This window comes from Microtus oregoni, unplaced genomic scaffold, assembly GCF_018167655.1.
Source record: "Microtus oregoni isolate MIOR12 unplaced genomic scaffold, Mior012 000048F_ref0000485, whole genome shotgun sequence".
In the NCBI taxonomy this organism is placed as follows: domain Eukaryota; kingdom Metazoa; phylum Chordata; class Mammalia; order Rodentia; family Cricetidae; genus Microtus; species Microtus oregoni.
The window spans coordinates 16,886,764-16,956,422 of NW_024543222.1; the positions used below are offsets into that span (position 1 = coordinate 16,886,764).

The 69,659-nt window shown below is 48.2% G+C and overlaps 2 protein-coding genes across 8 annotated transcripts; one reads left to right on the forward strand and one right to left on the reverse strand.

The window, feature by feature from the left end:
• Positions 1 to 5,083: 5,083 nt before the first annotated feature.
• Positions 5,084 to 40,367, forward strand: Dhx8 (DEAH-box helicase 8). The gene is made up of 23 exons (XM_041635787.1): positions 5,084 to 5,276; positions 8,303 to 8,388; positions 9,115 to 9,187; positions 9,553 to 9,638; positions 11,585 to 11,694; positions 12,071 to 12,466; positions 13,732 to 13,876; positions 13,968 to 14,171; positions 14,811 to 14,898; positions 16,114 to 16,211; positions 18,510 to 18,657; positions 21,837 to 22,018; positions 22,901 to 23,095; positions 23,382 to 23,567; positions 23,663 to 23,873; positions 24,662 to 24,843; positions 26,559 to 26,699; positions 30,280 to 30,435; positions 34,878 to 35,015; positions 36,397 to 36,525; positions 36,683 to 36,879; positions 37,490 to 37,669; positions 39,297 to 40,367. Exons 1-23 carry the CDS (start codon positions 5,129 to 5,131, stop codon positions 39,514 to 39,516), a joined length of 3,699 nt encoding a protein of 1,232 aa, XP_041491721.1. The 5' UTR covers positions 5,084 to 5,128; the 3' UTR covers positions 39,517 to 40,367.
• Positions 40,368 to 42,670: 2,303 nt separating this feature from the next.
• Positions 42,671 to 57,927, reverse strand: Etv4 (ETS variant transcription factor 4). 7 transcript variants are annotated; one of them, XM_041635792.1, is made up of 13 exons: positions 57,793 to 57,927; positions 57,212 to 57,322; positions 56,933 to 57,029; positions 56,660 to 56,707; positions 50,324 to 50,377; positions 48,618 to 48,744; positions 47,157 to 47,303; positions 46,672 to 46,940; positions 44,753 to 44,827; positions 44,526 to 44,594; positions 44,166 to 44,338; positions 43,811 to 43,912; positions 42,671 to 43,455 (listed from the first exon to the last, which is right to left on the reverse strand). In XM_041635792.1, the coding sequence occupies exons 2-13, from the start codon at positions 57,269 to 57,271 to the stop codon at positions 43,231 to 43,233; spliced, it is 1,446 nt and encodes a 481-aa protein (XP_041491726.1). In that variant the 5' UTR covers positions 57,272 to 57,322; positions 57,793 to 57,927; the 3' UTR covers positions 42,671 to 43,230. The 7 variants fall into 7 exon arrangements, with proteins under 7 accessions (XP_041491726.1, XP_041491728.1, XP_041491722.1 ...); XM_041635794.1 differs by having other exon boundaries at positions 44,526 to 44,558; positions 47,157 to 47,321; XM_041635788.1 differs by having other exon boundaries at positions 47,157 to 47,321.
• Between the last annotated feature and the right edge of the window lie 11,732 nt (positions 57,928 to 69,659).

The window sequence follows — 69,659 nt, forward strand, 5'->3', positions numbered from 1 at the left end:
CAGAGATCCACCCGTCTGGGCTCAGATCTTCCAGTTTGACAGTGCAGTTTTTTATTAGACCAATAAGGTGCCTTAGGCAGACAAGGTGAAACAAATTCAACATATCTTTACATAATTAAACAAATGTAGCATAAACAAAACTAACATACCTTTACAGTTAAAATAATATTCTGCAACATAAACAAATGTAATACATCTTTGCCTGTTAAAATAACATTCTACAACATAGTTCCCCTGAAATTGGAGTTACAGACATTTGTGAGCCACCTGCTGTAGGTACTGGGAATTGAACCCATCCCCTACAGGAGCAGTGAGTGCTCTTAACCACTGAGCCATCTCTCCAGCCCCAGGAATAATTGTTCACTATACTCATTATTGTGTGTGTATGGGTGTGGGCTTGTAAATGCCATGGTGTGTGAAGGTCAGAGGACAGCTGGCAACAGTCAGTTCTCTCTTACCATCTGTGGGTCCCGGGGATCAAACTCCAGTTGTCAGGCTCGGCCACGAGTACTTTCACCTACTCCTCTGTTTTGTTTTGCTGGCTGGTGATAATTTCCTCTTCCACTCAAGTGATGAATAAGTAGTGACCACATATAGGCTGTTTGCTTTAGTTCTTAGTGCTAGGGATCTCCAGTTGAGGGCCTTGAGCTTTCTAGACTTTATCACCAAGGGAGGGAGAGAGCGAAGCAAGGAGAGAGGAAGGAAAGGAGGGCAGGCAAAGTAACACCTTCTGCATGCCAGGATTTCAGCTGTGTGCTACTATGTTCAGCTATATTCTCCCTCCTTTTCTTTTCAAGACAGGGTTTCTCTGTGTAGCCTGGGAGCCTGTCCTGGAATTCACTCCGTAGACCAGACTGGCCTTGAACTCACAGAGATCTGCCTGCCTCTGCCTCCCGAGTGCTGGGATTAAAGGTGTGCTCTACCACTGCTTGGCTATATTCACTTTTTTTTTTTAAAAAAGGTTTATTTATTATGAATACAGTGTTCTGCCTGCATGTATGCCTGCAGGCCAGAAAAGGGCACCAGATCTCATCATAGATGGTTGTGAGCCACCATGTGATCGCTGGGAATTGAACTCAGGTCCTCTGGAAGAGCAGCCAGTGCTCTTAACCTCTGAGCCATCTCTCCAGCCCTATATTCACTTTTTAAAAAACATTGATACAGGCTGGAGGCTCAGAGGCCCTGAGTTCAATTTCCAGCAACCACATTGGTGACTCACAACTGTCTACTTTTTTTTTAAAGACTTATTTATTTTATGTGCATTGGTGTTTTGCCTGCATGTGTGTCTGTGTGGAGGTGCCAGATTCCCTGAAACTACAGTTACAGACAGGTGTGAGCTGCCATGTGGATGCTGGGAATTGAACTCAGGTCCTCTGGAAGAACAGCCAGTGCTCTTAACCACTGGGCTACCTCCCCAGCCCCTCCCAACCGTCTATAAAGAGATCTGGTGCCCTCTTCTCCCATACAGGCAGACACGCAGGCAGAACACCATATACATAATAAATGCACGTTTATCATGATGATGCTGACATGCAAGTGCAGGTGCATGTGTGACAAAGAGCACACGTGGCATCAAGAGGTAAAAAAAAAGGGTTAACCGTTCTCTTCAACCACAGCTTCTAGGAATGGAGCCCAGCTGCTCTGGCTTGTGCTGCGAACACTGTTACCTGTAGAATAGTCTTGCCAGGCCTACATTCACTTGTTAAGAAACTTATTTATTTCCTTATTTGGGGTATATTGGGGGGTGAGTGGAGGTCAGAGGGCACAAACCTTGTTGTCAGTTCTCTCCTTCCACCTTCTCCTGCTGAGCCATCTTTTCCAGGCTGTTGTTCACTTTTGAACTGGATTTGGTTCCGTGTATTTTATAGGGAGTTGGGACCTGGATTCCATGAACACGTACATAGTTTGTTCTATATGCTATAAGTGTTATAGCTCTGAGGGAGAAGGTGTCCTGGCAGTTGGGAGCCAAAGAATACCATAAAAGTCACATCACACAACAAGCCTCACACAAGAGATTTGTTGGGAAAAACACAGGAGGGTGGCTGCCTCTGCCTGGGAGAGAGGCAGGAGAGAACTGAACTGGAGGCAGGCTTTACACAGGGTTTCTTGTGGTGGAGTGGGGGGAGAGCTTTCAAGGTGGCCTGGGATTGGTGGGATTTTATGGCCTAATTTTGGGCAAGCTCAGGGATTGGTGGAACTTCAGGATCAGGGATTGGTGGGATCTCATGGCCTGATCTGGGACTCTTTTTCCCTGTAGGATGGAGCTCGGCTGCCTGCGTCTCGAGGGGCTGGAAATGGCCATTAGAGTCGTCTGTGGCTGGGTCCTGGCTACTTGCACCTCAAAGGTCTTACATTTACAGTTGGTAGCTGCCGTGTAGGTGCTGGGAATTGAATCCAAGTCCTCTGGAAGAATAGTCAGCACTCTCAACCACCGAGCCATCATCTCTCCAGCTCCATGCTGCCTGCTTTTAGACAATGTTGGGGATTGAACCCAGGGTTCAATGCTAAGCAAGCACTCGACCAACTGAGTTACTCAGTCCTCAAAATAAAATGAAATACATCTTTCTGTTCATATTTACTTTTGAGACACACATGCAAAAGTTCCCAAACAATTCTAAAAGCTCATACAGTATTTACTAAGACTACATGTTATGATTCTATAGTTTTTTGTTTATTAATAGGGTCTTTCTTGCTGTGCGGCACAGGTTACTTCAAACTCACCATGAAGCTAAGGCTGCCCTGTCTTCTGTAAAGTGCTGGGATTTGTCAGGCATGTTCCACACCTGGTAGACAGTGTCTTTTCTCTTAGCTCTGGCTGTCCTGGAACTCACTATGTAGACCAGGCTGGCCTCAAAGTCAGAGAGGTACACCTGTCTCTTCCGCTCAAGTGCTGGGATTAAAGGCATGTGCCAACACGCCCAGTTTAGAGTCTTTTCTGACAGAGCTTTAAAAACAGCTTCCTGAGCCAGGCAGTGGTGGCGCCTTTAATCCCAGCACTCGGGAGGCAGAGGCAGGCGGATCACTGTGAGTTTAAGGCCAGCCTGGGCTACAAGAGCTAGTTCCAGGACAGGCTCCAAAGCTACAGAGAAACCCTGTCTCAGAAAGACAAAAACAAACAAACAACAAACAAATAAACAACAATAACAACAAAAACCAGCTTCCTGCCCAACTGTGGTGGTGTACATCTTTATTCTCAGTACTCAGGAGGCAGAGGCTAGTCTGGTCTACAGAGTGAGTTCCAAGACAGCCAAGGTTACACAGAGAAACCCAATCTTGAAAAACCAACCACATCAAGCAACTAACCCCTGCTCTCTATCCTGTTAAATGTTAAAAGTGCAGCCAGAGGGCTGGAGAAATGGCTCAGCGGTTAAGAGCACTGACTGCTCTTCCAGAGGACCCGGGTTCAATTCCCAGCACCCACATGGCAGCTCATAACTGTCTGAAAATCCAGTTCCAAGGGATCTGACACCCTCACACCAATGCACATAAAATAAAAAGATAAATAAATCATAAAAAAATTAAAAAAAAAAGAAAAATGCAGCTAGATAGAAACATGAAGTTTTAGTAGCAAGTAGGTGCAGGGAAAGGAGGGTCAAGTGGAATAAGCTCTAAATCTCAACTCCATGATGCCAGGTTAGCAGGCCAGCAAGGGCAGGCTTTCCCATTCTATTCATGGGGAAAAGGAGGAAGAAAAGGGAAGGGCATCAGGAACTCAGATGGCATGGGACTAAATCCTTGGGAACCTAGAAGCATGGAGCTGTTGGAGGCAGGAAGAACCCCTACTCTGGTATTTCCCTGCCTGTCTCACTGTGTAGCTCTGGCTGGCCTCCAACTCAGAGACTGGCCTGCTTTTGCTTCTCAAGAACTGGGATTAAAGGAAGAGCCCCGCCATGCCCAACTTGACTGTAATTCTTTACTCTATCCTTGAGGCGCTGGAGAGAGTTCAAAGACATAGTGCAATGGAGGCAGAGCTAAGAGTAGCAGAGGGGACTCGTTTTCTTTCTTTTGACTGATGGGAGGGCTGTTCACTTTGTGGGAGGAGTTTCCTTACTCCTCACACTGAGTGTCAGGACATGGGTAACCCTTCACACCCACTGTACGGGAAAGGTAAGAGTTGGGACACCTGAATTTATGACCTCAGGCTCACAGCACAGCTGACACGTAGGGAACTGGGTTCCGAGAGGACCGAGGGTAATGGCAACAGAAGTGCTGAGACCAGCTTTACCGGGACACTGTCTCAGCTTTGGGGTATTCTAGCAACTACCATTCATAGTGGGCCGGCCTCTTTGCATAGCCATTTCATTTAGTCTTTTTTTTTTTTGGTTTTTCGAGGCAGGGCTTCTCTGTGGCTTTGGAGCCTGTCCTAGAACTAGCTCTGTAGACCAGGCTGGTCTCGAACTCACAGAGATCCACCTGCCCCTCATTTAGTCTTTACTTAAGCTATTTAGACCATATTATCCCAGTTTACAGAAGAGAAACCAAGCCGGACGGTGGTGGCGCACGCCTTTAATCCCAGCACTCGGGAGGCAGAGGCAGGCGGATCTCTGTGAGATCGAGGCCAGCCTGGTCTACAAGAGCTAGTTCCAGGACAGGAGCCAAAAAGCTACGGAGAAACCCTGTCTCGAAAAATCAAAAAAGAAAAAAAGAAGAGAAACCAGAATTCGTCATCTGCTGGTATAAGAGTCACTTGATATGGCTTGACAAGGACAAGAAGTCACAAACTGGGACGATCGTTAGGACTATACACGTCAATTTTGCTGAATTTCGGTCTGTTCCGTAGTTCCCACAGAGATCCTAATGCGCAAGCGCAGACTGCCCTGGCGCGCGTCTTCGAGGGGCCCCTTGCACAGGCTGCGGTCGCCCTCTGCTGACGCAGTGCGGAAGCGCGCGGAGCGTGAACGTTAAGGAGAGAGTCCTCTCGCCCGGTAGAGGGCGCCATGCAACGTCCGGCGTAACTCAGCTTGTGTGGCCCTTCTATGAGGACTTCCGGTCTGATCTCGCTGATTCGTGCTGTGGCGCTCAACGTTCTTCAGATCACAGTAAACAAGAGACGTGCGCCGACCCGGAAGTGGAAACTCTTGCTTCACGTTCTGGCCGACCGGAAGGAGACGGAAGGGAAGTTGTAGCCATGGCTGTGGCCGTGGCTACCGCCGGGGTCCTAATGGGCTCGGAGCCCGGCCCCGCGGAAGAACTCGCTAAACTCGAGTACCTGTCTTTGGTGTCGAAAGTTTGCACGGAGCTGGACAATCACTTGGGCATCAACGACAAGGATCTGGGTGAGCTGAAGGAGCTCCCTCTGGCCTTTGAGTTTGGGGTCGAGGGAGGCAAGAGAAAAGTGGTTGATGGTTGTGTGTTTGTCATCGGGACCTCGGGCTCCGGGAACCTGTGGCAGTGGCCTCTACCTGAGAGCCCTCCAGACCGCACTGTTAGAAACCGTTTCTCAGAGCTGCCAGTGAAGGCTGGGGCTACCATTGTTTTTCAGCTCTGGGTGGTTATACGGCTTTAACAATAGCTGCAGCAGCCCCCGCGAAGATGATGGTGGCGATTAGGGCTGATATTTTCTAGAAGCTCACGAGATATTTGGGGTAGCTCTCCATCTTCATTATCTTGTTAGGTCATCGCTACCCCGAGGCAGTAGTCAGCGTTTGTGCTTTGAGCTGTGTTCTTGACTATTCTCATATTCTTGTCTGTCTAGGGGCAAACTATGACTAGGGAACCCAAAAAGAAATTAAGAGAGGGTGTGTTTGTGAGTCAGGAGCATGTGGGGAGCAATTCCATTTGATAGGGGCAGGGTTGCTTCATTTGTTACAGGAGAAAATGGCTGTAGATGGACGAAGATTTAGACATGGGTGGTAGAAAGATGAGTAAAAGGTGTCACCTGTTTTTTATTCTTAAATATTTTTTTTTTCCTTTATGTAGTTGGGTGTTTTGTCTGCATGTGTGTCTGTGCCTCTCATGGGTGCCTGGGGCCTGCAGAGGCCAGAAGAGTGTTTCAGGTCCCCTGGGACTGGAATTACAGACAGCTGAGGTCCAGCTTGTGGGTACTGGGAATAGAACCTGAGTCCTCTGGAAGAGCAGTCAGTGCTATTAACTTGTGAGCCTTCTCTCTAGACCCAAGTATTTTATTTTGTTTTATGTGCATGTGTGTTTTGTCTGAATGTATGTCTGTGTGTCAACTGCGTGCATGGAGCCCACAGAGGCTATGGATGCCTTGAAACTGGAGTTAAAAATTGTTGTGAGCTGTTATGTGGTTTCTGGGAATCAAACCAAGGTCCTTTGGAAGAGCACACCCTCTCATTTTCATAAGGGCTCCATCTCACTGCCGGGCCATCCCCGCAGCCCTGATTTTCCTGTAATTTACTGTCTTTATTTTGATGCCTATCCCTGATGCAGTCCTTTGTCTTGGTGTTGTAATAAGAGCGGAGGGGCTGCGTCCCTGGCACCCTGGCCGCCCGGCTAGCTCAGTCGGTAAAGCATGAGACTCTTAATCTCAGGGTCGTGGGTTTGAGCCCCACGTTGGGTGCGATTCTGTTGTAATAAGAGCTGCAGGGCTGCGTCCCTGGCACCCCGGCCGCCTGGCTAGCTTATGCCCCGAAATAACAACATACAAATTGTATTCTTTTAAACACTGCTTGGCCCATTATATCTAGCCTCTTCTCGGCTAACTCTCGCACCTGGACTAGCCCATTTCTAATTATCTGTGTAGCCCACGAGGTGGCTTACCAGGGAGATTCTGGCTTACGTCCATCCTGGGTCGGAGCTTCATCTCGTGTGCCTCAGAGAGCAGAGCTCTCTCGTCTGCCTGGGAGCTGGGAGCATGGCATCTCTCTGCACTCACTTCCTCTTCCTCCCAGCATTCTGTTCTGTTTACTCCCACCTATGTTTTAACCTATCAGGGCCAAGCAGTTTCTTTATTGCTTAACCAATGAAATCAACAGATTGATATATGACACTCCCACATCATCTTGGGACAGAAGAACCTTGAATGGGAACTCTCTGAACTCACATTCTGGCCTGGTAGCAAGCATGTTTTTGCTGTTTCTTCTCCTTAGCTTATTTTCAGCTACTAGCAGAGATCCCCAGCTCTGGTTTCTCTCACTGTTTCTCTGACCCCCGTGCTTGAACTAAAATGTATGGATTTCATCTCCCTCTCCTAGCAGCTGCCAGGAATTTCAGCTTGCTTGTCCTGTTATTTGCTTTCAAACACTAATAAATTTTTCCTTGAGCTTCAAAAACTAAATAAAAGTATTTTCTTGGGACTGGAGAAATGGCTCAATGGCTAAGAGCAGGGCTACTCTTCCAAAGGATGTGAGTTAGATTCCAGCACCCATACCCATGTGGTGGCTCACAGCCTACAAACTCCAGTCACAGAGGATCAGCACCCTCTTTGGCTTCTGCAGGCACCAGGCATGATTGTGGTATACATGCAGGCAAAACACCCATCTTAGGGTTTCCATCGCTGTGAAAAGACCACAGCAACTCTTTAAAAAACGTTGAATTGGGTGGCTTGCAGTTCAGAGATTCAGTCCTTTTTTTTTTTTTTTTTTTTTTTTGGTTTTTCGAGACAGGGTTTCTCTGTGGTTTTGGAGCCTGTCCTGGAACTAGCTCTTGTAGACCAGGCTGGTCTCGAACTCACAGAGATCCACCTGCCTCTGCCTCCCGAGTGCTGGGATTAAAGGCGTGCGCCACCACCGCCCGGCGAGATTCAGTCCTTTAACGACATGGTGGGACATGGTGGTGTGCAGGCAGACATGGTGCTGGAGAGGGAGCTGAGAGTTCTATGTCTTGTCCAGGCAAGAGGAAGTGAATTGAGACACTGGGTGTTATCTTGAGCTTATATGGGACCTCAAAGCCCACCTCCACAGTGATATGTTCTCCAACAAGACCACAATTCCAACAAGGCCACACTTCCTAATAGTGCCTCCTATTTGGGGGCCATTTTCTTTCAAACTGCAATACCCATACACATGAAATAAATTATTTTTAAAAAATCAATTTTTTCTTTTGCACTAAGTAGATTATAGTTTTTAAAGCTATTGGGTGACCTGGCTAGTTTTTTTGTTTTGTTTTTGTTTTTTGAGACAGGGTTTCTCTGTAGCTTTGGAGCCTGTCCTGAAACTAGTTCTTGTAGACCAGGCTGGCCTCGAACTCACAGAGATCCACCTGCCTCTGCCTCCAGAGTGCTGGGATTAAAGGCGTCATCACCACTGTCCGACTAACCTGATTAGTTTTTAACATACTTGAAACAATGTCTAGATGGAGTTCCCATTTTTAATTCCTTTAAAACTTTTGTCATTTACAGCTGAGTTCGTGATCAGTCTTGCCGAAAAAAATACCACCTTTGATACTTTTAAGTCTTCTCTGGTCAAAAATGGAGCAGAATTCACAGTATGTATATCTGAAGACTCTGTTTTTGTTTTTTCCTTTTTGTTTTGGTGTTGCTATTGAATTTAAATTTTGATAGGACTAAAGGATTTCAGGTAGGAAGGGGACAGTTTATACATACCAGTTAAACAAGCCGTCAATGTATAATATGCCATGCTGGCGAGGGAGCCGGGTTTCCAGTGTGGCTTTCCTAGGATGCGGTAGGATTTCCAGCATGAAGTCTCTGCCGATGTTTACGCTCTTGTTCTGTGCTCAGGAAGTCAGGAACGAGAGGTGTCGGAGGCAGTTTTAAAAGATGGGAAATCAAATGGTCTCTGGGTGTGATCTAAGCCAGTGTTTCTCAGCCTTCTGGCCACTGCGACCCTTTAATACAGCTCTTCATGTTGTGGGGACCACAGCCATAAAATGATTTCTGTTGCTGCTTCAAAACTGTAATTGTGCTACTGCTATGAATTGCAATACCTGTGTTTTCTGATGGTCTTAGCTGACCCCTGTGAAAGTGCCATTTGCCCCCAAAGGGGTTGTGACCCCTAGGTTGAGAACCACTGGTCTAAGTTATTACTCTGGCTTCATGCTATCCCAGGGTGGCCTTCCATGCTGTCTTGCTGTCGTCAGCTCATTTCAAGTATACAAGCACCCTTGCCTGCAGCACATCCTTTGCCTTCCCCTGTACACTTCACCACTGATCCAGAGGATCACATCTCTGTCTTGTGCTTCTTTTCTTCAAAGGATTCTCTTATTAGCAACCTGTTGCGTCTTATCCAAACCATGCGGCCTCCGGCAAAGCCTTCTACTAGCAAAGGTAAGCAGGGCTCCCAGCTGAGCTGAGCCTCAAAGGGTCTGGAAGGTGACTACCCTGTAAATTGCACTTTGCCCTCCTCTGTTGCTAAGCAAGGGAATGGTCTAGTTAGATTCTGAGATATTCAAATGAGGACTGACATGCCCCTCCCCTCTGTGATGGGCACAGAGCTTGTAGAGGCTTTCAGTCCTTGGATTCAGAGAATTAAGTTGTTTCTAGTAATTTTGTGATTACTATGTAGCAAAATGCTATTTGTTTTTTAATTTGATAAAATTTTAATGAAGTTATTTTATTAACCTGTAATACTATTAAATATGTCTCTTTTTTTTTTTTTTTTTTTACATTTTCATGCTCCTTAATGAACTAAGATTCAGTTGTTAAACCCAAAACTGAAAAAGAAAAGCTGAAGGAACTCTTCCCTGTCCTTTGCCAGCCAGACAACCCTTCAGTGCGGGTACGGATGCTATTTGGGGAATGTCTGCCCTTGTGTATATTCTGTTCCTTTTCATCTTTTTCATCTCCTTAGCGACTGTGTGAATTTTAACTTTGTCTGCTGTATATTTTTCCGGGTAAGACCATGAAAGGGTCCAGAGAATGATAGTTAGGGGCCGTGAGCTTGGGGACTCGGGGAAGCAGTGGTGCAGGATATGAAAAGACTTAAGATTCTGACAAAGGTGCCCAGTGTAAAAATTAGAAAATTTTTTCTCTATTGCATATTAAAAGATGTAATTTTTGAAATGTTTTCATTTATAATATTTTTCTTTTAGGCTAGGTGTGCTGGTGAATCCCTTTAATTTTAGCATTTGGGAGGTAGACAAGGATCTCTATGAGTCCAAGGCCAGCCTGGTTTACATATCAAGTTCCAGGACAGCCAGGGCTACAGAGAGAGACTGTTTCCAAAAAAAAAAATAAAAATGAATAAATAAATTTTAGAATTTCCTGAGTACCTATTAGTCTCAGAGATTTGAGGAGAAAAACCACCGACCCAAAGCATCACCAAATTAATTAAAGTAAGCTTTTTTATTGGTGTATCTGGGCTGCCTCTCCCTAAGTCAAGATCCAAGAGGTCAGCATTGGATGTGGAGAAGATAGGTTTTTGTAGTTTTGGGGTAGGGGTTTCCAAATGGGGAGATTTGGCAGGCAGATAGGTGTGGTTACAGAAGCAGACCATAACAAAGAGGTCCTAACCTTTTGAAACATAGATAGGGTTGCAGGATAGTTACAACTACCTCCTGAAACAAAGGCACAGCTGCAAGGTGATCAGAAGGTCTTTTTGAAACAAAGACATGATTGCCATTTATGGAACTGGCAGTGCAGAGTCATATGTAGTTATAAGTGGGACACAGCCCAGTCCTTAAGAAACAGAGATTTAATCATAAACAGGAATGGACCTAGTTTGTCTTTACTATGAGAAGGCTTTTAAGCCCAAGATGGAAGCAGGCTGATTCATCATACCTGCTGTGTGCCATGTGCTACTATAAGTACCGAGTAAGCAACAAAAACAGAACAGATAAGATTTTCTGCCTTTTTGGAGATTATATGCTGTTTTGGGAGGGAGAGTAGGAAATTAGCATGTAAGTAGTGGTAAAGAGAGATGGACAGTAAACAAGTGGGTGTCATTGTACTTTAAAGGGGGCTGGCTCCATAACCCCAGGTACCAAGATCTGATGCTCAGGTTCCTCAGACAAAATGACATATAAAGCTCCAAAGCTACAGAGAAACTCTGTCTCGAAAAACAAAAAACAAAAACAAAATGACATATAGCATCCATGCATCCTCTTACATGCTTTACGTCATTTTTAGACTACCCAATATAATGTAAGCACTAGGGGCTGGAGCGATGGCTCAGTGGGTTAAGAGCCCTGGCTGCTCTTCCAGAGGACCTGGGTTCAATTCCCAGCACCCACATGGCAGCTCGCAGCTGACTGTAACTCCAGCTCCAGGGGATCTGACAACCTCACACAGACATGCAGGCAGGCAAAACACCAATGCACACAAAATAAAAATAAATAAATCATTAAAAAAAAATAATGTAAGCACTATGTAAGTATTGCCTAGGGAGTCAAGGAAACCTGTAAATACACAATTGGCTGAGTCCAGGATATTGTCAGCACAGAGGGCTAATAGTCTGTGTCACAGTGGATAGTAGTAAGAACCGTGGAAGGTAATTAAACGGGGAATGCAGAAAGAATGTTGCTTTTAAAAAGTTTTGATGTCTGGAGCTGGAGAGATGGCTCAGCGGGTAAAGGTGCTTGCCACCAAGCTTGACAACCCGAGTTTGATCCCCGGACCCACATCATGTTGGACGGAGAGAAGTGACTTCCACACTGCAGGCTAGTGATGTGACAGTGGGCAGATAGTTTTTTCTTCTCGTTACTTTGCTGACCTCTGACCTTGCAGACCATGCTGGATGAGGAAGATGTCAAAGTCGCTGTGGATGTCTTGAAAGAGCTGGAAGCTTTAATGCCCAGTGCAGCAGGCCAAGAGAAACAAAGAGACACTGAGCACAGGTTTGTCCCTTGTATCCTCATCCTGTTCATTTGCATATTTAGTAGGTTATGACAGTTGAATTTCATGGACCTGTTAAGCAAACCCTGGGGCAAGTGTGTAGATTCTCAATTGGCTATGCACTAGATTGGGTTTTCATTGCTCCATGCTAAAAAGGTGTTCAGAAGTTAGAAATCGGAGCTGAAGGAGGCCAGCGCTGTCTGTGATCTGAGTCCTGACTGACCTGTGGGGATGTGGTGGTCGTTGAAATGCGCCTGTCCAGGTCAGCAATTAGAGGGTGCCCAGCTTACACACAGTGGCGCTGTGCTGGGTGCTCAGGGATGCAGAGGTGAAATTGGGTTGATTTATTTTTCAGACAGGTTCTTGTTGATTTATTAGGGACAGGACAAAGAAGAAGAAGAAGAGTCGGAGCCGAGACCGCGACAGAGACCGGGACAGGGACCGAGACAAGGATCGAGAGCGAGACAGAGACAGAGACAGAGAGCGAGATAGAGATAGAGACCATAAGCGGAGACACCGGTCCCGCTCTCGGTCACATTCCAGGACCCGGGAGAGGACTAAGGGGAAGTCTAGATACCGGTCCAGGAGCAGAAGTCAGAGTCCCTTCAAAGATCGGAAGGATCGGGAAAAGTATGGGGAGAGGAATATGGACAGATGGCGGGACAAGCATGTGGACCGTCCTCCCCCTGAAGAGCCTGCCATTGGGGACATTTACAATGGCAAAGTGACCAGCATCATGCAATTTGGTTGCTTTGTGCAGCTGGAGGGCCTAAGGTAATGGTTGGTACTCTTTCTTATCAGTGATGGCAAAATGTCTTTTACTGCTGAGGTAGGGGTATGTGTGTGTTTGTATTCTAAGAAGCTATGCATGATTATACTTTAGTTATTCAGGTACACCAGCATTCTTAGAAAGTTTTACTTTTAAAAACAATTGTATTTTATTTTTGAGATGGAGTCTGGCTATCCTGGCTGTCCTAGAATTCTCTGTATAGACCAAGGTGGCCTCAGGCTCACAGAAATCCACTTATCTCTGCCTCCCAGTTGCTGGGATTAAAGGTCTGTGCCACAGTGTCCAGCCTTTCTGTTGACTTTGGGTTTGCTTTTGTTTGTTTTGTGGTGCTGTGCTTCAAGTTTAAGGCCTTGAGTATATTAGACAAGTTCCCTGCCACATTCTTAGCCTTAGATTCTTTTTTGATTTTGAAATATCCCAGAGCCATTTATCCCTTCCCCCTCAGTCAGTATCTTTTCTTTGGGAGGGTGGTAATGACTTTTTTCTGTGGATGCTGGGGATCCAGACTCGGGTCCTCGTGCCTGTGCTGCAAGCCCTTCACCAACTGCGCCATCTCCTTTATCTTTTTGAGACAGAGTCTCATGATTATAGACAGTGGGTGCAGCCTCAGGCTTACTGTATATCCCGGGCTGAACTGTAACTCATGGTCTCCTGCCTCGCCTCCTAGTGCAAAGGTTTCAGGCCTGTGAAGACTTTTGTGCAGTTCCAGTAGGAGTAGATGAAGTGCTAATCTAATTAATCCTTATCAGTTAAAAATTGGGAGTCAGGTGTCGGGGTAAGAACCTGAAAGACCAGAGAGTCAGAGGACCAGCTGCTTCCTACCTCTTATTCCTCGTCCCAAAAGGCCGAGATCCTCTCTCAGCCCCACTTTTCTTTCTTTTTTTTTTTTTTTTTTTTTTTGGTTTTTCGAGACAGGGTTTCACTGTGGCTTTTGAGCCTGTCCTGGAACTAGCTCTGTAGACCAGGCTGGTCTCGAACTCACAGAGATCCGCCTGCCTCTGCCTCCTGAGTGCTGGGATTAAAGGCGTGCGCCACCATCGCCCGGCTCAGCCCCACTTTTCTACGTCCTGTGTCCTCTGTCCTCTCTCTAGAGTCCTCCAAACCTCTATGGTTAGCTAGTGGCTAGCTCCACCCTCTGACTCTAAGCAAGCTTTATTTGTCAGAACACTATCAAAATAACACACAACAAGTTGAAGTTAGGGGACAGGTTTGTGTAGACATATTCCAGAACTGACTGACTTTCTCTCAGGAAGCGGTGGGAAGGCCTCGTGCACATCTCTGAGCTCCGACGGGAAGGCCGGGTGGCCAATGTGGCTGATGTTGTGAGCAAAGGCCAGAGGGTGAAGGTCAAAGTATTGTCCTTCACTGGGACGAAGACCAGCTTGAGCATGAAGGTAGGTGATGTGTTCAGGCTGTTTGCACAGCTGCTGGCCTGGGGTGTGTCGGAAGACAACGCGTGAACAGCACCTTTGTTACTGGCTCTAGGATGTGGATCAAGAGACAGGAGAGGATCTAAACCCAAATCGACGTCGAAACCTTGTCGGGGAGACCAATGAAGAGACGTCTATGCGGAACCCTGACAGACCCACCCACCTCTCGCTCGTCAGTGCGCCTGAAGTAGAAGATGACTCACTGGAGCGCAAGCGGCTCACCCGGATCTCTGACCCAGAGAAGTGGGAGATCAAACAGGTTGGGGCTTAGAGGCACTCAGCATGTAGTATGGGGGGATAGGAGTGTGGGCCTAGACATGGCACCCCATGGTGGCTTCTGTCCACTTAACTCGTTGTGTGAGCTGAGTCATTTGCACCTAGTGTGCCTTAGTGCCCCTGATCTGTCCACCACGCCCAGTGGTACTAGTGTAAAGTGAGCAGAGTTCAAACTTAGTGCTTTTCTGTGGTTTCATTGTTATTTTCCTCTTTCTGCAGCGAGCAGTAGAATGAGTCTGTGTCAAGCCCTGTGTAGCACTAGGGCTGCAAAGGCAGTATTTCATAGTTCCTGCCTTGGGGAACTCATTGTCCAGTACGGCAGAGAGAGTGTTAAATGAATAACTGGGGCTACGTGCCAGATGATCAATGTGTGCTGGGTGCTTGTGGCAATAAGGGGAGGCCTGGCAACCCTTCCTGGGGACAATACCCCTGGGCCTGTGCCTTCAACACCATGTCTTGCTGTTCCCTGGGGATGGATGTGTACCTCATTCTTGACTCTGACATGCTGTTCCAGGAGAAGCAGTTTGTTTCCCTGTGTGAAGTCTCTGAGCTAACACTGAGAAAGAGCCTTGCTCCTAGGCACAGATCTTAGTTACAAGCGCTGCCTTCTGTCCTTCCCCAGATGATTGCTGCCAATGTGCTTTCCAAAGAAGAGTTTCCAGACTTCGATGAGGAGACCGGCATTCTCCCTAAGGTGGACGATGAGGAAGGTAGTCTGCTGTTGAATTATCTGGGCGAGGGCTGGGGAGGCTGGCTGGCAAGCTGTGTCACTCTGTAGAGTGGGCTCTTTCTAGTTTACCCGAGGCGGTGTTTGTCTGGTCCCTGCAGCTCGCCACTCACCTGGATAGAGAGAGGTGTATGTTTAGATTACCAGTGGACCTGTTGGGTTCTTTTACTTTTTTGGGATCCAGTACCTTTTTTTTCTTTTTTCTTTTTGACATAGGTTTTCTCTGTGTAACAGCCCCAGATATCCTGGAACTTGATCTGTAGACCAGGCTGGCCTTGAACTCACTGAAATCCACCTGCCTCTGCCTCCCAAGTGCTGGGATTAAAGCTGTGCACCACTACTGCCCAGCCCAGTACCATTTAAAAAATATTTTTAAAAAGTTTTAAAATTTTTATTATATGTTTATATATTTTTTGAGGCAGAGTCTCTCCATTATGTAGCTCTGGCTATCCTAGAACTTGCTAGGTAGACCAGGCTGGCCTTGAAATCACAAAGATCCACCTGCCGCCTGCTGAGAGTAAAAATGCAGTGCTTGAGGAGGACAGCAGGGGGCAGCAGAGGGTGAGAACTCAGATCCCTTGAAACTGAAGTTTCAGTGTTGTGAGTGCCTTGTGAGTGCTGGGAATTGAACTCAGGACCTCTAGAAGTGCAGCCAGTGCTCTTAATCTCTGAGCCATCTGTCCAGTCCATGGTCTGTTTTTTTTTTGTTGTTGTTTTTTGTTTTTTTTTGTTTTTTTGTTTCACTGTGTTACCCTGACTGTCCTGGAACTTGTGTGTGTAATTATTATTATTTTTATGTGCCTTGATGTTGACCAGCATGCATGTCTGTGTGAGGGTTGTCAGACCCTGGACTTATAGACAGTTGTGAGCTGCCATGTGGTTGCTGGGAATTGAACCCAGGTCCTCTGGAAGAGCAGTCAGTTGGGGGTTTTTGTTGTTGTTGTTACTGTTGCTGCTGCTGTTTTTTTAATGTTCATAGGTGTTTTGCCAGCATGTGTGTCTGTGTGAGGGTGTCAGATCTTGGGAGTTACAGGAAGTTGTGAACTGCCATGTATTTGCTGGGAATTGAACCAGGTTCTCTCGAAGAGCAGCCAGTGCTCTTAACTACTGAGCCATCTCCCCAGCCTGGAATTGTTTTAATGAAAATGATTGGTCATTTCTGTCTTGTTTGAGGCTAATTCTTTTGTTGGACTTTTAGATGAAGATCTTGAAATTGAGCTGGTTGAGGAGGAGCCTCCATTCCTGAGAGGGCACACAAAGCAGAGCATGGATATGAGCCCCATCAAAATTGTTAAGGTGAGAAGTGTTAAGTAAAAATAATAAGAGAGAGGCAGCTCTGCTGGTACAAGAAATCCAATTAGGTCAAATCAAACCAAATCAAAATGCCCATCGTTTTATTAAGAATGATGCTCTCGGGCTGGAGAGATGGCTCAGCGGTTAAGAGCATTGCCCGCTCTTCCAAAGGTCCTGAGTTCAATTCCCAGCAACCACATGGTGGCTCACAACCATCTGTAATGAGGCCTGGTGCCCTCTTCTGGCCTTCAGGCATACACACAGAAAGAATATTGTATACATAATAAATAAATATTTAAAAAAAAAAAAAAGAATGACGCTCTTGGGTGGCAGAGTACATGGCAGGGAGACAGGACAGCAGGGAGCCCATGCAGACCCGAGAACCCCGTGTTTCTCCTCTAGGAGCCCACTTAATACCCTGTGGGAGTGGTCCTGAATGAGACACACATCATCCCCAGGGAACAGCAAGACCTGGTGCTGAAGACATGGGCTCAGGGGTATTGTCCTCAGGGAAGGGTCAGGACCTGACAGGCTGGGATTTGGAGTCCAGACCAATACAACTCCTGGGCCTGGGGGCCGGGGGCTATGCCCAACTTAACAAGAAGAATGGGAGTTTTACCTGGAAATATCCACTGCCTTGTTTTCTTGAAGTAATAGTATCAGCATAATCAGGAGTCAGGTCGGCTGACTGGTAACCAGGGTCTGTGTCTTGTAAATGGAGAGGGGCTCAGCTGCCTGTTTCGCCTTTGTCTGCATACATTATTGCTTTTTGAGAGAAAGCAGAGATAAAGAGAAGTGCTTGCTCTGCCATTATTGCTTCGTTTAGGACTTAGGGCTTGCTTCTCTGGACCCTGGAAGGCAGAATTGCAAGAATGCAAACCAGAATTCTCAAAAATTTTGGTGTGGAAAAGATTATCTTTTGAAGTTCTGCCAGCCCAGCAAGCCCATATAATGCTCATAATGGTGGTTTGTTCTCTGAGAAAAGCTCTTAGTCTGTAGCCCTGGTTGGCCTGGAACTCGCAGATCTGTCCCTGCCTCTGCCCCCTAGGTCCATCTGTAATCCCTGTCGCAGTCTTCCTGTGCTGTTCTCGCATGCGCACATAGCTGCTGCACTATTAGTGGTGGGGAATTCCCTGACCTCTGCGGGAGCATGTGAAGAATCCGATGGTGAATTCTAACTGGAACACGCACACTGGTCTGAATTTAGTTCTCAGGGTTATAGAGAACTTCTTTCTATTCTTTCCCCCCGACTCCCACTCTTGTGTTTACATGTGTGCACATTGTGAGAGTACAGGCATGTGGCTCTATCACAGTTCATGTGTGGAAGTTAGATGACAACTTGAGGGGACAGTTCTCGCCTTCCACCTTGTTTGAGAAGGGGTCTCTTGTTCACCATTGCGCACACCAGGCTAGCTTTCTTGTCTCTACTTCCCATTTCATTGTAGAAATGCTAGGATTACAAAGATGTACGCTGCTATGCCTGGCTTTGTGTGGGCTTGGGGTCTGAACTCGGGTCCTCACACTTGTGGGGCATGTGCTTTACTCCCTGAGACATCTCTCTAGTTTTCCTTTATTTGTTTTGTTTTACTTTTGTTTTGTTTTTTTTTTTTTTTTTGGATTTTCGAGACAGGGTTTCTCTGTAGCTTTTGGTTCCTGTCCTGGAACTAGCTCTTGTAGACCAGGCTGGCCTCGAACTCACAGAGATCTGCCTGCCTCTGCCTCCAGAGTGCTGGGATTAAAGGCGTGCACCACCTGTTTTGTTTTTGAGTCAAGTTCTCACTACATAACCCTCGTATTCCTTATGTTGCCAAGGATGGCCTCAAAGTCCCAGGAATTCTCCTTCTCAGCCTCTGGAGTTCTAGGATCACAGCTGTCTCTACAATACCTTGCCCCTGCCTTTTCTTCTGTCCTTTATGCATTCAAAAGTATCGTTCACTCTCTAAGGGTTCTCATTTTCAAGCTAAAATTTCTTCCACTGATTTTTAATTTTATTTGTGTGTGTTACAGATGTATCCATTACTTTCATGTAGCCTGAGACGCTGATGTGAACTTTATTTCTTCTCATGTTTTAAGTGACAGTAGGGCAGTCATCTGCCCTTTTCAGTATTTTGAGGCAGAGTTTCAATTATGTTGCCTTGGCTGGTCTGAAACTCACTATGTAAACCAGTCTGGCCTCGAACTCAGATCTCCCCACCTCTATTTCCCAAGTGCTGGGATTAAAAGTGAACAGCACTCCATCGAGCTAAGCACCCACCTTTTCCTAGATTCTCAGTGTGTGTTTCCTTTTCCTCTTTGTTTCAGAACCCAGATGGCTCACTCTCCCAAGCTGCCATGATGCAGAGTGCCCTGGCCAAGGAAAGGCGGGAACTGAAGCAGGCCCAGAGGGAAGCTGAGATGGATTCTATACCCATGGGACTCAACAAACACTGGGTTGATCCCCTGCCTGATGGTAAGGCTCTGGAGTGTGGACCTTTTATAAAAGTAAATCTGGCACTTTGTGTATGTATAAAACAGTTGACACTACACTTTGTGTATGTATAAAACAGTTGACACTACACTTTGTGTATGTATAAAACAGTTGACGCTACACTTTGTGTATGTATAAAACAGTTGACGCTACACTTTGTGTATGTATAAAACAGTTGACGCTACACTTTGTGTATGTATAAAACAGTTGACGCTACACTTTGTGTATGTATAAAACAGTTGACGCTACACTTTGTGTATGTATAAAACAGTTGACGCTACACTTTGTGTATGTATAAAACAGTTGATACTACAGATGCAAAGTGGAAGTTTAGCCCCAGTTTCCCTTTTACAGTGGAGCCTATTCATAGATTATTATTTTTAGCCAGGTGACCATACACGCCTTTAATCTTTGAGGCCAGCCTGGTCTACAGAGAAAGTTTCAGGACAGTCAGGGCTAAACAGAGAACACTGTATGGGGGGTGAGGGGTGGAGTTGAAGACCATCTTCAACTACATTGGGATAGTCTGGGTTATATTAGATCCAATCTTTTTTTTTTTTTTTCAAAGATTTATTTATTTATTTTTGTTTACAGTGTTCTGTCTGTGTGTATGCCTGCAGGCCAGAAGAGGGCACCAGATTTCATTACAGGTGGTTGTGAGCCACCATGTGGTTGCTGGGACTTGAACTCAGGACCTCTGGAAGAACAATCAGTGTTCTTAACCTCTGAGCCATCTCTCCAGCCCTATTAGATCCAATCTTAAAAACAACAATGAAGAACAGAAGGATAATACAGTCTTTTGTGTATATATGTGTGTTTGAGTGTTTGTATGAATGCCATGTGCATGTGGGTATCCTTGGAGTCCAGAAGGGTCAATGGATCTCCTTACACACAGTTGTAAGCCATCTAATATAGGTGTCAAGAACTGAACCTGGGGTGAGTTCCATCTTTCCAGCCCCTGTTTTGTTTTTGGCTTTAAAATGTGTATGGTGTTGTGCCTGAATGTTATCTCTTTGTACCTTGTGTGTGCCTGGTGCCCATGAAGGTCAGAAGAGGGCTTTGGATCCCTCGAGACTAGAGTTACAGATGATTGTGAACCACCATATGGGTGCTAGGAATCCAACTTGGGCCTCCTGTAATAGCAGTCAGTACCCGTAACCACTGCTATCTCTCTATTTTAAGACAGTTTCATTATGTAGTTCTGACTGTCTTTAAACTTACTGTGTAGCTCATGCTAGTCCTAGATTTGCAACAGTCCTCCTGCTTTAGCCTCCTTTGTACTGGAATTGCAGGTATGAGCTGCCATGACTGGCTAGAACCTAGTGTTTTATAGGGTCTTATAGAATATGTGGAGGCAGGGGAGTAGTAGCCCGTGTTAATACTTTGCAGTAGACAAGACTTGAAGAAGTCTGTGGATGAAATATTGTGTTGTTCTGGGTGGTGAGGGATGAGGTGGGGTTGGCAGACCAGGGCTTTGTAGATGGTATTAGGTATCTGGGCCAATCCTAAGTGCATCATGGAATGTAAAAGTGTTCTAAACATGAGGATGGCATGAGGAGTCAGGTTTCTAAAAGATCATCAGAGGGCTCTGCAGGAGGAGTTGGGTAGGGCAAGAGTAGACACTTCAGGTAGAGTAGCGGGCTTTTATGATAGCGAGAGGAGAAATGAAGACCTGAACATGATGCTGTCAGAGAAGAGGAGTAGATTTGAGAAGGGTAGCTGTGGAATATGGGGGATGGGGAAGTAGCTTCCAGTTCTAATGTAAGCGCTGGAGTGAGTGATGGCCCCTTTGGGATAAGAGACTGATGAGAATCAGGTTTGTGGGAGAAAGGGTGTGATGGACTGTGTCTCAGGTAGCCAAAGGACACCTTAGTTGAGTATCAGAATGCTCAGAAGAGGGGTCTGTGTTGTAGAGAGAATTTGGGGGTGTTAGCTTAGCTTAGACAACAGTTTAGATGGGGAGAATAGATGAATCAACATTGAAGAGCTACAAATCTTCTGTTGGTTTTTGTTTGTTTGAATAAAATTAAAAAAAAAAAATCTTCCAGCGCTTGGGAGTTGTAAACTGCTTGCCTTGTCGGTACTTACGACTAGTTCGAGCCCTGGAGCCCGTGTTAATGGTGCTGGGTATGGTGGTGTGTGCTTGTAATCTCCGCACTGGGGAGACAGGTGACTCGGACTTGCTGGCCAACCAGCAGAGTGCACTTAGCTAGTTCCAAACCAGTAAAAGACCCCGTCTCAAGAGAAAAAAAGTCATGGTGCCTGAAGAACCCCTGATCTTGTCCTCTAGGTTCCACAGACATGGACACATATATGTACATATACTTACATATTAGTACACATGTGTACCCTACAGCGACATGATGTCTTGTACATGTGCACACACAGAGAACCCTTTATTCTCTTGGAACAAGCTCCCTTCCCCTTTTACCCTTTACTGTGAGACTCCTTTGACCTCTTTCAGAGCTCACTGATTTGCTTTGTAGATTGAAGTAAGGTGTGTGTGTGTCTGTGTGTGTGTGTTCGTGTGCGTGCACATGGACGCATGTGTATGTTTTGAGAGGGGGGTCTTACTCTGTGTCCCTATCTCAAATTTACATATATATAAACATTTAAAGATTTATTTTTTATTATTTTAAGTTATGTGTCTGTGTGTGGGTCTGTACCCACAGAACTAGAGGTGCTGGACCCCCTGGTGCTGGTTACAGGTGGTTGTGAGCCACCCAGCTTGGGTGCTCGAGTCCTCTGGAGAGCACACAGAGCCGTCTCTCCTGTCCCTGAGACTGAAGTATATAATGTTTTGGGTATTTTTGCCACCGAGTTCATAACAGTTTTGCATTTTTGAGTGAGCCACCCAAATTCTTTTTATTGCTCATTCTTTTGCTCCCAATTCAAGCTACAAATTTTAGGGTAATCTTGAAAACATTAAAGCAGGTGAAAACCCCAAGACAGCACACACCATATGAAGCTCCCAGAGCGCAGCCCAAGAGAGCAGAGGTGTCAAGGGAAGGCAAAAAGGGAAAGAGGTCTTTGGGAGAGCTGAGAATGTTGTAGTTAGGTGGTGATGGCTGCATAGCTTTGGGGTATATTAGAAGGCCCTGAGCTTCTAATGGCATGTAGCAGTAGCTTGAGGCCAACACTCAGTTTGTTTTCCTTTCCAGCGGAGGGCAGGCAGATTGCTGCCAACATGCGGGGGATTGGGATGATGCCCAACGACATTCCCGAGTGGAAGAAGCATGCCTTTGGGGGCAACAAAGCCTCCTACGGGAAGAAGACCCAGATGTCAATCCTTGAACAGAGGGAGAGCCTGCCCATCTACAAACTGAAGGAACAGCTGGTGCAGGTGGGACGGGTGTAGTGTTTACTAAATGGGCTGTGTGTTGGGGTGCTAGAGCTCAAATTCCATCAAGCTCTGCTCTGCGTAGGCTACGACCCAGATTCCTCATTATTAATGTGTGTATGATGTAGGGGCCGGGGCACATACCTCAAGGCATGTGTCGGGGGGTGAGAGGACATTTTGTGGGTTGGATTTCTCCTACCTTTACATGGGTTCAAACTCAAGCTGTGTCAATCTTAAGCCACCAAACCATCTCACAGGCTCCTTATTCTGTATCCCAGGCTAGCCTCGAACTGATGATGATCCATTCTCTTACCTCAGCCTTCCCAGTACTGTGATTACAGGTGTGGACCACCACACCTGCCTTAAAAAAGGGGGTTTTTTTGTTTTGTTTTATTTTTTTTTAAGATGGGGTCTCGTGTATTTTCCATCTGGCCTCAAGCTTTCTGAGGATGACCTTGAACTACTAGTATTCCTGCCTTAGTTCTGGAATTATGGGCATGGACCTCCACACAGTACTAGGGATCAAGCTGGTAAACAGTCTGCTAACTGAGCTACACACCATTCCTTCAGCCTTTCCTTTTGGTTTTTTGGACATCATCTCATACCATACCCCAGGCTGACTTAAAACCTACTGTGTATCCTAGGTTGGCCTCAAACTCAAACAGATTCCTCCTTCCTGCTTGGTGTTTTGCCTGCCTGTATGTCTGCACACTGTGTGCCTGCCTGTTGTCTGCAGAAGGCAGAGGGCACTGGAACTACTGAGGGGCCACGTGGCTGCTGAGAATCAAACTCAGGTTCTTTACAAGAACATCCAGTGCTCTTGATGACTGAGCCATCTCTCCAGCCCTGTGGCGGATTTTAACAAGTTTGTTTATATTGTTTCAGGCTGTGCATGACAATCAGATCCTCATTGTAATTGGAGAGACAGGATCTGGGAAGACGACACAGATCACCCAGTACCTGGCGGAGGCAGGCTACACTTCAAGGGGCAAGATTGGGTGTACCCAGCCCAGAAGAGTGGCAGCCATGTCTGTGGCCAAAAGAGTATCGGAGGAGTTTGGTTGTTGTCTTGGTCAAGAGGTGAGTGATTGGAGAAGCTGCTGTGTGAATTCCAAAAGAAAAATAGAAAGGCCCAGATACCTTATCTATAAAATGAGAATGTTTTTACCTTTTTAGGTTTCTCCCAAAGGAGAGAGCTTTTCATCGTCATCAAGATATTCAGGGTCAAGTCCAGGGCAGGGCAGACTTTACTAGAGGAAACCACCGAGGTCTTGGCTAGTTCCTCTCTCCTAGGAGTATGAGACCTGTGTGATGATTTCACAGAGGGACCCCATGGCTTAGGTTTCTTCCTTCTGTCCTGCCGTAGGTGGGCTACACTATTCGATTTGAGGATTGCACCAGCCCAGAAACAGTCATCAAGTACATGACAGACGGCATGCTGCTGAGAGAGTGCCTGATTGACCCCGACCTCACTCAGTATGCCATCATCATGCTGGACGAGGCCCACGAGAGGACCATTCACACAGATGTCCTCTTTGGGTTGTTGAAAAAGGTAGGCAGGTAAACCCCGGTTTCTGGGACTGGGATTTGAGTGCCCTGTGACGGTTCACATAGTCTTTTTAGTAAACACCTTACATTTTCCTTTAGACAGTTCAGAAACGACAAGACATGAAGCTGATTGTCACCTCAGCCACCTTGGATGCGGTGAAGTTTTCTCAATACTTCTATGAAGCGCCCATTTTCACCATCCCTGGTCGAACCTATCCCGTGGAAATACTGTACACAAAGGAGCCCGAGACAGACTATTTGGATGCCAGTCTGATTACTGTCATGCAGATCCATTTAACAGAGCCACCAGGTGAGGGGAGTGGAAAGGCTTTTGTCTTGGCCAAAAATCCTGCTGTGAGTGTATTTTTGACTAGTTTAAATATTGTTCTCTTTGTAAGTCTCAGGCATGTGTATTTGGAATGGTAGTGGAAATGTTAAAGAAGTGACATTAGGAGCCGGGCGGTGGTGGCGCACGCCTTTAATCCCAGCACTCGGGAGGCAGAGGCAGGCGGATCTCTGTGAGTTCGAGACCAGCCTGGTCTACAAGAGCTAGTTCCAGGACAGGCTCCAAAACCACAGAGAAACCCTGTCTCGAAAAACCAAAAAAAAAAAAAAAAAAAAAAAAAAAAAAGAAGTGACATTAGGTTTAAATGAGACAGTTTCTCCTTATAACCCTCTTGGTTTATTTGGCATCTGTAGTGTGAATGTGTATTTCTGTATATGTGCAGCAATGCTGTTAGTGATGCTGTAGCCTTTCACTCAAGCAGAATGTGGTGCTTTGTACCTGTGGTTCCAGCTACCAAGAGGCTAAAGCTAAAGCAGGAGGATTGCTTGAGCTAGAAGTCGAGGGCCAGCCTGGACAGCTTGACTCACCTCTGTTTCTTACAGGCTTGTAATCCCAGCTAACTAGCTAGGACGTCTCAAGTTCAAGGCATGCCTTGACAGCTGAGTGAAACCTTGTCTCAGACTTTTAAAAAGTGAAAAGAGGGTTGGGGATGTGGCTCCATGGCAGACATGCACAAGAGAAACCAAAAGAAACAACAAAACACTCCCCTACCCCCCAGAGACAGAGTAAGTGATGCTTCATTCTCTTCATAGGTGATATCTTGGTTTTCTTGACTGGTCAGGAAGAGATCGATACTGCTTGTGAGATCCTGTATGAAAGAATGAAATCCCTGGGACCTGACGTTCCAGAGTTAATCATCCTCCCAGTGTACTCTGCCCTTCCCAGTGAGATGCAGACCCGAATCTTTGATCCAGCTCCTCCTGGCAGCAGAAAGGTAATGTGGGGTGAAAGTGAGGTTGTTCCACATACCCTGAAATCATGTGGGATGTGCAGTCTCCCAGGTGATGGAATTACACGCACATGCCACCATGCCTAGTCTTTTTCTTTTTAATCTTTTTTTATATTGTTTTATTGGCCTGTATATTTTCTCCACTTCCCTCTCTTCCTCCCCCACTTCCTATGCCCTCTCCCATGATCCCCACGCTCCCACTTTACTCAGGAGATCTTGTCTTTTTCTACTTCCCATGTAGATTAGAACCTAGCCTTTTTATATGAGTTCTGGGTATTAAACTCAGGTGTTCAGACTTTTGCGACAAGTACTTTACCCACTAAGCTATCCCCCTTCTTAATTTGTGATTTTTAAATTAAAATAATTGATTTCATAACTAGACATGGTGGCATGTGCACATCATGACACGTGTTCAGGTCAGAGGGCAGTTTGCAGGAGTCAGTTCTGTCCTTCTCCCATCATTCAGGTCATCAGACTTGGCGGCAAGTGTCTACCCACTGAGCCATCCTGCTAGAGCCTGCATCAGTTTTATTTTGTATGTTGTTCATTAGTTGATAATTTCTAATTTGTAGTATACCATGAGTGCTTCTGCTGTAAACATTTCTTTATCAGTTTATTGGGATGTGTGTTTCTCTGCGTGTAGTCCTAGCAGTGGAAGTAGACGGGCGGGAAAACATGGTGTCAGGAGGTGGAGGGGTGAAGAGTGACTTGCATAGCTGGGTGGGACGTGGTTCTGACATGGGAGCAGGTTTCGGAGGGGTGGATGGTGATTTCTTCCTCTGTTGTTTCTGTTGGTTGGATTGTTTCTTTTTTAAAAAACCATTTATTTACTCTTTTTTTTTTTTAAATGTTCATTGGTGTTTTGACTTCATGTATACTGTGTGAGGGTGTCAGAAGCCCTGGAACTTGAGTTACAGACAGATGTGAGCCATCATGTGAGTGTTGGGAATTGAACCCAGGTCCTCTGGGAGGGCAGCCACTGAGCCGTCTCTCCAGCCCCAAGGCTGGATGGTTTCTAAGCAGGGCCTTTGTGGCTGTGTGGCAGGTAAACGCCTTCCAGGGCCGGTAAGATACTGGTATGATTGTGAGACGTTTTGCTGCCTCCTAGCAATGGTTTTTCTAAGCGATTGTGTTTTATGAGCTGAACGTCTGGGTGGAAAACCAGTGGCAGAGCCAAGCTGAGAGTCGTAATCTTCTAGATCACAGATACTGCTGTACACACACCCCATGAAATTCCTCTGTCGCCTCATGTTCATTTTATGATGAGAAGAAAAGATGCAGTCCTCCTCTGTTCCACATATATGTACAACCCACTCATAGTCCAGATGTCTCTGTGGGAGAAGAAGAAGCTCATTTTGCTGTGGCGCATGTGAGGCCAGGAAGTCTATGTTTTCCCAGGGACCTGGAATATTAAAGTTATAGTAATCATTGCTCTAGACAATGAGATAGATACACAGCTATTTATACCAAGTGAGGTTGGCTCTGAGCAGCCTTGGCTCTTTGCTGCTTTACAAACCTCTGAGGCACCACCCACTTCCAAAGGAACTGTTCACATGAAGGCCCCTTCCTCTCTGACACTGGAAGCCTGAGCCGGGGTTACATGTCAGGTGATAGCAGACAGAGGTGGCAGCAGGTCCCTGGGAATCTGTGGGGCCTGTTTCAGCCTCAACTCACTCTGCCTCTGTCTTTCTCATTTGTAGGTCGTGATTGCCACCAACATCGCAGAGACGTCGCTGACCATTGATGGCATCTACTATGTAGTTGACCCTGGGTTTGTGAAGCAGAAAGTTTACAATTCTAAAACAGGAATCGACCAGCTTGTGGTGACACCTATTTCTCAGGTTGGCTGCATCTATGTTAGCTTTCCCCAAAATCCTGGTGAGGGTATTTCTGGGATTTGTTATGGTTCTGAGTGGTCTTAACCACTGAGCTATCTCTCCAGCCCCCAAACACACACACACAATATCACATAATTTTTTTTGAGACAAAAAAAAATTTAATAAATTTAAATAAATTAATAAATTTAATAAATATATATTATATACTAAACATATGCTAAATATCTAATATGTCTATATAATATATAATATATAAAGTACATATTTGTAGCCTTGACTGGACTAGAGCTTGCTATGTAGATCAAGCTGGCCTTGAACTTATAGAGATCTGCCTGCCTCTGTCTTCCCACCCTTACCCCAGTGCTGGGATTAAAGGTTTATACCACCACACCCCGCAAGCACATATTTTTTTCTTTTTTTCAGATTTATTTACTTATTATGTATACAGTGTTCGGTCAGCACGTATGCCCACAAGCCAGAAGAAGGTATCAGATCTTATTGTAGGTAATTGTAAGCCACCATGTGGTTACTGGGAACTAAACTCAGGACTTGTGTTCTTAACCTCTGAGCCATCTCTCCATCCCTGCAAACACATATTTTTAAATGCTTAGCAGCAGATAGCTGAAAGAGTAGTAACTGATGAGATAATTATCCATTTCTTCAATAATTATGAGAGGGGGCTGGAGAGATGGCTCAGAGGTTAAGAGCACTGGCTGCTCTTTCAGAGGTCCTGAGTTCAATTCCCAGCAACCACATGGTGGCTCACAACCATCTGTACTGAGATATGGTGCCCTCCTCTGGTGTGTGGGCATACATCGAGGCAGAATGTTGTATACATAATAAATAAATTAATTAAAAAAATAATAATTATGAGATAATCTCTTGCCTAAAGTATATTTAAAAATGAATTACCTGGTCATCTTTTTTTTTTTTTTTTTTTTTTTTTTTTTAAATATTTATTTATTTACTTATTATGTATACAATATTTTGTCTGCATGTGTGCCTGTAGGCCAGAAGAGGGCACCAGACCTCATTACAGATGGTTGTGAGCCACCATGTGGTTGCTGGGAATTGAACTCAGGACCTTTGGAAGAGCAGGCAATGCTCTTAACTGCTGAGCCATCTCTCCAGCCCCTACCTGGTCATCTTTTTAAGGGAAATTTGGTGACAGCTTATATAAAATTTTAAAGTTCATCTGTTTAACCTGTTCTGTTTCTAGGAACATATTAGAAAGTTAGACGTGATTGAGTACATATTCAAAGAACAAAAATGATTGTTCACGGAAGGATGGCTTCTAGATCAGCCAGAAGGGGAAGAATTTAATCTAATATAGTATAACCATGCCGTAGAGTATTATGGGGGATTAACTGCTATTGTGTATTTATATTTAATGTTGTAAATGTGTAACTGTGGCATATTGAAGGAAGCGAGCTACAAAATATGATGAATGAAACAATCCAATTTTTGTTTAAAAAATACATGATGTGCATTTCTGGGCTGAGCATACGGCTGTGCCCCAGGAAGCTGGTAGGCAGGATGTTAGCTAAGGCTTTTCTGTGGGTGCCACTATGCTACTGATGGTTCTCTTGGTGGGTGATGGGAACTTTTTTGCTTTAGACAAATATTGTGTTCATCTTTTATAGCAGCCCTGCATTAGCATTTATAGTTTGTAAAAACCACAAAGCTATTTTCATTCTGAAGTTCGGTAATAATAATAACAACTAACATTCACAGGGTGCTTACCAAGTACCAGGCAGTGTCCTGGGCATTTCACATGCACTTACTCAGGGTATTGAGTGCTAGTAGACAGTATTGTCATTTCACAGTAAGGAGATTAGGGTTCAGTGGGAGTAAAGGACTTACCTTTCCCACATAGCTGCTAGAGGCAGGGTTAGATCTAGAAAGCTTGGGGACAATACATGTGCTCTGTACAGCTTCTTAGTGTGTCTCTGTCGGGATGACCAAATAATTGACTACATGTGTCTTTCCTGATTTGGCTCTCCATCATGGGATGCTGTGCAGTCCCAGCAGTGTGAGTGTTGCCTAGATTCGTATGACTCATTGTGCTTTCATGTTTTTTGTTTTTTTTTTTTTTGTTTTTGTTTTTTGTTTTTTTTTTCCAAGATAGCATTTTTCTGTACTGGGATTAAAGGCATGCACCACCACGTCCAACCATTTTTTTTTAAGGGCTTGATATTTTTCACTGTTAACTGTTACACATTCTACATTGGATATTTACTAAAGTCTTAAAATAAAAGACATTTCGTCCTGGAGAGATGGCTCAGCAGTTAAGAGTGCTTACTCTTCTTGTGGAGGACTTGGGTTCTGTTCCCAGCTCCTGTGAGGTGGTTTACAATCTCCCGTAACTCCAGTTCTAGGAGATGGCAGTGCCTTCTTACAGCCTCTGAGGGCTCCCGTGTGTATGTAGTACACATAAATTCATACATGTATCTCATATCCACATAAAAATAGTAAGTAAATGTAAAGAAATATGCTGGGTGGTGATGGTGCATGCCTTTAATCCTGACACTCAGGAGACAGAGACAGGCAGAGCTCTGTGAGGTCAAGGCTAGCCTGGCCTACAGAGAGAGTTCCAGGACAGCCAGTGCTACACACAAAGAAATGCTGTCTCAAAAACAAAAATACCAGGAAGGGAGGGAGGGAGGGAGGAAGGGAGGGAGGGAGGGAGGAGGAGGAAGGAAAGAAAGAAGGAAGAAAGGAAGGAAGGAGAAACCATGCATAAGCTACCAGTAGACTAAGCCACTGACAAGTTGTTGAGTTGTTTTTCTCCAGCCATTTCATCCTAATAATTTATACATATGCATCAAACCCTTCATAAGCTGGACATGGTGGTTCATGCCTATAATCCCAGTACTTGGAAGGCCAAGGCAGGAGACTCTCTGAATTCCAGGACAGCCAGGGCTAGATAGACCCCTAAGCGTGATGTCACGCACACACATTTAACACTGTTAATCCCAGTACTCTTTATTTCAGGCAGCTGTGTCTTGAGACTCTGTCTGTCTCAAGAAGCCAAATAGAATATAAAGCCAACAATTAATAAAATTAGTGTCATATTAATTGTAACTTGCCCTTTTCATCTGATGGTTTTCATTTTTGTTATCAAACATTGCAAAGCTTATTTTAAAATGGCTGCAAAGTCATCGGTGTGATCTACATAATTTATTTAGTTTGCTTCCAATTTTGATCATAATTGTGGAGCTGGTGTTTTATTGTTTGTTCTGCTCTCTGTATTTCTTCTGTTCACCTGCCTTGTATGTGCTTCCCTGGAACAAACTTCTAGAAGTACTGAGAATTGGTAAGAGCATCTCTAGTGTTGGAAATGGTCCTAAACTGGTAACTCTGAGAAACCCACCCCAGTGCAGTGGTAGATCTTTCTTTCTGAGCTTTTTTCTTTCCCTAACCCTCATGCTTAAAATTTAGATGAAATTATCTTTGTTAAACCCTGACTCTGCTTCATAAAAAGCAAACAGAAAGCATTTGCCAGTCCCTTACCCGACAGATTTCCTGGCTAAAGCTGCTCAGCAATGATTTACAGCTGGTACTCTGTATGCCCATCCTGTAGGCTCAGGCAAAGCAGAGAGCTGGCAGAGCTGGGAGAACCGGCCCAGGGAAGTGTTACAGGCTGTACACAGAACGTGCCTACCGAGATGAAATGCTGACCACCAATGTGCCAGAAATCCAGAGAACCAACCTGGCCAGCACAGTGCTGTCCCTCAAGGTAAGAACTGCCTATCGCACAGCCCCCTTACTCAGGTCACCTCACAGAACCATTCCTTTGAATGAAGTGCAGTGTTGTGTGGTGTCTGTGATAACAGCGCCCTGTGCAAGCCTGGGCTGAAATTGTAGTCTCTTGTGAGTGCATGGTTTGTTTCTTACTGTAATATTTAACCAGCAGGATATTTGGCTCTACTAGGTCTTAGTTATGTAATCAGTACCAAACTACAAACAAACATGTTTAACCCCAACCACTTCAGCTTTCAGATTCAAATTTATTTGTTCCTTGCATTTTGCTTGCGTGTGTGTGTGTGTGTGTGTGTGTGTGTGTGTGTGTACATGCGCTCCCATGTATGAGACAAGGTCTGACTATATATTGGCCTGGAACTTGTTATATAAACTAGGTTTGACCTTGAAGTCAAAAAGATCCACTTACCACTACCTCCAAGTGCTTTAATCCCCCAAGGGATTAAAGGCATGTTCCACTACATTCGGTGAATTCTGCTTTTAAATTTTGTTTTTTAATGTTCATTGTCATTATTTTTAATTATGTGCATGTTGTGCACTTGTGTGCATGTGGATATGTGAATTCAAGTGCAGATACTCTCAGAAGGGAGGCCAGAGGCGTCAGAATCCCTCTGGAGGTGATGGCTGTGAACCTGACATGGAGGTCAGGAATCAAACTCTGGAAGAACAGCAGAACTGCTGAGTCATCTCTCCAGCCTTGAATTCTGGTTAAAAAGGGGAAAAGGTGTACTGGTTCTGAAACTGTAAGGGGAGGTTGTCCAGGTCTCAGCTGTCGTGCAGGACTTGCTTTCAGTCAGAATTCTGCTCTTCCTCTAGCACTCCCCAGTGAGCTCTTCCGTCTCTCTTGGCAGGAGGAGTCACATGAGTCATTTCCCAGCTCATGGCGTGTCCCGTGACGCCAGTGCTGCCCTGAGCCTTGGCACTTCACCAGTGCAGAGTACTCTCTTGTCATTTGTTATTCATTTAGTGTAAGAAAGGCCGAAACAGCTTCAGAGGAAAGCCCGCTGTGGTCCCTCCATGGCCCAGACTTCTGGTTTGGCCATGTGACTTTGGGCACGTTTATCTGCCCAGCCCCCTGTTCTGTGATCTTGTCGTAAAAAGGCATCTGTTAATAGTATTGGTTGGAGAGCGAGGTGGAAGGATGCAGGCGAAGGCACTTGGCACAGTGATTGCTGACATAACTCTTCACAGCTATTGTTCACACACTAAGCAGTTATTGGATGCCTGCTGTGCTTAGGATTGCAGACCCTTTATGAGGAAGAAGGGGAAGCACAGCACCCTTCACAGACGAACAGAGCATCGTTCAGTCACTTCACCAAATTCGCTGTTCTGTGCCATACATATGTTCTCATACACAGAACTCTTGAGCAGTAGCGTGTTGGCATTCTCTTTATGCCCCAGCCACTACTATGGCATGAAGCACTCCACAGATGTGCAGAAGACAGGACAGCGAAGCTATGCTCTTTTATTATTGTAAAATATGTATAATTAAAATGTACAAATTGCTTTAAGCTTTTTTTTTTTTGTCGTTCTGTCTGTCTTCCTCTTTCTCCTCTTCTTCCTACTCCTCTTCCTTCTTGTTCTTCTTCTTTGTTGTTTTCTGAGAATGGACTTCACTGTGTAGTCCTGCATGTCCTGGGACTCACTTGTAGACCAGGTTAGCCTCGGACTCTCATAAAGATCTGCCTACTTCAGCCTTGAGCATTGGCATTAAATATGTGTACTACCACACCTGGCTTGTTCTGGTTTTTTGTATGTTTGTTTTTGTTTTTCAAGACAGGGTTTCTCTGTGGCTTTGGAGCTATCCTGGAACTAGCTCTTGAAGACCAGGCTGGCTTCGAACTTACTGAGATCCGCCTGTCTCTGCCTCCCGAGTGCTGGAATTAAAGGCCACCACCGTCCGGCTTGTTCTGGGTTTTAAACCTACAGCCGCAGCATAGTAAGCTCTCACTCCCCACTGAGTCACATCACTAGCCATTGTAACTTCTGCTGTTTTTATTTTGAGTCAGAGTCTTTCTGTGTAGCTCAGACTGGCCCCAAACTTGTGATCCTCCTGCTACTACTTCCAGAGTGTCAGGATTATAGATGTGTGTCATTGTGCTTGGCCATTGTAAGCTTTTAGTGTTATCTCCACATTAGGTCCAGCCTTTGTACAGCCATCACGCTGATCTGTTCTCAGAGTGTTCACATTATCCTTTTAGCCAGCTTCCCTTTCCCCATTCCCTAGTCTTTGGTAGTAATATGCTACATTCAGAGAGAGAGAGAGAGAGAGAGAGAGCGCGAGAGCGAGCATGCGCATGAGTGTCTGCATTTACCTAGTCTTTCTGACTTCACCTAGCATAATTCTTTTGAGGTGTGGACAGGCTGTTGTGTGTGCTGGGATTTCATGCCTGTCTTAGGATAATGTTCCATGGGTCCTCTGGAAGAAGCCAGTGCTCTTAACTGCTAGGTGGTTTCTCTGACCCCTCAATATGTGTGTGTGTGTGTGTTTTTAAGATTTATTTATTTATTTATTATGTATACAGTGTTGTGGCTATATATATACCTGCATACCAAAAGAGGGCACTAGATCTTATTATGATGGTTTTGAACCACCATGCAGGTGCTGGGAATTGAACTCAGGACCTATGGAAGAGCATCCAGTGCTCTTAACCAATGAGCCATCTCTCCAGCCCCTCAATATGTGTTTAAGTTTTAAATTTTTTATAATGTGTCTATATGTGTGTATGTGTACAGAGGCCAGACTGGTGGATCCCCTGGAGCTGGAGTTGTAGGTGGTTGTGAGCCTCCTGATATGGGTCCTGGGAACTGAACTCAGGTTCTGTGGAAGAGTAATGTGTGCTCTCAACCACTTGACCATCTCTCCAGCCTCCTTTTGATATTTTTAAGTATGAACCTAGGGATATACAAGTTGGGTCATATGGTAACTATGTTTAACTTTTTATTTTTAAAACATTGTTGATAACTTGTTAGCCTTGGTTGGCTTGAAACTTATAAAGAATGGCCTGCCTCTGCCTCCTGAGGGCTCTCTTTAGAAAAAGCGCCTGCTGGGCTGTGTTTTACTTTTTAAACCACCACCAAACTACTTCCATAGTGGATTTTCATATTCCTAGAAGAAATATACGAGATGTCCTGTTTTGTTTTTTTCCTATCCTGCTACACCCTAGTGTTTTGTTGTAGTTTTTACTTGCATTGCCCCGAGAGAGCTTGTGTGTCTTCTTTGGTGAAATGTCTATTTAAATGAATCTTCAACTTTGCTCACCACCCCACATCTCCTCTGTACTCTTTCCTTTTATCGGTGACCATGAGTGGAGATGAGTGGGTGGTAAGTGCATGTGGAGGTCAGAGGGCAACTTTTGGGGGTTGGTTCTCCCCTTCCACGGGACGGGTAGGTCTAGGGATCAAACTCAGATTGTCAGGTTTGCTCAGGAAGCAGTTTTATAGTTTTATGTGATAGATCATATAACTGCACTTTTTTTCTTTCTGTCTTTTTCTTTCTTCTTTCTTTTTGCGGGGGAGGGGGGGTGTTTTGAGACAGGGTCTCATGTATTCCAGGTTGACCTAGAACTTGATGTATAGTTGAGAATGACCTTGAACTAAGTTTTCCAACCCCTTTTTGTGGGGGGGGGGATAAAGGGGTGGGGGGGGGTTGAGACTAGGTCTTACTATATAGTCTAGAATGACCTGGAACACTCTATGTAGGACTGTTCTTGAACTCACAGAGACCCACCTGCCTCTGCCCCTGCCCCCTCCTTGTGGTGGGATTAAAGGTGTGCGCCACTGCACACAGTTTCAGCCTCTTTTAAACACTGAGTTAAAGTTTGTCCTTTTGTTGTAACTCTGTGTGTTTGTTTATTTGGAAAGAATGTTTTTGTTTTGTTAAAGGTTTAGAGTTAGGTATAGCATGTGTATTTGCATGTGTGCTTGCACGTGAGCAGGTGCTTTAGAAGACCAGGGCACCGAATTGCCTGGGGTTAGAGTTACAGATGGTTGTGAGCTGCCCGATGTTGGCTTGGGACCTGAACTCCAGAAGAACAGCAAAGTGCCCTTACCTCTGAGCAGTCTCTCCAGCACAGAGGAATGTTTTCTCAAGTTTCCTGAGGGGTCTAGGCATTTGACTCAGTTGGTGTAGTGTTGGTGCACCATTCACGAAGCCTTCGGTTCCTTCCCAGCACTGCATAAACCAGGTGTAGTTGTGCATGCCTGTAATTCCAGCACTTAGGAAGTGGAGGTAGGAAGAGCGTTCGCTGAAAACATGCATGGATGATAATAGTCTGAACTTCGTGTGGGAAGAGTCTGGAGGTTACTGCCACTCTGCCTGGGCTTCCTAATTGCATTGAAGAAACAGTGGAGCATTTAACATGGGACCATCTCCGTTTTAACTGGTGAGGCTCATCTTCCTGTTGCTTTATTTTCTAGGCCATGGGCATTAATGACCTGCTGTCTTTTGACTTCATGGATGCCCCACCAATGGAAACTCTGATCACGGCCATGGAGCAGCTGTATACACTAGGGGCCCTGGATGATGAGGGCCTGCTCACTCGCCTGGGCCGCAGGGTAAGGGGCAGGAGAACTTCTGGTGCTTTGGGGAGGGCACCCTGGCTGGTCTTCCCCCTTTGGTTTAGCAAAAGCAAGTGTTGAGGACTTGAAAAGCTTTGAGTAGGGTTAAATGCTCTTTAGAAGGTGGGGGGAATGGATAGTGGGAGCCAGGCTGTCCTTGAACTCTGATCTTCTCACCTTTGTCTCCACGCAACAGACACCACCACAACTGACCCTAAATGCCCTTTTATTTTCTTTCAGGAAATGAGTGGAGTTTATTTCTACTCAAGGTTTATTATTATTTTTATTATTATTATTATGATGATGATGATGAGGCTCCTGGAGGTGGTCATGAATGCTAAGTTTGTGGAGTTGTTTTTCTCTTTCCACTTTTGTGTGGGTTCTAGGGATTGAACTCAGGTCTCAGGCTTATGTGGCAACTACCTTTACCTATTAAGCCATCTTACCACTTTGGGGTTTTGCTTTTTTATTTTATTTTAGTGTAGACAGACTTTTCTTTTGGGCCATCAGCTCACAAAAAAAAAAAAAAATGACTTGGAGACTTCCTATTAATTATAAAAGTTTGGCCTTAACGTAGGCTAGTTTCTAACCATAACTTAAATTAACCCATTTTTATTAATGTACTCTCTCTCTTGTGGCTATATTGCCTCATCTCTGTACTGTCCATCCTGATTCCTCAATGTCTAGTTGACAGCTTTACCTTTCTTCTTCCCAACACCCTCTGTGCCTGGAAATCCTGCCTAGCTATTGGCCATTCAGCTTTTTAGTAAACCAGAGTCACACATCTTCACAAGTGTGCAAAAAGATTATTCCACAACATTTTGGTTAAGTTGTTTTTTTAGGGGGTGGGGGCAGGGTGCAGGGTTTCTCTGTGTAACATTCCTGACTGTCCTAGAACTCAGAGATCCACCTACCTCTGCCTCCCAAGTGTACCACCACTCCCTGGCAGGTTTTGCTTTTTACTTGAATTTTATATTATTACTTTAAAATGTTTCTTCTTAATAGAAAAGATTGCTTGCAGTTAGTCGTACTCAGGATATATTATTGAATCTAATCTTGATTATATTAATGATTACTACTATTGTTATTTTAAGACAGGTTGTTCTGTATGTAGTCCAGGCTAGGCAGGAACTAACTTCCTGTGTAGTCTCAGAAACAAATAAAGGGTATCTGCACCATTCCCATTTACATCAACAGTAGTTATGCTCTATGACCTGAGAGCTTATTTAGCAAAATAAATTTATGGTGGAGACAGACACCCCCACATCACCATGGGGCGTCTGTAATCTCTTTTCCACTGACTAGGGCCTTGCGTGGCTAGTCAGTCCATGTGCATTGTCTACAGGGAAGCAGGTGTAGTTTCTTCTTCTTCCTGTAGATGGCGGAGTTTCCTCTGGAGCCAATGCTCTGCAAAATGCTCATCATGTCTGTGCATCTGGGCTGTAGCGAAGAGATGCTGACTATTGTGTCCATGCTTTCTGTGCAAAATGTCTTCTACCGACCCAAGGTAAGGTGCTCAACCCCACGTCCCAACGGGTGTAGTGGCATCAGCCTGTGCTGTGTTGTGGGAGATGCTGTGACAAGCTGGCACATGCGTTTCTGTGGCAGCTGCTCACTTAGTACTTGATAGGTAAGGAATGACTTTCTGTCCCACTGCTTGGCAGGATAAACAGGCCCTTGCAGATCAGAAGAAGGCCAAATTCCATCAGACAGAAGGGGACCATCTCACCCTGCTGGCCGTATATAACTCCTGGAAGAACAACAAATTCTCCAACCCATGGTGCTATGAGAACTTTATCCAGGCTCGTTCCCTACGCCGGGCCCAGGACATTCGCAAGCAGATGTTAGGCATAATGGACAGGTCAGTCAGGAATGGGGACATTAGTTTTGGGTTGTCATGTCTCCCTGGGTCTTATGACTGCTCACCTCCAAATGTATCTGCACAGTTGCAGGTACCTGTGTGCTTGTTTCTAACAGAGCATTTTCCTGCAGTGTTCATCTTGTAGGCTGTCTCCTCAAGCAGACATGTGGCTAAGAATTGCTTCAGAAACTTCCTGAGAGGAAGATAATTTAATTAGTTAAGAATGCTTTCTTTAAAGTCAGGCAGTGGTGGTGCACACCTTTAATCCCAGCACTTGGGAAGCAGAGGCAGGTGGATCTCTGAGTTTGAGGCTAGCCTGGTCTGCAGAGATAGTTCCAGGACAGCAGAGCTACACAGAGAAACCCTATCTTGAAGGAATAAAGAAGAATGCTTTCCTTACAAGCCTCTGGATTATTAGTCTGGGGTTGAATTCTTGCCTGAGCCAAGTTTCTGGCTTTTAGTCCCTTCATATTGCCCACTATACTCTCTCTGTATTGTGCTGCGAGGAAGCCCTAGTCCTGGTGATGACTGTGAGGACCCTCAGGTGGAGCATTGAGCAGCTCGTGCACTGAGCAGACTCATGTCTTGTCTGCTCTTACTGTCCTGACAGGCACAAACTGGATGTGGTCTCCTGCGGCAAGTCCACAGTCCGAGTGCAGAAGGCCATCTGCAGCGGCTTCTTCCGGAATGCTGCCAAGAAGGACCCTCAGGAGGGCTACCGGACGCTGATTGATCAGCAGGTGGTCTACATCCATCCTTCCAGTGCACTCTTCAATAGACAGCCAGAATGGTAGGTGACTTGTACTGGGCAGAGGACTCCTAAGTCTCTACCTCCCCCACTTCGCATTTTGACTTTGCTTGTATTTCTAGAGTAACATAAGCCCAAAGTAGGGACACTGCCAAGTTCTCCTGTTGTCTTTAATGTGTGTATTTATGTGTGTATGGGCGTACCTTTGTATGTGTGTGGAGGCAGAGGAGAGCCTCAGGAGTCATCCTGGGGAACATAGTCTTTCTCCTTTTAAGATAATCTTGTTGCCTGGAGATCACCAAAGAGACAAGATTGGCTGGTGAACACAGGGAGCCTTTGTTTCCGCCTCCTTAGCACTGAGATTGCAAGTGTACATCACCATGCCCAGCATTATGTAGGTGCTCAGGATTGAACTTAGATCCTTGTTCTTGCAAGGCAAGCATTTTACCTTCTAAGTTGAGTTTCCAGCCCATAAACAGCCCCTTTAAGAGAAGTAAAATTATAGGCATGACAGCAGGGAGCGATCTTAGAAATCTGATGAGATGATTTTAAAAAGGGTTTTGGGGGTTTTGTTTGTTTTTTTTCAAGGCAGGGTCTCTCACTACATAGCTCTGGTTGGTCTGGAATTCACTATGTAGACCAGGCTGGCCTCGAACTCACAGTGATCCAACTGCTTCTGCCTCCAAAATCTTGGGATTGAAGACTTGTGCCACTACACCCACCATGGTCTTTAAAAGTTTAAGCCGGGGGCTGGAGAGATGGCTCAGTGGTTAAGAGCACTGGCTGCTCTTCCAGAGGTCCTGAGTTCAATTCCCAGCGACCACATGGTGGCTCACAACCATCTGTAATGAGATCTGGTGCCCTCTTCTGGCATGTGGGCATACATGGAGGCAGAATGTTGTATACATAATAAATAAATAAATCTTTAAAAAAAAAGTAAAAAACAGTTTAAGCCGGGCATGATTGATCATGCTTGTAATCCTGGCTCTCATGAAGGGATCAGGAGGATTGCCTTGAGGTTGAGACTAGTCTTGGCTACATATGGAGACCCAGTCTCAAACAGAAACAGGGCTGGTGAGATGACTCAGCAGGTATGAGTGCTTGCTGTGCAAGCCAGATGGCCTGAGTTTGATCCTCAGAACCCACAGAAATTTAGACGGAGGAAGAAAACTGACCCCACAGAATAGCCCTGTAATCTCCACATGCAGGCTCATGCTCACACAAATACACACATACACTTAAGGGTGTGTGCCACCATACCTGGCACTACCTACTGCACTTTGTCCACTTGGCACTTCCTGTCCCTTGGTGGTGATCTGTGGAGCCCCTCTCCAGAAACTTAGAGTTTTATGGAAATTACCTAAGAAACCAGTTTTATTTTACAGATCAAGACACTGAAACCTAGAGAAGGGACAGAGCTGTTCCATTGTCACATGATTAATGCGTGCTGAGACCAGGCTAGAACTGTCTTCCTGTGAGCCGTCTTGTGTTGGAGGAGTTTAGGCGTGAAGTAATGGGGTGTGGCTTTCATAAACAGACCAGAGTCTCCTGAAGGGTTAGGCAGGAGAAATGATAGAACAAATGTCAGCTCAGCTGTGGTCCCCAGGGGACCAGACTGGCTGTGGGGTAAAGCCTAATCCAAGGTTTGAGTCCTGTCTCTCTCCTACAGGGTGGTATACCATGAACTGGTGCTGACCACCAAGGAATACATGCGTGAGGTCACCACTATCGACCCTCGGTGGCTTGTGGAGTTTGCTCCAGCTTTCTTCAAGGTCTCTGACCCGACCAAGCTAAGCAAGCAGAAGAAACAGCAGCGCCTGGAGCCTCTGTATAATCGCTACGAGGAGCCGAATGCCTGGAGAATCTCTCGAGCTTTCCGGCGGCGCTGAAGGGCAGCTGACCACTCACCTGCCTCTCCTGCAGCATGTGGCTTTCTCTGGCTGATGATGAGCTGGTCCTGTGTTGTGCTATTTTAAACTGAGCATTTCCCAAACCTAACTGTCTTCATAGTGTAAGACAGAAACAAATTTAAGCAGGGCTTTGGCCAGAGCCTTTAATCCCAGCCCTTGGGAGGCAGAGGCAGGCAGATCTCTGTGAGTTTGAGGCCACCCTGGTCTGCAGAGTGGGTTCTAGGACAACCAGGACTACATTTTAGAGAAACCCTGTCTTGAAAAATCACACACAAATCGGACAAGTTGTGCATCCTGGGATGGGCGGGGAGAGTGAGTGTTGGTGATGCATTACACACAGCAAGGCCCTAATACCTCAGCTGTATTTGTTGAAGGAATGAACCGTGACACTCCTGGACCATGTTGACCCCACTCCCTACCCCTCCCCAGCCTCTGTACTTGTATTTTTACCTCCTAGAAATATTTATTTTCTTAAGGAAACAATGGGTTTTTATGACTTTTTCTTGTGGGAGGGGCAGCTGAACTGTCCGGCCCTCAGCCTGAGTTCAATGTGGTACACATGGTGGAGTCTCCTAGAGCCCAGGCCTCTCTGAGCCCAGGCATGATGCACTGGAGGCCGAGCACCCCTGGAGCTAGCTCAGCCTTGGCAGCACATGGTCCCAGATTAACCAAGTCTGTGTCAGAGAGCTTCTTCGGTCTGGTATCTGGTGGTTAGGGATGTGGCATCTGAACACAAAGCTCTCCTCGATCTTCTGTCCCTTTCCTGTCACACTGTCATTGAGCAGTGTGTTCCCATTCCTTTAAAACCTAGCAAGTAACGAACGACCTTATGACAGTGTTTGTGGTTTCTTTCTGTTTTTTTTTTTTTCCTCCTGAAGTCTTCAGTGAACTGAGCAAAGCCCCTTTCCATCACTGCCTGCAGAAAGCAAGCTTAGCGCTCTCAGCTGGTGTATGCTCACAAGAAGCGACACTTTGATTCCTCTGAGCAGTTTTTCCCGGTGCCCCCTTCAGACTAACTAAAGGGGCTCTGCTGAAGGAGACCATCAAGTCCTGCTGAGCCAGGCTGGAACTTGCTGAGGAGCCCTGGGGGGATAGTGGGCTCGTTCTGGGCCATGGCATTCCTCCTGCAGCCCCGCCCATGTTAGTAACTTCCAAATGTAAGTAAATCAACTGCCTAGTGGTCGACCAGACACCAAAAGACCACAGCATTCTTGAGTATGACAGTGTGTGATAACTGGTGGCAGAGAAGCCACTTTGATGCTATGTTTGAAAATCCAAGGAACATAGAAGTGAGGGGCAGAGTGTGTGTCCTCAGATGTCACTCTATGAGGACCTGTGTGAAACAGAAGTAGGAAGCCAGCATCCAGCTCCTGGTCTTTTTAATAGAAGACTTGACAGTTGACAAGTGTGCATGTCATCCTTGCATGGGGCTGTGCCAACATCCATATTGTTGCTCTCTGCCCACTCTGCTTTCCCTTCTCCCCTCTTCACTGGAGATGGAATGCATGTCCTTCATGCTGAGCCCCCTCCCCAGAAAGGGTGGTTCATAGGTCAGGACCACAGGGCTGATACAGATGCATCTCTAGATACTCCTTCACTTTGTCCCCTTGAGAACTGGGGTCACTTTTCACTGTGACAGTACCCATCAGAATAGCCTCTTCAACTACAGGCCAAGAATACTATGAAGGGAAGAAGTCTCCTGTTGAGATCTGGAGGGTGAGCTGGCCTGTTAACACTGGGCAGTGGCTCCATACCCTCTTTCTCCCAATGTGTGTGTTTGAAACTGGGTCTTACTTTATAACCCAAGCTACCTTTGGATTCAAGATGGTCCTCCTGCCTCAGCCCAAGTGCTGGGTTTACAGGTGGACATCACCAGGTCAGTTTTGTCTCTTTAGGAAAAAAAAATTGCTTATTTTATGTGTATGGGTATCTTGCCTGCATCAGACATATCTGTGTACCACTTGTATGCTGTCCCCGGTCCCTGCAGAAACCAGAAAGGGCTATCAGATGCCCTGGGATTGGAGTTACAAATGGTTGTGAGCAGTCATGTGGGTACTGAGAATGAAACCCAGGTCCTCTGGAAGAACCCTCAGGGCTTTCAACAGCTAAGCCATCTCTCCAGGCTCCTGCCTCTTGTTCATTCTCAAGCCAGTATTTCCTAAGATTGAGAGCTCAGGAGATGGGGGTCTTGTGCACAGAACTGGAATCTTCTTGGCCACCCTGTGCAGGCATGTGAAGGTGAAAGGACAACCATGGGGAGTTCATTCTCTCGCTCCACCATGTGGGTGCTGGAGATAGATCTCAGGTACTACTAGGCTTGGCAGGAAGCACCCTACCCACTGAGTCACCCCCCACCTCCCGAACTGCTTTTCTGTCTCTTGCTCTGAATTGAGTCAGTCAATACACTGACTTTCAGTGTTTCTAGGAAAAGGTGGTGCCTTGTGTTTGTGGGTAGCAGTTGGCTTTCCATTGAACGAGTTTTTTTTAACTGAGCCAAGTTCTGGAAAGCTGGCTCTGGATACAGATTCTGTCCCTCCCTGCCTGTCACAGCTCCTCAGTCATGCCCTCTGTTAGGTTTCTGCCACCCCAGAACTGGTCTTGGGAGAATGCTTGCCCCAGAAGCTGCTGTCACCTCCTCGGGTACCTTTCTTCTTTTCCTCGTCCTAAGTGCTTGTCCCTGACCTTGGTAAAAATAGCAACTAGCTCACAGGAGGAAGAATAAGCAGTTGGGGTAAGCATGGTCTCCTGATCACGGGAGCAACTATGATCATAAAGCCACAGACCAGTGCCTCCCTGAGGACGTTCCTAGGGGCAGGCCAGCCATGCCATCTGGGTTAGAGTACCCTCTCTTATTTCTGGATCCTCACATGATCCTGGGCTGGGGAAGAGCAGTTTCACAAAATCCATTTTGTAGAGGAAAACCAATGGCCAGAGGGGAATTGCTCTTCTCCAGATTTGCCAGGGAAGGCCTGAGCTAGAACCCAGGAACAAGGTGTTATCACATGTCATCATGTAAGGTCTTGGGACAGACTTGGAACTCTGGTCATTTGCTTCATGGCCATAGCTCTTCCAACCTTAGGTCCTTGCCTCACAGATGCAAAGCGCAGACAGACAGTCAATGGGAGAAGCAGAGACATTTATTAAGGTCTGGCAGATGAGGTGAAAGTGGAACTAACTAGGCATGGGTAGACCTAGGGCAGAGAGTCAGAGGGCCCCTTGGAGGAGAACCTCTTTCATCCCTGCCTCCACCCACCACCCCGGCTGCCTCCCACTTGCTCCTGTCTCCCAGGGCACAGCACCAAGAACACAGGATCCCAGCTCAGGGCAGAGCCCAGAGCCCAGGTTTCCATCTCCCACAGCGGGAGAAGTGGGGTGTTCAGGGAACCCCCTTGGCCCTGCTGCCATAATAAAGTTAGGAAGCCCCTTGTCTGTCCCCAGAACAGCACAAATGGGGGTTCTCTGTGGTCAGGGTGGGGAACCGCCTCCGATTAAGACCTAGGCAGAGGCGAACCACAGTAAACTTCCGGAGTTGCTGCCTTTAGACTTGTCCTGCCTCCACTGTCCTTCCTGCAGACTCTGGAGTTATGACCCCAGAGACTTCTGTGGGTGTCAGCATGAGGGCTTCCCCAACACCAAATCTGTTGATATGTACACTGGGCAGCCCCACTCCCGGCAAGGGGAAGCCACTGGTGCCTAGTAAGAATATCCACCTTTGTGGCTGTAGTGCTGGGCAGGACCAGCCAGTTCTGGGAGGTAGGCAGGGCTCTCATCCAAGTGGGACAAAGGGACTGTGTCCTCCTCACTGACTGGCCGGTCAAACTCGGCCTTCAGAGCTGGACGCTGATTATCTGGGAAGGCCAGAGAGAACAGGGCCTCGGGCTCACACACAAACTTGTACACATAGCGCTCGCCAGCCACCTGTGGAGAAAGATCTGTCAGGCCAGACATACATACCCTGCCTCGGTAGGGGATTTGGAGGATCCTGCCCTTCTCATGGGCCCCCAAACATCAGGACCCCATGGCTTCCCTCACTGGTCCTTGGAGCCCACTCCCTTCTGGTATTGTTCACACATCTCTATCTCGGCATGCTTAGGGGCTGCTCAGTATTGTTTAGGGACTTTACAGGGGAACCTTGGGATTTACATTTTCTGTTCCTGCCAATGTGCTGAGAAACATGTTTGTTTTCTCTCCCTCTTTCTCCCACTCCCCCCACCTCTCTCCCCATGACCCTCCCTCACCCCTCCTCACAACCACGCTAAGACCTTAACCCGACCTTCTGCATGATGCCTTTCTCATAATAGTATCGCAGTGAGCGGCTCAGCTTGTCGTAATTCATGGCTGGCCGGTTCTTCTGGATGCCCCAGAGCCTGGCAACCTGGGGACAAGAGACAAAGTATTTGGGTGGGGATGCCATCTCTGAGGGAAAATGGGGGGTGGGGTGGGAGCGGAAAGGGCATTTGAGATGCTTGTGCAGAGATGATCTAGACTTGTTACCATACAACTGACTCAGGCTTGGCAAGAACCAGGTCAGGCAGATGAAGCATGACGGCGGCAGCGAGTGCCACCGTTTCTCCTCTCAAAGGCTCCCAAGATGCTGCACAGGAGGGGTGGGAACACCCAAGACCCACCTCTTCAGGTTCAATTAGTTTAAACTCCATCCCCCGGCCTGTCCAAGCAATGAAATGAGCATTCGTTGGGTCATCCAGCAGGGCCACCAGAAACTGCCACAGTTGCAAGGCACCCCGGCGCTGGTAGGGTGGCCCCTCTCGGAAAGCTCCAACCCCTTCCTGCTTGATGTCTCCTAGGAAAGTAGACGTAGGTGTGAGGTACAAGCCTCCTAACCAACCCCCTTCCCTTCCCCGTGGGGCGTCCCCAAACTCTTTCCTGAGTGTCCCAACCACTCCCAACAATGAGATGTGATTCTTAGGAGACCCAGTGTGATAGGGGTGGAGAAGACCACAGCCCCGCCATGCAGTCACTTCTCTGACCTTCAAATTTCTCAGGGACAATGCAGACATCATCTGGGAATGGTCGAAGAGATTTCTCATAGCCATAACCTTGTGGAGGAAGTTGGAGATTGGCTCAGATCTGAGGGTTCACTGACTGGAGACCCCATAGAATCCAAAGAGACTCCCAGCTGGGGTGAGTCTCCCCGACAGCAAGGATCCCTCTCCCCACTAGGAGGCCTTAGCCAGGAATGGAAGGGCTGCCTTACCCATCACTCCATCACCTGGAGAGGGCCCAGAGAAGCCCTCCGGGTGGAGGTACATTGATGTGCACCCAGGGACATCTGGGGGAGGGAGGAAAGGGCGATGCGGTTAAGTTGCTGAGGAAGCCGAGGAGCAGGGAGGATGAAGCCCTGCACACATTCAAGAAGTTCATGCCACCGCAAGCCTGCGGTCCAGCGACTGTCCTTTTCCCACCACCAAATCCCAGGGCAAGTACACCCAGGGGGAGCTGGAAGCCGGAGGCCCTCAGTTTGAGGGCTGGGGCCTGAGGGCATGGGGGCAGCAGCTGGGACTTGGCAGCCTGTTCCACCGGGCCCAAGATTCCAGGGAGCAGCTGTTTCCTGTGAGTTCAGGGGAAGGAGGGGGTGAGAGATGCACCTCCGGGGGTTGGGAAGTGTTCGCCTAAGACTTCCTCGGAATGGGCACACGTCCGGCCAGCAGGTCAGGTTCCAAGGCCAGTACCTCCCCTCTCTCTCCCTCTCTCTCTCTCTCCCTCTGTGTGTGTGTGTGTGTGTGTGTGTGTGCGCGCGCGCGCGCCCGCGCGCGTGTGAACAAATGAGAGGATCGCGGGGCGGGGGGGGGGGGGGGGGGGGCAGGGGTGGAGGCGGGAGATGCATACATCTCAGGAAGAGGCAGTGGGCATTGGGCTGTTTTGTTGTGCTTTGTCCGGGTCTAAGCGCATTCTACTGTGCGCCACGGCACAGAACTGAAACCTCCCAGGTCCACTTAGGGAAGGCGACTGTGTGAAGCCACGCTTCAAGTTCCAACCCTTTCCCGCCCCCTCCACTCCCACCTATGAAAGAGCCGCTGACACCCGACACCTCCGGGGAAGGAGGCAGGAGGGAGGGTTCATTCATCCCTCCATTTTGTGAATGGAATTCCTGACTCCATTCAGGAAAGTGGAGGGAGGAGGGGCAGGAGTTCAAGGGCAAGTAACACGATCCCCCCCCCCCCCCCCCTCCGGTCTCCAGCCTTTGAAGGTCAGCAACTCAGACCAGTCCCTCTTCCAGCCATTTCACCAGGCTCGGGGTTTACAGCCAGGGGTTGAGGAAGGGAAGCAACTATCGCGTTCTTCCTGGAATGGCTAGGGGTTTGTGGTTCAGCCCCTGACCCAGAAATACTCTGGGCACCAGGAAAAGAAAAATTCTACAATTCTCAGACAGCTCTGCAGCAACTGTCCTCTCTCCCTCTCTCTCTCCCTGCTCCCTCTCTCTGTCACCCTCCTTCTCTCCCCTCCTTTCCCTTCCTTTCCCATCTATTTATTTTGAGACAAGGTCTCACTCTGTTGCCCAGAATGGCCTGAAATTCATTATGTAGCTCAGGCTAGTCTGAAACTCATAGCCATCCACCTGCCCTCGCCTCCTGAATGCTGGCATTAATAGGAATGAACAACCACAGCTTTTTTTTTTTTTTAAATAGACACTAGTCCAGGCTAGCCTTGATGCTGGTGATCTTCCTGCCTTCACTTCCCAAGGGCTTGGTTTGCATGAGTGCACATGTACACCTCCCTTCATACTTTTAAACCACTGTGGAGACAAGGACTAATGATCTGTTTTGTATCCTCCAACTGCATAGTCATGTTTCAGGCACAGCACTCTGGTCTTAGTGGGTTAGTTAAACCCCCCCAATCCACAAACAGAAGTAAATGCCCAACTTTTCTTATTGTCAAAAGCTATAGGGCAAAGGTCTATATATCCTATCATTTTATCTGACTGTTGGCTGGCTAGAAAGGGATCATTCTTTAGAATATGTAAAAAATATGAATATGTGCATGGGTTGGATTATGGACTATGAGAAGGCACAAACCTTCTAGGGACCTTTGCTTTAACTGCTCACAGTAAGTAGTACCTGCCCACCCCACCTGGCGATCCCAGAGATGCTTCCAGTCCCCCCAAGAATCTCTTACCTGAATCATAGGCGAAGTCTGTGCGCTCCTGTTTGATCACCACCCCCGCCCCTGGGTACCTGTGCCCAGTGACCCCACCCTGGCTTGCAGCCGGCTGGCCAGCCTGTTCATACAGCGGGTCATGGTATTCCTGCTTGAAGCTCTGCTGGGGGTAGGGCGGGCAGGGCTCCGACAGCTGGTGCTGGTAGGGGGCTGCGAGAGGTTCCCGGCCCCCTCCCTGAGGAGATGTGAAGGAGTGGCACATGTCCAGGGGCTGCTGGAAGACGGAGCTGGACGTAACGGACAGAGAAGGAAGAAAAGAGAATCTTCCATTAGGTCCCCTGGAGCCTGTCACTTGCTGACATGGCTCTAGAGGGATAATGAGGCAGTGGTTCCCCGGTTCTCCTGTTCTCCCAGTCACTCAGGTCTCCACAGAGAACTAGGGAATTGAGCCCAGACTGCCTGGCGAGCCCTGGGTCCCTTGGTACTGTGGATTTCCTCCTTACCTGTGCTCTCCAAGGTACCCGTGGCCAGGGTGGGACTGCGAAGTGCTGGAGGATCTCAGGAGGCTCTGCGGCTGTTCTGCCCTGGGAAAGGGCTGCAGGGGCGACTGTCCAGGGGCACCGGGGGCGGGGGATTTGATGGCGATTTGTCTGGGGGAGTCATAGGCACTGGAGTTGAGGAGGAGATGGGGATGAAGGGACAGAGAAGCTAGGCAACCATCTTTTACCCTTCATCCCCCAGGAAGTGATTACTACAACTGTAGCAGTAGAGGGGCTGGGTGAAATTTTATTTATATATTTATTATTTATTTATTTTTTTGGATTTTCGAGACAGAGTTTCTCCGTACCTTTTTGGTTCCTGTCCTGGAACTAGCTCTTGTAGACCAGGCTGGCCTCGAACCCACAGAGATCCACCTGCCTCTGCCTCCCAAGTGCTGGGATTAAAGGCGTGCGCCACCGCTGCCCGGCTTATTTATATATTTAGTTAGTTTTAATTTTGTTCTGCTTTTCAAGACAGGGTTTCTCTAATCTTGGCTGTCCTGGAACTCACTTTGTAGACAAGGCTGGCCTGAAACTCAGAGGTCTACCTGCCTTGAGTGCTGGGATTAAAGGCATGCACCACCACCGCCCAGCGATTTTATTTGCTTGCTTATTTGTTTGTTTATTTATTTATTTGGAGGCAGGGTTTCTCTGTGTCTGACTGTCCTAGAAATTCGCTCTGTAGACCAGGCCAACCTCTGCCATCCTAGTGCTAGGAAAGGTTTTGGGTTTAGTTTGGTTTGTTTAAGATAGGGTCTCACGCAGCCCACCCAGGGTGGCGTCAAACTCTCCGTGTGTAGCCAACAATGACCTCCAACTTGACTCTCCTGTTTCTCCGTGACAACTGCTGAGATTGCATGCACATCGTCAGCTGCCAGGTTCACGTGGTGCTGACATTCAAATCAGGACTTTGTGCACACTAGGTGAGCATTCTACCAACTTAACGACCCTCCCTGTCCCCAAGCAAATTCTTTTTTCATCTTGCTTTGTAGCTCAGCTTGACCTGGCCTTCTCTGTGGAGCTAAGGCTGAGCTCAAACCCACAATCTCCCTGTCTCAAGTACATGTCATCATTCATTTTTTTTTTTTTTAAATCCTCAAACTGAGCCTCTTGGCTTGACAACAATCTCTAAAGCCAAGAGCTACTGGTTTGGGTAGGACATGGCCTCCAGGTAGAGATTCACTGTGCTCAGGCCTCAGCATACCTGGGGCCATCTGTCCACTGTGCGGTTCCTCCTGCTAATACTCAGGAATCCTTGCTAGGGCTACCTACAGAGTAGGAAACCCTCTGTTGTCCAACCATCTCTCTCTACTGCTGCCTCACTCAGGGCTGCCACTGCTCCCCCACCCCCAGTCCTCAACTGAAGCCGTGACCTCCTGACACCTTGCCCCAGACTTCACCACCCCCTCCTGGGCCAGCGCTCACCTGGAATAAAGGCACTGCTCTCCTTGGTGGTAGGGGAGTGACGGCTTCCTGCTGCAGGACAGGGCCGGTTCTGTGCGGGGACTCTGGGGCTCCTTCTTGATCCTGGTGGTGGGGCTGTGGAAGGCTACTGTGGGGCAGGACAGTAGGACAGAGCAAAGTCAGAGTGTCACATCGAGGCTTTCTGACACCCTGGCTTTCTGAGGACTGGCTAGGTCCGGTGTCCTCCCTTCCTGCTCTCATTCCCTGAACACTGAAGTTGGACGCTTTCGGAACATCCTGGCTAATGTCTGGTATTAACCAGGAGAACCATCTAAGAGCTCGACACTCACACTCCCAGCCAAGAAAACACCTTCATAAAAGTGAGCATATTAAACCGGGTGGTGGTGGTGCAGGTCTTTAATCCCAGCACTTGGAAGGCAGAGACAGGCGGATCTTTGTGTGTTTGAGGCCAGCGTGGTCTACTGAGTGAATTCCAGGACAGGCTCCAAAGCTACAGAGAAACCCTGTCTTGAAAAACAAAACAAAACAAAAACAAACAAACAACAAAACAAAGAGTGAGCATATCAGACCCAGGGCCTTAGGCTTTCCTGAGTGCCCTGGAAAATTCCAAGTGAGAGACATGTTTTCTTGTTTGGGGCTAGAAAGATTCTTTGGTTTTTTTTGAGGGAGTTTGGCTGTTAGCCCGCTTGCCTGTCAGCTGAGTAATATACACATGCTCCCAATTATCTGTGAGAAGCAGGAGTGTTGGCCTGTTCTGGGCCCCTGCTGGGTCTTCAAAGTCCAGCCACCACTGTGGCTGAGCCCTGGTGGGAGTGATGTCCTGGCTTCCTGCGGTCGCATCAGAGGCCCTGGAAGCCGCAGTTCTGATGGCTGCTGTTTACCATTCTTGTGCCTGCTGTATTTCATGGGTGACAGCATCCGAGAGCAGTACCTGATATCCCAACATCCTTTCTCATACTTTTCTCCTTTTTGGTTTTGTTTGTTTGTTTGTTTGTTTTTTCAAGACAGGGTTTCTCTATGTACCCCTGACTGTCCTCCAATTCACTCTGTAGACTAAGCTGGTCTCGAGCTCACAGAGATCCACCTGCCTCTGCCTCCCAGGTGCTGGGATTAAAGGCACCACACCAAGCTTTCTTTTTCATTTGAGGTAAGGCCTCACTACGTATCCAGACTGGTCTCCGACTCACTATCCTCCAGATTACAGGGGTGGGCCACCGTACCTGGCCCAGCATCATTTCTCAGCAGTGACACGGTGACACTAGGGTCAGATTTGGGGGGCTGTCAAGAGCACTGTAGATTATTTTTGCAGTGCCACTGACCACCCCATTTTTAACCCAACCCCAAACTCTCCAGAGACATTGACGAATCTTTCTTGGGGCACCATCACCAGGGCTAAAGAGATTAACAGAACAACAGAGCTGGGTTCTGCTGAGATGTCTCAAGTCCTTTGCTTTGGCTGGAAAGAGAAAGCATCTGCTCCGAGTCACAAGGCTGCAACTCCAGCGGGGAACCAAGGACTTCACCGCCCAGTCACTGCATTGGACTTGGAGTCCATATGCCAGGATGGGGAGCCCCGGCCTTCACCCTGTCTCTAGGTGAGAGCAAATTGCTCTCCTCTGGGTGACTCTTGGTCGGTCCCCATGACTCATTTCCTGTCCTTCGCTGGTCCCCATCCCCCACCCCTGTACCCAGTGCTCACTACTCACAGGTTTCTGAGTGGAAATCAGGAACAAACTGCTCATCGTCGTCTGGCACCTGAGCTGCAGAGAGAAGCCAGAGGTGAATCTGGGCTGTGACCCTACAAAGTGGAGCCCAAGGAAGACACCCTTGCTGCCACCCTGAAGATGCACTCCAGCCCTGAAGCAGTCACACTTTCCTTAAACTAGGGTGACTCTGCCCCAAAACCTGTTATCCCCCGCCCCCCCAGCTCCAGTTGCATGAACCACCATGGGAGAGTTACAGGGGGCGGGAGGAAAACCAAAGGGACTAGAGGATGCCTAGGTGTTTTGTCCCTGGTTTCCTCCATTTTTCTGAAGTGCAAATGGACCTGCCCTTCAAAGTTTACAAGGCTTTGTCAGGGCTCCCAGCAGACTGCCCTCAGGGGTGGGCAGGAGTCACAAACTGTGGGATCCTGTGGACCTGGAATCGGAGGAGGAAATTCTGAATTTGGAAGAGGCCCTGGAGTCTGCGCTTCAAATAATTTCCCAGGTGCTTTGGAGACACACAAGAGTTCTAGAGCCTAGGAAAGGGAATGGAGGAGAGAGAGCTGCTGCAGTGATGGGAAAGGGAGTAAAAATAGGACAGGAGGAAGTCGGAGACACCGTCTCTTCATTGATGTGTCGCCAAGGGAGAGGAGGTCTGGGGAGCATTCTCCAGTGGCGAGCATCTCTGTCCCAAATGGTACCTCGATGAACTCCATGGCTTTTGTTTATTTTTGCCTCTCTATCAAAGGGGGGTGGGGAAGAATTACAGCAGAAAGAAGAACGGACACAAAGAAGAACTTCCTGATTGTCTAGGATAATGGTGGGTCTGAAGCAGGACAATGGAACTCGTGACCAAGGAGACTGGACTGTCACTCCCTGGAGACTGCTCTCACACTGGACAATGTTGAAATTGCAAGATAAAAGACTGAGACTTCAGAGTGGCCGGTGAGGCATGTAAGTCGAGGGGTAGGGAACACCCTACACCCAATCCCGTGTGAGCACACAGGTGCAGATCTTGGCCGCAGGACCCTGTTTGTCCCCCTGCTCACCAACTTCAGACCTTGCAGCACGCACAGCCGGCAGGGTGATCTTTGTACAATAGAAACCAAATCCCTTTGCTCTCTTGCTTAAAATGTGAAATCTGAACTCTTGCCCTTGGCCTCCTCTGTCTCTCTGGCCTGCCTCTCCTTGCTGTTGGTATGCCCTAGCACCTGGGTCTCCTTTGGCCCTCAGTCCTGCTGAGCTGGGTCCTTTCTCCACTGATCCTCTACTCTGCTCTGGATTTCACTATGTATCCCAGGCTGACCTAAAGCTCAGCATCTTCCTGACCCTGGCTAGAATGCTAGGGTTATAGATGAGCCCCAGCCAGGCTTATTAGAGACCTTCTCTGACCATCCAAAGCAAAACTGTCCCTTTTGGCTTTCCGTCTCAGCTGGCATCTGACCCCCCCAACCATCTTATTAATGCATGTTCACATATTAATGTTCATCTCTTCACCAGGAAGTTAAGGGCTTTGCCGTCTTCAGATGTCTATGATGTAGCGCCCAGAACAAGGTCCTACTCAGATCAGATACTGAATGATGGTTATTTATGAATAAGCAGCCTCAGGCTGGGAGGAGCTAGCAGCACAGACTCGGAAAGTAGGCAGCGCTTAAGCCAGACAGATCTCCCCTTACCCTGCAGCTACTCCTGCCCACATACCAGCTACCACCAGCTTTGGCACACCACCGGAACAGCTCATCTTACAAGGATGCTCAAGCTGTGGTCAAATGCTTGCTTCAACTGTCAGACGTTCCAAGTGGTTAGAGCTATAGGTTGATTTTTATTTATTTACTTATTGCAATGGTGGGGGTTGAATCAAGGCCCTTTTGAACCTCTACCCCCACCCCCTTTTTGAGACAAGGTCTTACTAGGTACCTCAGTCTGGCCTTAAATTTAAATTCACCATCCTCCTGCCTCAGCTTCTAGGGGTTGTGACTACAGGCCTTTGCAGCACCATGTCTGGTTTAGATGATTATTTTGTTAGAGACTCGGGTGAAGGAGTTTAAGAACCAGAAGTCTCCAGTAATTAAGAACTTACTTAGATCAGCGTACTATAATTCTAAAGTGACCAAATACATCAATGGGATGCTAAATCCCTCGGCAAATCCCCAACTTTTTGGAAGCCCAACTACAATTCCACAGAAACTGTCTGCCAGTCAGCCTGACTGAAGAATTACCCGGCTTTATTATCCACACTGGCTCCTGGTTCCCAGGCCTCAAACCCGGGAAGTCATTCTGTAAGACAGAGGTGGACCAGGCGTCCACATTTGCAATAAATGTCCCTGGTGACTGGCTCATTTGGAAAGCATTAGTCAAAGGAAAGGACACCTTCATCCCTGCTCTGTTTTCTGGCCCATGCAAGGATGACAGACACCCTGGAGCAAGCAGGCTGAGCGATATGTTCCCCCCACACACACTTAGGCAAGGAGGGTCCCGAGGGCAAGGAAAGGGTGCAGAACTTGGCAGGGGGTTGCTGCCGTACCCTGGAGACCCTCTTGGGGCCTCATTAACTACCGGTTTCCAGTGAGGTAATGGGCTGGGGGCATCTCCTGCTGACGCCACTGGGCTACAGAGCCCTGTGGGTCATTTATCTGACCTTTCCTCCTGCCTCAGGCTTGACAGTCTATCCAGAAGCCCAGAAGAGACCTCTCTTCCGCACATAGACTACACCCTCAAAGAGGTGATGCTATCCTCTTCCCAGAATGGGGAGTGAGCCCCACTTCCTGCTCAGCTCTCCCAATATTGGCCCTCCCCCAAAGGGGTACAACAGGGCCCTCAGTCACCCAGAGACTATCAACTGGGATAGAAATAGGAACGGAAACAGAGCCTTGCGTTCCTGGAGAGCAGAAGAAATTTTAATTACCATGTTTGGTCCTGAACATGCACCATTCTATTTGTTGACTCGGCTATGTTTTGGCTGCCTAGCTAGTGTGCCGGAGTCTGCCCCTAGCTCCCATGGCACTAGGAAGGGGACCACTAGGTGGGGAGAGAGAATATATTCAGGGGCTGTTCCCCCCAACAGGAGCCAGGGGGACCCAAGGATGGGCTCCAGGAGAAATGGGAACCTCCACCAGCTATGCAGGGAAGCCTATCACAAGCTAGCTAGCTCCCGCGTATCCCACAAAGGGATGCCATCCTCTGGGCGTGGGGACAGTCCCTCATAAGAGTGAATGGTAGCTTCTCCAGAGCTTCTGTGTCTCTCTTGGCCGTGTGTGTGTGTGTGTGTGTGTGTGTGTGTTTTACCCGCACTCTGCCCCCAACCTGGGAGCCTCTATCTTGGAAGGAACCAGTTTTCTGTCTGTGGAGGGGACATGCCACTCAAGGAGCCTGGAAGGGGAGGAAATAGAAAGATGGAGGAGGCACTGAACTAGGAAAGACTAGGGAGAGAGCTGAGGACTAACCCCCCCCCCAGCAGACTTCCCACCCCAGACACCAGCGTGCATGCATATACTTTCACCCCAATTCCTTGCACTTCACTCTGAGAAAATATGTGGGTGAAAGCGTCCTCCATGCTTTGCTTCCACACATGGGGTCTCTCTTTGGTCTCTATATTTAAGGAGGCCAAAGGGCCAGGGGAGGATCACCCTTGGAGGAGTGTCTGGTTGCAGTAATTCTTATAGAAGGATGAGCCCAGATCCATCCCTTAAAATTCTGATAAAAGCTATAAACCATCCTCATCCGAGAAAAATCCAGATTTTATCATCATATATGATGCAACCCCAGCAATTTTACATGCATAATAGCAATGTCAAGGACCCCCAAATCTATCCATAAGTCTTCTGGGAATTCACAGACTGCCCCCCCCAAACTTCATACAAAGGGCATACATAGCTTAGTCAGTGTTTCTAACGACCAAAGAGACCACAGAGTCATTGTCCCTAATGGTTCTTGAAGGCTCCTGACAGTCCCACAAAGGGACCCTCCATCAGATCCACAAATCTTTTACATAACCAACCACATCTTGGCGCAGTCTGCCTAAGCCTGGGTTTCTCCGTGACAGCCTGATCCTTTTCCCGGCATCGCAACAAATCACAGGCACCCTGAAACCAGATGACCCTCCTCAGCTCCCTTAATACTTCTACCCAGAAAAATCCTGACCCCAAAGGTGGGTATGCTGCCTCAGGAGAGTCTCATCACACTCACCCCAAAAGCCCAGCCAGCAGCCGAGATTCCGGAAGCCATGTTCACTTTTCTCTCTATCCCTGCTTGGGTCCAGCCTGGTCATCACCACCCCTAAATCTTCACCGCCCCACCCACACTATAAGAATTCTCCAAATTGAGGCTTTAGGAAGAAACCAAGATGAGAGAGGGGAGGTTAGGTTCTGGGCCCCATTCCTCCTGATGTCCCCCACCATTGGCAAGTTTCCAAAGACATCCCTCCCTATCACCCCTGTGGACTATGGAGGGCACTGACCTGGTGGGAAGAGGCAGGAGAGGAGATGGGGGTGATGTTGGGACGGTGCAGGGGGACAGGACCCCGGCAGCTGCATCTGTCTCCGCAGAGAGAGTGAGGAGCAAGTGGCCTCAGCATCCCCCCCTCAGGCCTGGCCATCCATTGCCAGCTGGGAACCTGAGCTGCTCCCTCAGGAGGAAGGAGAGGGAACCAAGGAGATCCCAGCCCCCCCCCCCACCTTGCATTCCCCACCCCCACCTCCACACCCACTGGATTTAAATGTACAGGGACTCCCAAGGCAGCGGTATGTAACACACACATGCACGCGTGCGCACATGCAAGCGCACACCCACTTGCTGTCACACTAGCACACACAGACACACACATAGACTGTCACTAGACCCACCACCAAGGGGAGGAGCTTCCAAGGTTGGGTAAAGAGAGCATTTTCCACCCCTTGTCATCCAAACAGACCAAGTACTGCCAAAATGCCACCCTGAGCTAACTCACAGTCTGAGCGCTGACCACTGTGGGAACCCTCAGCTGATGGGCAGGGAAGGGAACCCAGAGAGCCAGACCAAAATCAGAAATCAGGGGTAAGAAAGGAGGTCTTTAAGAGCTCATGGAAACCCTGAGTTCTTCACCTCCAGAACATGGGGTGGGGATAAGCCCACCCAACAAAGCTCTTCATGTAACTAGGAGCTGGGTATTCAGGTGAGGGAGATACACTTGATACCTCAGAACCACCTAGCTTCCCATTCCACAGTTTTGGAGGATGAATTCCATGCTAAACAGTCATTCTGCAATTAATAATAATAATAATAATAATAATAATAATAATAATAATAATAATAAATGTTTGAGGTGGTGGCCAAGACATTCTTCTCACCTAAGCGTTCCTATAGCTAATCCTGGGAGAGGTGGATCTGAGTTTGTAAATTCCGAAAGAAAGGTACCCAGAGTGGAGAACGGGGAAGCCCACAGGAAGAGAAAAGACCTCAAGAAATAGCTCACTTCTGGTTTCTTGGTTTTCAGAGTATTGATATAAAGGGGGTGTTAGCTAAGATGGGTGGGCATATTAACCCTTCCTGAATCTCGGGACTGTAAGTCACCATGCCTCTTTCTCCTGGCAGCTCTGCCAGAGACACCCTTGGGTTAAATAACCTCACCAAAACACACCAACTAGGACCCAGCTAGGACATATGGCCCCACCCTGCCCAGGCTGGGCCACTGACACTGACCGAGCCTGGCCACCGCACAACCAACCCACCAACATACAGGAAGGGGAGCATTTGCCTGGGGGTGGAGGTATTCAGGAGGGATAGAGGGAGGGCCAGTTGCCACTGGAATTATAATCAAGGCTATTTGGGGAGGCAGCCCTGAGTCTTCTTTGCCAAAGTGCCAAGAAAAGAATTATTGAAACTTTTGTTGTTATTTTGGCTTGGGCAGTAAATTGGTCCTTGGAGTTAGGAAGAAGCGAAAGGAAGGCAGTAAAAACCAATGTTCCAGCAACTTCAGAAGATAGGTAACAAATTACCCCTTAATTCGCCTGTTCCTCTCCGCTTTCTTTCAACAGCTCAACACCCCAACACTACACCTAGGCATGGAGCCTCCTGCCAAACAAACTTTGCAAATGAAATTTTCAACCAGGATAAAAACGGGCCTGGGGCCAAGTTCCATTCAAATAAGCAAATACCTCACACAATAGTCTGATTCATCCCCAGGCCTAGTTATACAAGCCTGGCTCAGGGTGAGAAAATAAATATCGAAATAAGTGTCCATACTAGGCACTGGGAAGAGTGAAGTGGTTAGGGACTGGGGGAGGGGAACTGAAGGACCCCCTGAGACAGAGAAGACCCCCCACGCCCCATTTCTGATTTTAGGGAGACAACAAAACTACTCACCTTCAGCGAGCCACGTCTCTTGGAAGTGACTGAGATCCTGGAAGAGATCTGACGGGTGAATATTGGAATTGGTGATGAGGTGGAGAGGATATGGGGAGAGATCTGGCAAGCCCGGGTTACAGCCGCCCCACTGGGGATAAGGGACGGAGAAGAATGATCAAAGTCCTCTAGGTGGTTTGACTTTTAGAGTAACGTGGGTTGGGGAGGTCCAGGAGAGGGCTTTGGGATGTATGTGGGTTGAGGAGAGGGGTCGCAGTTAGTCTGGTTCTTTACCTTCGGAGTCGGAAGGCGGTAGGGAGCCCGGGTCCATGAGCTTCCCCTGCGGGACCATCAGCGCTTCGCCCAAGCTCCCATTTCCGGGAGATTTCTGCTGGAAGGAGGGGGGAGAATGCCCCCGAATCACCCTAAGGAGTCTAACTTGGGGGTGGGGTCCCGGGGCGGCTCGGGGCTAGGCCGCCCTGGACCCCACTGAGACCCCCCGGGAGGGGACTGTGGGGCAGTAGGGGCGGGGTGCGGGGCGGGGGCGGGCGTGGAGGCCGGCGCGGCGCTCACGCTGCAGAAGGTGTAGGGCACTCGCTGGTCCAAGTATCCGCCTTTCATCCTCCGCTCCATCCGGCCGCTCCCTCCGGCCACACGGCCGGGCCTCCGCGCGGAGGCAGAGACCTGGGAGGGGGGAGGCAGTTCGTACACGGTCCCCGGAGCGCTGCGGGGGGAGGGGGCGATCGCGAGGCTTCGGGTCGGACAGTGAAACTTCTCCGACTCGCTGGGACCTGCGCGGCCGAGCGCCGTCACCGCCACTCCCCTCCCGCCAAAGGAGGTCCCACCTGCTCCCGCGAGCTGGGGTCGGCGTGTCTGCTTTCTGCAGCCCTGCTCAGCCCGGGCTGGGTTACATAAGACGTGTGTGTGCGCGCGTGTGAGTGTGCGTGTGTGTATGTGTGTGTGTGTGCGCGCGCGCAAGGCGCACACCATTCGCACGCCCATAACTCAGGCACCCCCTCCAGCCCCGAATCCCGACGCCTCCCACTCCCGCCCCGGAATGTGCGGAAGCGGGCGCCGAACAGAGAGTGTGGTGTGTGGGAGATGAAGCGGGGAATCGCAGACACTCTCCCTTCCTTCCCCTTCCGCAGCTTCACCTGAGGCTCGCGCGTCTGTGCAGGGGCCGCGGGGGATGCTCAGCATGCCCGGGGGATGACACAACTAAGGTGGAGGGGCTAGGCCGGAGCGAGGCGGCCTGAGCCCCGGGTCCCCAGAGCCCCGGCTTGTTTTCCGGGCGCAGCAGACAGTTGTGAGCCCAGGGGAGCAGCTGATTGGTGCATTTCCTTTGCCTCGGCCTCAGTTCTCGCTCCCCCACCCCCTCCAACCCCCGTTTCCCTTTGTTTCATTGACTTTTGTGAATGAAACCCCAGGGCCGGGCACGCCCGCCAATCCGCAGACTCGCTTTGCCTGGCTCGAGGGCGGAGTTTCCCATCCACGGAGGCCAATCAGAATGTAGGGGCTGTCTCTCGGCTTCATTCACTTCTTGGACTTCCATTCATAAAAAAATAAACTCCTTTCGGCCTCAGTTCATTCATAAAGAACTGAGGGAAAAAAAGGGAAGCTGAGGATCGGGCAGCTTCTCTACCGGTCCCGGCGTGGGCTTTGGGTCTGAGGAGCCCTGAGCTCCTCCCGCTGGCGTTAGCACACACCTCTGTGCATTTGTGCCTACGTGGGAGTGTGAACACGTCTGTGTGCCCTGGGGGGAGGGGGAAGCAAACGAACTTGTGTGCCCAGAGGAACCGTAATAACCAGCATTTATGAAGCGCTCTGCCTCCACGTGCTCATTTCCTTCTCATAACCTGGTGCTGCGGAGCTGTTGTTTCCGTTTTATTTTACAAGTGAAAATGGAAGAAAGCTAAGAAAGGGATGTTGTCCCTCACCCGAGGTAACTCGGCTAGCCAACTGCTGGGCATTAGCGTCTCAAATCCATCGCGGTCTTCTCTGCAGCCCTGTGAGACCATGCGCTTCAAGTGAAGTAAGCTCTGGGAAAACAGTGGATGCCCACTTGGTGCTCAGTGAATGTAAAATGGCGTGAATACAGTTTTCTCCTCCGGGGCCTGTAATCTGTAGAGCTGCTTTATCTGTGACCCACTTGACCATTCATTCATTCACTGCTGTGAAAACAGGAGGCTCAAGGACAGGTGATTGCCCTCTCTCTGCCATCTTGTTTTTTATCTGAAGGCAAGCATGACTTGACCAAAGGCAAGGATGGGTTTCAGTTTTGCTCAATAAGTTGATCACGGTGTTTGTAATTTCACTCCATCAGTCAGTAAGTATCTGCTGTGTCAGAACCAGTGCTTGGTGGCTAGCAAGCAACTGAGAGAAAGACCACCTCCCCCTGGGGTCTGGCTTGCTCTCCCTGCCACCACAAGGACCCACAGGCCCATGGGGGCAGCTTTCAAAATCCATCTCATCCAGCACCCTACTTTACAGGTGAGGCAGTGAGGGTTCTGGGTAGGGACATGATACACACAATCTCTTCCAGCCTGTCAGAAGGAGTTCAAGCTGGGACAAGAACACTGGCTGGCTACCTGGCACCTGAATAGGGCTCATTCTGCAGCTTAAACACCTCCCCTCCGCCCCCCCCCCATTATCTGCCAAACTGTTCTTTAACGCTCAAACCTGCTGCCCTCTCCTCCAGGAAGCCTTTCTTTCATGAGAGCTCGGGTCAGCCCCTATCCTTGGTGAGGTACCTTTCCTCCTGTTTCCGGTTCCAGAAATCCCCATGTGTGCACAGGGACCAGGGGAGGATCTCTCTGTAAGACCTCCTTGAGGCTCACTCATTTTCACTAGCACAAAATGCCTGTCAGGTAAATAGCTACAATAAAAAGCAAAGTAATGGGGTTTTGTAGGCACCCTGCCCAAGGAAGGAGAGACAAGCCCAAGCAAATCCCAGCTTGGGGCGGGGTGTTGAGTTCCTAGGCCAGGAGAAGTGGGGGAGGAAGACAGGCAGTTCTAGGAAGAGAGCTCTGATGTGGTCTCCACGAAGGTTCAGTTGGGTCCCTGAGTGAGCACTGGGTGCTCCAGTCAGGGCCTGTCCAGGGCTGCCTGTCTGGTTCTGAGTCCCTTCATTTCTCTGGATGACCCTGGCTACTCAATATCCCTCCCTCCTATCCTCACCCTCCCCAGGCCTGGCAAAGACCAAAGGAGCCTTCCTCCCTGTCTCTGGCTCAGCCTGCAGACCCAGTGAGAGAACAAGCCACAGCTGGAGCCGCCACACTTGCCTGGGCCTCTGAGCACTCAGGTTAAGCACAGTGACATGTCCAAAGGGAACGCTGGAGCCTCCTCAGCAGTGGGGCCCGAGGTGGTTGCGGAAGAAGAGAGAGACTGGGGGTACGAAGTAGGGCTCTCGTTGTGGGTTAAGTGACATTGACTGAGCCAGCTTTGTGTGCATGCTCTGCGCCAGTTCCTGCCACCTGCTGTCTTCACCTCATTGAGGTGACAATGGAAGCCTTTCAAGTGGGCACACTAACCCCAAGGTCCCCCCCACACAGACGGAGGATACCCCAAAGACTGACTTTAAGGAAGCACACGAGGCCGCTTGGAGGACATTGCCAAGTCTGACCTACACCGCCCTCACTCAGATGCAGAATGCCCACAACTCCTCTGTGATACAACATGCTTCCTGATTCCTCCAGTATACCTCCATGAGAGGCTGGGCAGGTAAATACTCAACCTCCAGTCGATCGGGGGACTGAACTCTAACCTGTTTCCTAGGAGTTTACACAGACTTTAGAGGTGTACATTTTCATACAAAGGCAGCCCATAGTTTGCTGCGGGAGTTGCGGAGACCAGAGACCCAGAGTACAGGCGTGGGAAGGAAGAAAGCTGTTTAAGGTGCCTGAGTGCAACCACACGCTGGCTCTGGAGCCATCAGAGAGGTGGATCTTCCCCACATAGCTTTTATAACGCTTTTCTTAAGTATTTATTTATGTTTTTTTCAAGACAGGGTTTCTCTGTGTAACAGCCCTAGCTGTTCTGGAACTTGCTCTGTGGACCAGGCAGGCCTCCAACTCACAGAGATCCGCCTGCCTCTGCCTCCCGAGTGCTGGGATTAAAGGCGTACATACCACTACCATCCGGTTTATTTACTTATTTTTAATTTTACTTTTATTTATGTGTGTGTGTAGGTATGTGTGGGTGCTTACAAAGGCCAAAGGCACTGGATCTCCTGAAGCTAACAGGCAGTTTTGAGCCATCTGGTGTGGGTGCTGGGGACAGAACTCAGGTCCTCTGGGAGAGCAGCAAGTGCTATAAACTGATGAGCCATCTCTCCAGTCTGTATTTTGTTGTGGCTGGATGGTTGACTGGTTTCTTTCCTCCCCTCCCCCTCCCTCCTCCCTCTTCTTTTCCTCCTTTCCCCTTTTTGAGACAGAGTCTCATATGACTCATCCCAACGCAGAACTCCCTGTGTAGCTAGGATGGCCTTAAACTGTTGATCCTCCTGCCTCTGCCTACTTATGACTTTCAAAACAGAGTCAGATGCTAGGTCGCCCAGACTAATCTTAAATTTGTGATCCTCTGTCTTGTCTTCCTGGGGTGCTGGCATTACAGGTGAGCAAGAGCACATTTGGCCCACATAGGCTTTGGGGAAATGAATGGTGGGGGCTGGTTTGGGTCCTTAATGTTGTGTTAGCTGGAGCCATGCTGTGGGTAACCTGTCCAGACTGATTGCAGGGGCAGAGATGTCTTTAGGCTTGGCTTCAGCAGTACCTCGGAAAGCAGAGTTCCAGGCGCATGAAGGGAGAACTCAGAGAATAATGCAAGGGGACTACAGCAGTCTTAAGGCCCAGGGATGAGACTGAGATCCCTTTGGCGTCTGCCAGGCTGAGAGGCTTTCTCCCGGGAGAATGAACCAGAGAGCAGAACCTGGGGTGGGGGCTGTGTTAGAACCTTCCCATGAGCTGGTGATGGGTCGGAGTCACGGAAACAAAGCAACCAAACCAAGCCAACAAACCGTGTCACTCTTGGATTTCCTTTTGTCCTTTTCTCACTGGCCCAATTTCTCTTTGCCTCCTTCCAACTGCAGGAACGCCAGACCCTCATCCATGCCATAAACGGAAAGTGTGCCTCAGGAAACTAATTGCCTGCATCAGTCTGTGTCTGCTCATCTCGCTGCAGAGAGAGTCTATGGCTTTTATCAGGGTCACCACAGAGTGGATCTGTAATGGCCCATCCCTGCTCTTCAGGTTGGAAGCATGGCCCTTGTGTCTTTTATCCCTGTATCTTCACATTACCAAACGCTGAGCGAGGATGCCCTGCTACGGCAGAGCCTGCTTAGAGGAGGGTGGAAAAGCCGCTTCCCCTGTTCCAGTTCATCTTCCACTAGCCTGAGTGTCCCCCATCTCCTGCCCCCTGTCTCGTGTCACTCCAGGCAGACCCCAAGCTCAGGGTGGAGCATCCCGATCCTTTTACTCCATCTGAGTGTGGAGATCACAGGTGTGCACTCCACCTGGCAGAACCCTCTTGAGACTCCACTGAACAAGGGCTCTCCAGACAGCAGAAGAGATCATGGGCCCAGAGGAGGGGGATGAGAACAAGCTTGCCCAATGTGCTGGGTTCCCTGGTGGAGGCCAGCAGTCCCGGAACAAAAGTACTGGATGGAGATGAGGACACTGTCCCGCGGGTGATGCGGGGCTTAGTGTCCACAAGAGCCTCCATGAAGCCAGGAGGAGCCCAATGACTCCCGAGGAGTTTCCTCTGCAGTCAGTGGTCAGATGTGGATCCCGGAGATGCTCCAGCCTGTGTAGAACAATTGCAGCACTCCCAGGTGTAGAGTAAAGAACACAGGACGTCTGTGGGACTGAGCCAGTCCCAAGGAGGGTCTGACCTGACCTGAGGGCTCCGCAGGAATGCGGGCCCAGAGTTTGGGGACCAGTAACTCCTACTTGTAAATCTAGCGAGTACCTGGGTGAGATGGCTTGGTAGGTAGATGTGTCTGCTGCCAAGCCTGGTGACTTGAGCTTGATCCTTAAGACCCACATGGCTGAAAGAGAACCAGCTCCTTCAAGAAGTCCTTTGATCTTCACATGTGGGCATCCATGAGCACACAGACACACAGAAACACACACACACACACACGAGAGAGAGAGAGAGAGAGAGAGAGAGAGAGAGAAAGAGAGAGAGAGAGAGAAGGAATAATATTTTGAATTTTTCTCCCTTTTTCCTTTCGTGTGTTTGTGTGTGTGCTTGTTCAAATACGTGTAGGCACACATGTATGGGTGCCTGTGCACACGCGTGTCTGCCGATGTGAAGGTCTAAAGCTGAGACAAGTATCTTCCTCGCTCACTCTCCATCTCATGTGCTGAAGCCGAGTCTCTGGCTGAACTTGGAGCTTGCCAGCTTAGCTAGTGGAGCCTGCTTGTCCAGGGGATTCCCTGCCTGCCGTCACCCCCTTCACAGGGGGATTATGGGCTGCCATGCCCACCTGGCACGTCCGTGAGTAGCGTGGCTCCGAATCCTGTTCCCCATACCTGTGCAGCGCAGTCTTCACTTCCTGAGTCATCCACAGTACCCCACATTGTAGCGTTTTAACATTGTTCATCACACTTTTATTTATCTGGAGGGCCTGCACGCTGTGACACGCATGTGGATGACAGGGGACAATCCACAGGCTCTCCTTCCTTCCACCACGTGGGTGAGGATCAAACGCAGGTGGGCAGGCTGGGCCAGCAAGTGCCTCCACCAGCTGCATAATCCCACTGTTTCCATTTGAATACTTTTGAACAAAGTGGAATATGTGCGCTGCCCTCCTTTTCTTTGAAACACTGTGTCAAGAGGAAAGCCTAAGCGAGAGCCAGAGGCCGGAGGCCAGTGGTGGCCAGAGGAAAGCAGTTTCTATTTTTAGAAGGTGTTGGTGACTCCAGCTTTCCACATTCGCTGCCTGCAGCAGCTCAGGACTCCGTTGAACATGCAAAGCTCTGTTTATTTTTGGCTGTCCTGTCTCCCCCTGTCCATTTAGATTTCCACCTCTCTGTTTCTAGAACAGCCGCTCACACAGGAGCCCTCCCAGAAGACTGCAGGACAGACGGCTTTTGTTTTCGGTTATTTTCTCTTTTGGTGGAAGAGAGACAAACGGGCAGATGCTAGCCGTCTGAAGGATCAGGATGGAATTGGAGCCAGTTGGCCAGAGAGCAGGATGATCCCCTTTTTAATTAAGTGTGGACTTGAATTATTAGGGGCCACGGCTCCTGCTGGGCGGGGCTCTGCTGAGGGAAGGCAGTTTCTCTCTTCGCAGATTAAGCATCGTTTATTCCACTTAGTCTCTCCTCAGCTCCTTGAGAGTGTCTATATTTGTTCTTGTCAGAAATAATGGACAACTCTACGCTCAGCAGCTAAGGCAGGGCTAGGGAATGCCAGGCTGGCGAAACCTGGGGGCCGTTCCTGGAAATTATTTTTGGAGGGAATAGTGGGATGTGTGTCCTTTTTTTTGGTTAATAAAAAATATTTGAGGAGCTAGAGAGATGGCTCAGTGGTTAAGAGCACTGGCTGCTCTCCCAGGGGACCGGGGTTCAATTTTCCGCACCCACATGGCAGCTCACAACTGTCTGTAACTCCAGTTCCAGGGAATCTGACACCCTCATACCAAATGCACATAAACATAAAATAAAGTTAAATAAATATAAAAAAACTCTCTGAGACAGTCTCACGTAGCCCAAGCTAGCCTTAACTTAAACCCACAATGCAGTCGAGGATGACCTTGAGTTTCTGCTCCTCCTGCCTCTTTGTCACCAGACTGCCAGCCTTGCCAAGCTGCATCACCACACCGTTTTGTTCTCAGTCCCAGATACAGAGCCCAGGCTACCCCAGCACCTTGTCCACCGAGCCAAGCCTCGGGTTTTACTTCCTAAGGTTCCCCCCACCCCCGCAACAGAAACTCTTTCTTTGTCACCTGTGGCCCTCAACAGTCCCAAAGTCACTAGTCAAGGAGCTGGCTGCAGCTGCCCGTTGATTTCTCCCGTGGATATCCCGCTTGTTCCACCGGCCACGGGAGTCTAGACCCGTCCGTCAGGCGGTTTCTAGCAATGGCTGTTGGTTTACAGTTTGGGGCAGCACTAATCTCCCAGCCACTCTCTGGGGACCTGGATGGGGAAGAACATCAGGAGGATGTGCACTGAGAGAACACGGATGCCTAGCCAGGTGGAGAGCAGGCAGGCACGACTTAGGTTTGACATTCCAAGACAAGGCGTTTGCATGTCAACTTTAAACTCCACGGTTCCCTGAGGTTTTTTTCAAATGTGCCGTCTTGTTTCATTTCCTCTGAGCCCTGCAAAGTGAGTATCTGGAGTTGCAGATTGTAGTTGAGCACTCTGAGGTTCAGAGAGCAATTAGCCCTGTGCGGTCTTCAGTGGGAGAGGGGACCAAACTCTCCATTCTATATCGCCAGAGTCTGTGTCTCCCCCACTAGCTCAAAGGTTAGCACTCTAAGCTGGTAGCAAGGGGGCAGGCTGTTTCTTATTGTTATTTGTTTTGTGTTATTTTTGAGACAGGATCTGGCCTATTGAAGGATGACCCTGAACTTTAAATTTAATGCGTACCCTTTAAATTTAAATTTAATGCATACCCTTGTCTGTACGTCTTTGCTTCATGTACATGCAGTGCCCATGGAGGCTAGAAGAGGACACTGGATCCTCTAGAACTGGAATTAGAGATGTCGTGAAGCACCGCATGGGTGCTGGGAATTGAACTCCTGGACTTCTGGAAGAGGAGTGAGTGCCCTTAACTGCTAAGCCATCTCTCCAGCACTCAAGATTCTGATCCTCCTGTCCCTGCCTCCTGAGAGCTGCTATTAAATGCCTGTGACACCATACCTGGTCTATATGGACTGGGGATCGAACCCTGGGCCTCATGCATGCTAGGGAAACCCATGGATGGAGTTACAACCCCAGTCTGGCAATAGAAAAAATTTTTTTTGAATGATTTATTTATTTTTATTTTATGTACATTGGTATCTTGCCTACATGGATGTCTGAGTGAGGGTACTGGATCCCCCAGAACTGAAGTTACAGACTGTTGTAAGCTGTCATGTGGGTGCTGGGAGTTGAACCCAAGTCCTTTGGAAGAGCAGCCAGTGCTGTTAACCACTGAGCCATCTCTCCAGCTCCAGCAATAGCAAACTTTAAACAAAAACAAACAGCAACCCCCCACTACCACCACAGTTTTGTTGTTTAATTTTCTAAATTATTTTTAGAGACAGGGTCTCATTATTTTGCCCAGTTTGACCTGATTCCCAGTCTTCAGATACCTTGACCCTGCCTAACCCTTACCTGCTTGATATTTCCAGGTTCTTTTTCCCTCCTGCTAATCAGTCTAACTTTTCTGTAAGGGATAACAACATGTTAAGGTCATGCTAATTGTGTGTCTTCTTAGGGGTGTGCTCCGATATGTCCTTAAATTGTTCAGCAGACATGAATGTCTCCCACAAATGGAAAGCTGATGGGGAGGGGGGAGCATTTTGCTCTCTTAAAAAAAACTGAAAATGTAAAGTATATTTAATTAAAATGATAAATCTGATTTTCAGTTCGGTCTTCACTACTGCTAAAAATGCATCTGTTTTATACACATTTGCAGAAGCTGCAGCCATCAAAAACCAAAAGAGCCAGAGCTGCTTTTCAGGTCTGTCTGTCTGTCTGTCTGAACCTTTCATTTTCTTGACAAAGGAACTGAGAGGCTCAAGCTGGGGACCCTGAAGTCTCCACAGCGAGTGAGTGACCCCCCCACCCCCCGCTGTTTGTTCTCTCCCCTGCTTCTGGTCCTGGTGCAACCCAGCGTGGGAGCCATACCGGTCTTCTTTTGAAAGGCTGTTCCTTTCTTGGGGCTGTGTGAGTCCTTAGTTAGAATGCACAGAGTCCCACTGTGCTCCATCCTCAGCAGCGCTCACCCTGGCCACGGCGGTGCATACCTATGATCCCAGGATTCAGAGGGTGAAGGTAGGGAGGATCAGAAGTTCAAGGCTAGCCTCAAACACACAACTTGCAGGCCAGCCCGGGCTGAATGAAATCAGTCTCTCTTTCTCTCTCTTTAAGTGGTTCCCCGCTACCATGCCTGCTCTTGCGTTCCTCTTTCAGATTGTACTGGAAGTTGCACATGCAAACCACTTACCGAGGAGGTGAAACATCCAGCGGGAACCAAACTCAAGAGTCATACAATGGGGTGCTCTTCCCTTGGGCCTTCCCCTACTCTTGGGAGTTCTTTTCCATCCATCCTTAATAAATCTACATTTATTCTGCTCCCCCTTTTTAAGGTCATACAACCCTTTTCAGTGAAATTTTTATTTATTTTTGTAGCCCGAGAACGCGAAAGCCAGAGCCTCAGATGTGCAAGGCGAGAGCTTCACTGTGGAGACACCACCTTCAGAGCCAGTGAAACTGGGGTTTGTTTATTTCATTGTTTTTCTTATTAGTGTTTGCTTGGAGGTGAACTTGTGAAGGTCAGAGAATAATTTCCTAGGCGTCCTTGCCTCCTACTTTTACATGGATTCTGGGGGACTGAATCGAGGTTATTACCAGCCTTCTAAGTAAATGCCTCCACCTGCTGAGCTCTCATTGGTCCTCCGTTCTCACTCCCATTCTTGAGGCTTTGCTGTGCTTTCCTGGAGGCAGCCATGCTGTTTGATTTCTTGCTCCCCCATCCTAAGATGGTCTGCACTCGTCCATGGGCTGCTATGGACCTTCTGATCAGACAGGAGCTTCTTCTTTATTGATGCCCATGGTTGTGGACTGTGAGCACTTTGGTAGGAATGGATTAAGAACCCAGGAACTGGATGCAGGGACAAATGGGACCAGAGGACAATCTCTGGTGTCGTTCCTCAGGCACTACCTATATTTCTTTCTTTTCTTGTTTTTGAGCCATGATCTCTCGCTGGCCTGGAACTTGCCAAATAGACCAAGTAGGTCAGGGCAGAGAGCTTCTGAGATCCCCCTGCCATGCATCCTCACACATGGTTCCAGTAGAGCAAACTCTTTATTGACTGAGCGATTTCCTCAACCTTCTGGCTTCCTCCCTTTTCCTCCCTCCTTCCTTCCCTGACCTTTTCTCCTTCTTTCTTTTAGGTTTTTAGAGACAGGGTCTCATGGAGCCTAGGCTGGCTGTCTTAGTCAGTTAGTCTTCTCTTATTGTGAAGAGACATCACAATGAAGGCAACTCTTATAAAGGAAAGCATTTAATTGGGGATGTGCTTACAGTTTGAAAGGTTTTGTCCATTATCATACTGGTGAATGCATGACAGTGTGTAGGAAGGTGCTGAGACGTAGCTGAGAGCTACATCCTGATCCATATAGGGAGTGAAGGAGGGAGGGAGGGAGGGAGGGAGGGAGGGAGGGAGAGAGAGAGAGAGAGAGAGAGAGATTGAGGCCTGGGGGGCAGGTTATGCCTGCCTGAGGAAACAGTAGCAGGGCCAAAGACAGAAGGTTGGGATGTAGAAAGTTCCATTTGGAAAAGGAAACACTCCAGGGTGATGTAGAAGGAGTGAAGGAAGCAGGGGAGACAGGACTTTGAAAACCTTTGGGATTCCTGCCTGAGAAATTTCTCTGAGGTATCTTCTCTTTGTGACCTCTTGCGATATCTTGTGTTTGTGGCCTCTCAAGTCGATACACTGGCTGTCCTTAGAGCAGAAAGAGATCCCAGGCTGGCTTACCCAACTCTGCACACACCAGTGGCTTTGGACTTTGTCCCAGAACTCAGGCAGCAGGATTTCCTTGAGTGCAGCCTGAGCCAGATCCTCCCTGGAGATGCCAGGTCTGGCTTGAGATTGTCCCACGGATCCTCAAACACTGGTGCTTGTAGAAAGACTTTTTCTTCCCATCTGTCAGTTTCCAAATAACCAACATGGAGACTTAATATTAATTATAAATGGTCTGCCAATAGCTCAGGCTTATAACTAACTCTTATAACTTACACTAACCCATTCCAATTAATCTATGTATTGTCAAGTGGCTTGTGGTTTTACTTGTCCTTCGGCATGTCTTACTTCCTGTGTCTCCTGGCAACTCCTCTAACTCTGCCCTTCTTCCTAGAATTCTCCTAGTCTGGCTCTCCCGCCCAATCTCTTCTGCCCAGCTAAAGGCCAGTCAGCTCTTTATTAACCAATGAGGGTAATAGGTATTTACAGTGTGCACAGATTGTTCCACTGCAGGTGCTAAGGGAGAGAAGGAGGAGGAGCCAGCGCTCTTTACAGATGGCTCTCTGTGAGTTCTCCTCACTCGCCTTGCCTGGACCTCTGTGGTCCTCTAGGATTCAGTGAAGCAAGCTTCTGTCAGGCGCTCCATTTGGAGGTTTAGCAGCTCAAGCCCCAAAAGGACAAGTCTCAGAGTTAGGGAGGTGGGCCAAGTGGGTAAAATACTTACTGAATAAGCACGAAGACCCGAGTTCTGATCCCCAGAACCCAGGTAAAAACTCAGACATGGTAGGGAGCGCTAGGAAGCCCACAGTTGGGAGAAGGATCACTGATGCTCGCCAGCTCAACAGTCTTGCCAGCTGGTGAATTTCAGGCTTAGGGAGAAACTCTGTCTCAAAAAATAAGGTGCGAAACGATAGAGGCAGATCGTAGACCTCTGGACTCCACACACACACACATGCACGTGCACACACACACCCTGAGCACACTCAAAGGATGAGCCTCAGGTCTCTAGCCTGGGTCCTTGGCACCTACATCAGTGCCTGCATAATAAATACTTGTGGGTGGAGGACTGAGTGAGTGGGAGCCTGGGAGAAGATCGTCCACAGGGATGTCAAGCAGGCCTCTACCTGCCAAGAGCTTCCTGTTTAGTCAGGGAGGTGGGTGGGCCTGGCACAATTATGTTTACTAATAACATTTTTCCTAACTCAAGTTTGAGGTAACAGAGGCCACCTGGGGGGGGGGGGGGGATGGACGTGCCAATTCGAGGGTGGTGGAAGCCACGCCCACTCAGGAAAGAGGTGTGGCTACTTCAGGCCCAAGGGGCTTTTGAGCTCCCTGATTTTGAGC

What these genes read in the sequence shown, in the direction of transcription:
- Dhx8 (XM_041635787.1), top strand. Translation starts at nt 5,129, where the DNA reads ATGGCTGTGGCCGTGGCTACCGCCGGGGTCCTAATGGGCTCGGAGCCC. An exon ending in TCTTTGGGTTGTTGAAAAAG is followed by an intron (nt 23,568 to 23,662) that starts GTAGGCAGGTAA and finishes ATTTTCCTTTAG; the next exon opens with ACAGTTCAGAAACGACAAGA. An exon ending in CCATTTAACAGAGCCACCAG is followed by an intron (nt 23,874 to 24,661) that starts GTGAGGGGAGTG and finishes TTCTCTTCATAG; the next exon opens with GTGATATCTTGGTTTTCTTG.
- Etv4 (XM_041635788.1), bottom strand. Translation starts at nt 57,271, where the DNA reads ATGGAGCGGAGGATGAAAGGCGGATACTTGGACCAGCGAGTGCCCTAC. An exon ending in GAGCAGTGCCTTTATTCCAG is followed by an intron (nt 47,322 to 48,617) that starts GTGAGCGCTGGC and finishes CCTCAACTCCAG; the next exon opens with TGCCTATGACTCCCCCAGAC. An exon ending in GGGTACCTTGGAGAGCACAG is followed by an intron (nt 46,941 to 47,156) that starts GTAAGGAGGAAA and finishes CGTTACGTCCAG; the next exon opens with CTCCGTCTTCCAGCAGCCCC.